Raw genomic sequence first — 52,059 nt, forward strand, 5'->3', positions numbered from 1 at the left:
GAGATGATCATATGGTTCTTATTTTTAAGTCTATTGATGTGGTGAATAACATTTATTGATTTCCGTATATTGAACCAGCCTTGCATCCCAGGGATGAATCCTACTTGATCATGGTGCACAATTTTTTTGATATGCCAAACTTTAGGAATTTAATACAATGTCTGCATACCTAAACATATATTATCAAATGTTGATAAATTGTATTTCATCAAAATTAAGAATCTCTGCTCTTCAAAAGACACTGTTAAGAGAATGAAAATAAAAACCACAGACTTCTGGGGCTGGGATTGTGGCTCAGTGGTAGAGTGTTCACCTACCATGCATGAGGCACTGGGTTCGATTCCTCAGCACCACATAAATGTAAAATAAAGATACTGTGTCCACCTAAAACTAAGTTTTATACATATATATATATATATATATATATATATATATATATCAGACTTCAATATGGAGGTTCCTCAAAAGACTAGGAATGGAACCACAATGTGACCCAGGTATACTACTTCTCAGTGTTTATCCTAAAGAACTAAAGTCATCATACTATGGTGATACATGCACACCCATATTTATAGCAGCACAATTCACAATATGCAAACTATGGAATCAGCCTAGGCATCCACCACTGGATGAATGGATAAAGAAAATGTGATATATACACAATGGAGTTTTATTCAGCCATGAAGAAAAATAAAATCATCTCATCTGCAGGAAAATGCCTGGAACTTGAGACCCTCATGTTAAGTGAAATAAGCAGAACTCAAAAGGGAAGGGTCATGTTTTCTCTCCTATGTGGAAGCTTGAGAGGAAAAGGAAAAGTAAGGTAGGGGGAATCTCATGAAAATCAAAGGGAGATCAGTAAAGTAGAAGAAAAGGACCAGGAGGATGGAAAGGGGAAACGCTGGGGAGGGATGATGGCCATATTACATTATTATTTTGTGAACTGTAACAATGTGAATATGTAACAATGAATCCCAACATTATATACAACTATAATGCACTGATAAAAAAAAATGGAAAACAAATCACAGACTTGGGAAGCATTTGCAAATGACATGCAGAATTTGATTGTTAAAAATATTCATACCCAGAATATTCATGTACATTCGTATATAAATAACCTTCATGTCACAAAAGACTGCAGATTATAAATTTCCATTTATATGAAATGTCTGTAACAGTCTAATCCACATACAGACAAAAGGCAAATATAGTTGCATAGGGCTAGGGCCAGAAGGGGAGTCATGGGGCACTGGGAGGTCATAGCTGAAGGGGATGAGGTTTCTTCTCAAGTGGATGAAATGTTTTAAAATGAGTTGTGGCAGTGATTGCATGACTCCATGAATATACTAAAAACCATTCAACTGTACATTTTAAATGAGTAAATTTATGGTATGCTAATTATATCTCAATAAAACTGTTACCGAAAAAGAACCCTCAAAATTCAACTAGAAAAACAAAGACAGAATTTCAAGTAGACCCATCACCAGAGAAGACACACAGATGGTTAATAAGCACATGAAAAGATGTTCAACATAATTAGTTTTTAGGAAAGACAAATTAAAAACTACAATAAAAGCATACTACATACCTATTAGAATGGCCTTTAAAAAAACAGTGACGGGCCAGGCACGGTGGCACCCAGCTATAATCCATTTGGGAGGCTCAGGCAGGGGGATCACAAGTGGGAGGCCAGCCTGGGCACTTTAAGAGAGACCTGGTCTCAAAATAAAAAATAAAAAGGGCTGGGGGTGTAGTTCAGAGGTAGAGCACCCCTGGGTTCAATCTCCAGTACTGCTAAATAAATAAATATTTTTAAAATACTGTCGAAGCCAAGTGTTGACAAAGATGCCCAGTAATTGGAACTCTTACACATGCAGGTGGGTGTGCAACATGGTACAAACAGCCACTCTGGAAAATAATTTGGCAGTTTCTTACAAAGTTAAACATAGACTTATACAACCCAGCAATTCCACTTTTATTCACCCAAGTGAAATGAAAACCCAGATTCAAACACAACCTGCCTACAAATGTTCATAAATAGTGACTATATCTGTAGTCACCAAATGCTAAAAAACAATCCTAATGTCCTTCAACCAGGGAGTGGATAAACCAAGCGCTGTGTGTCTTCAGTGGGTTAGTGCTCAGTAATGGAAGACTAACTACCTGAATGAACTCCAATGCATTAGGTTAAGTGAAAGCATCCAGACACAAAAGGCTGCATACCATGGTTCTGTTTACATAACATTCCTGCAAAGGCAAAACCACAGGGACAGAAAACAGATCAGTAGTGTCCAGAGGCTGAGGGAGAAAGGACTAGGGACTCTAAAGGGGCATGAAGAAATTTCAGAGGTGACAGAACTTTCTAGTCTTGATTATCATAATAGTTGTACAGCTGTGTGTTTTTTGTCAAAACTCATCAAAATATAAACTTAAATAGAATGAATTTTACAGCATGTATCCAACCAGCAGTGAGCCTGTACTCCCACAGTCAGAATCAACTATTTTCCTTAAGGCAGGTCACTTACTGTCCAGCTACCCTGGTTACTGCTGAGCCAGCAGGACTTATTCACCTGGCTGGACTTTGTAGATAGTTATGTGTTAACTCTGTTTGTCCCACAGTGTGGGTATAAAATAGCAAAGTATATCTAACTGCTAAAAATTGGTGATTTCCTAACTAGGATGCTCTCTGCAGTTAGTACTTCCCAGAATATCCTATCTAATTCTTGCTTTATAATCACATGGTAAACTCCTACCTGTCTATGCACATGCTCCTCTTCACTGAAGCCTCTCTCTTTGACAAGCACCTCTCTCTCTCTGACAAGCACCTCTCTCTCTCTCAGACAAAGCCAGTTACTTACTCTTCTGTACTCCTGTAGTCCTGGGTTAGTCCCATCTTGTGGTATTCATTTGACTCTATTGAAATTAGTAATGCCCTTATGATATGAGCACCAGAAATATTATGGGATTATTGACTGTTGATCATATTAATTAGTGTGTGTGTGTTGAGTGAATAAGTAGATGACTATAAGCAATTAGCCCATGATGCAATGTAAACCGCAATACTGGATAAACTGCAGAACTAAACAGACTTAAATTAGTATTGTTAGAGTCTACACCTGGGGAGTGCATCCCAGACCTCATCCAGTTATTAGCTGCAAGCACAACTGAACTAGGACTTAAAAACCCAGACTTCTGGAGGTCAGCAGGACTAACAGACCTGGACAGAAAGACTGAGACCTCCGTCGCTGTTTTTCCCCTGCACCAGACTCCTCTGGCCCAGATGGAGTTCCAGTGACCCGGAACTCCATCACACCTGAGTCACGTCACAGGTAAGTGTCTAGGACCCTTGGGTGTAGCCTCAGTTAGGACTTAAAATTAGGATGTCTCTGAAGTGTGATGAGAATGAATAAAGTGAATTTGGTTGAATGTAACTGCGCCTCAGACGGAGTCTATAGTAACCACTCGTGACACCGTATCATCCTCCCTCCCCACCAGAGAGCCCACAGTGGGTACTGGTGAGGGTATGTTAAATGAGTTGGCCTCATTTCTTAGGCAATAAAGAAAAAAAGTCTGAAGCAGAACCATGAGGAATGAGCAAGTAAACCCAGAGGAGGGTCAGAAATTAATTTGGAGCCAGATTGAGTAAGATTTGAATGTCAGTTTAAGGATTTTCAATTTCTTTCCGTGGGGCACAAGGAGCTCTTCACCTTCCCCACATATCATTTTCTCCCCTTTGACTTTAGCAGGTTCTTTCTCCTAAAAGCCATGCAACTCCCTCCCTTCACTCAGGTCTCTGGTTAAATGGCCAGCAGAGAAGGTTCTCTGACCATCTGATAAAAAAATAATAGCCCAGCCTCCCCAGTACAAGACAGCTGGCCCCCTTATTCCGCTTTGTTTTTCTTCATGGCATTAATCAAAATTTGACATACTCTGTTTATTGTCTTTTTCCCTTCACAGAATATAAGATTAAGAACAGAAGGAACATTGTTTAATTCATTGCTGTGCCCTCAGCATCTGGGGCAGTGGCTGAATCAGAGCCCGGGCTCCATAATGTATTTGTGGAACAAACGAAGCCCACTTTTGCACATATGGAAATGAGGTTTCACAGCCTGTCAGTAGTAAAGCCAGGATATGGATGCAGATCTTCTGTGAGTTTTACTTTAAAGGATGCTCTTTTAACCAGTATCCAGTGGATTGAGCCTCAGGGCACAGACTTTGGAATCAAAAAGGCCTCAGCTTAAATGAGTGGCTCTTAACTGAGATCTGTCAAAGGGACAGAAATGCAAACAAATAAAAAAAAAAAAAAAAAAAAAGAAATGCAAACAAATCATTTTACAGATGACTTCAAGGAGTTTAAGGACATTCTTCAGGAACTTTCTTGAGCTTTGTGGATATGGTCTTTGGACCACTCATTTCATCCCTCTGGGCCTCAGTTAGAGCTCTCAAGAGGAGACCATGAGACTGGTCTCAAGTTCACTGGAAGATCACATGGGATCCAAATGAATGTTTGCTATTCAGTATCCTCAGTGCCCATTTTCCCTACCCTATCTGAGCCGCTGTGTGACAAGCTGGGAAACAGGCTCCAGAGACCTTTGCTCCAGACTTGCCCCTCCTTTGCCCCAGCCTGTGGGACTCTCAGACTCTTATTTTCTATGAGCTTTAGAGGCCCCACCAGGAAAATGGGATTATTGCTCATTTAACAGAATGAATAAAATGAGATAGTGAAAGCCCTCAGGAAACACTAAAGCCCTCCAAATGTTCCCCAAGACATTCACTCCTCGTGCCACAAATTGTTTTACTGTTTCAATTTCAGCTACAAAAAGCACTCTGCAGGTCCAGGCCTAAGGAGTTCAAGGATAATGCGGGTCAAATCCCATTATGCCAAATCCTATTATAGTGCCCCGTTCGGTGCGGAAGGCTTCTCTTACCACTGGACTGCAGCTCCCTGAGGAGGCCCTGCTGACCTGCCTCTGTCTCCTGCTGTCCAGCCCACAACTTGGCACTTGTAGGAGCTCCAAGCCCAAAACTCCTTTCATCTGCAGTCAAGAACTGCATTGTTTGGCCCACATGGTTTCTGTTTTAATTAGATACCACCATTTAAAAATTAATAGAATTCATAAACAAGTTTTTGGCTTCTCTTGGAAAATTAGGAGTTTTATACCCAGAGTTCAAGTCCCCATATGTGGGAATAGCTGGAATGGCAGCTGGCCCCTTGTCCCTTTCAATGGCAACTGATGTGTGACCTCCAGCTCCCAAAGTCCCCAGGGCTCCCATTCTTAGACTGCAATAGTGTCCAGGTTCTGTCTGAAATCAGTAGCTGGGCCCTATATTTTACATCCTTAGATGCTGTATGAAGCCTGTTCAGAGGCACCACCTTCTTTAATCCATAAGAAACCTTTCTGATTTTAGGTATTACCATGCCCACGTTATAGACTTTAAAAAGTGAGGCTGCATGAAGCAAATAACTTATCCTAGGGGTTGGAGATATAGCTTAGTTGGTAGAGTGCTTGCCTTGCATGTACAAGGCCCTGGGTTCAATCCCCAGCACCCCCCACACACACACACAAAAAAAAAAAAAAAACTTATCCAAGATCACAAAGCTAATAAGAGGCAGATTTGAGACTCAATCATAAATTCCTGGTAACTAGAGATAGGGTAAAATGTCTAATAGATGGTTTTCCCTTATTTGAAGTGATATTCACTACAACTAAACGGTATAAAGACTTTGAGTCAGATTTGTGTTTGAATCTGCACTCTGCCACATACTGATTATGATTATTTTCACATCCTTAAAGTAACTCTAAAGCTACTTCTTCATGGGATGTTCATTAATTATTTGTAGATCTTAGTAAATTAATATGGAATCTGGCACATGCCAACAATCCCAGCAACTCAGGAGGCAGAGGCAGGAGGATCACAAGTTTGAGGCCAGCCTCAGCAACTTAGCAAGATCCTATTTCAAAAATCAAAAATAAAATGGACTAGGGATGTTCAGTGGTAAAGCATCCCTATAATCAATACCCAGATTCAATGTGGGGCTAGCTGGAACAACAGCTGCCCTTGTGCCTATAATAATAGTAATAATTAAGATGGAAAATACTACCCTGACCCATGAGAGCCATACCATGGAGTTCACAGAAACAAGAGTCAACGTGTGGTTTTTGTTAGGTTATCCTCCACTGAAAACAACAAAGACACGATTAAACATAAATGAAACAATGGTTTTCAAGATACTGGACACCAGGCAAAAAAGGACAATGATCTCTGAGAGATACAAAATAAATAAAATGAATCCTGTGATAGCCCTGGACACATTGAGAGAGATTCTAAACCATCACCCAGGGAAGGAAAACGGAGGCAGATCCCAGCAGACACATCCAGTTAAGGATACAGAGCTGAGAAACCAGGAAAATCAACCTAGAATTCTTCAATTAGATACCAGGGGAAAGAGAGCTTCCCAGAGAGAGCCCCAGAAATGTGAAGAGGATCCCCCTCAAGTAAACAGCAGAGTACTGATCAACTCATACATATAAGGGAAACACCTGAAGCTGTGGAAAGAACCATCTGAAGGATAGGATTACAGGAACTAGTATCTGGCTCATACACAGGGTTGGGATCAATGCCTGTGGCCAAGAGCCGCTCAGTAAAGCCTAAAAATCCATGCAGAATAATTATTAGTCTTAGACTAAGCACTGTTCTAGACCTTCCTAACAACTCATAAAAGCAAAACTCCAAAGATCCAACAGCTTCCAAGTAACTCCATTGCATTCCAGAGCAAAGATTAATAGGAATAAAAAATCCAAGACTTAACAAAATAAAATTCATAACATCTGGCATCCAATCAAGATTATCAGAGATGCAAAGGAGTAAAACACAAACCATAATGAGGAAAATAATCAGTGAATCAAAACTGACTAAGAATTGACACAGATGTTAGAATTAACCAAGATAGACATTAAAACAGTTAAGAGAACTATGCTCCATAAATTCAAAATATTAAGTGGAGATCTGAAAGATATGAAAAATACCAAGTCAGGGTTAGGGACTGTAGCTCAATGGTAAAGCACTTGCCCAGCATGTTTGTGGCCTTGGGTTTAATCTTCAATAACACACACACACACACACACACACACACAACCAATTCAAACTTAACATCTGAAATTATAATGTTTGAGATTTTTTTTAAAAGATATGTGCCATATGCATCAGTGATTTGTGGGTCAAGGTCAAGTAGCCTAGTATGCATATGACTCACCAAAGGACAAGAGTAGGGGGTAGAAAAGAATATTTGAAGAAACAATGACCAAAAAATTTCCAAGGTTGAGAAAATGACACATGACAACCAAATTTATCAAAGCTGGTTAACAAGAGTACATCATAGAGGCAGCCAGAGAAAAAAGGCTTGTCACGTAGAAAGGAGTGCAGATAATGATGGCCCAAATTTCTTGTCATAAATAATGCAATCAAGGAGACAGTGACCAACATCACTAAACTACTGAAAGAAATAAAAAACTGTCAATGTAGGTGTCTATTGTACAGTGAGAACATTTTTTAAAAATGAAGGTGAAGTAAAGATGTACAAAAGTTGATGAAATTAATCAGCAGCAGATCCACACCATAAGAAATGTTAAAAGAAATCCCTCAAGAGAGAAGAAATAATACTAGAAAGAAATCTGGAACATACAAAGGAATAAAAGCAACAAAAATGGTCACTTTGTCAGTAAATAAGATTTTTTTCCTTACTTTTTAGAACTCCTTAAAAGATAACAGACTATTTATTCAAAAATACAATGTACTATGGGTTTTAAAACATAAACAAAAGTAAGGTGCATAACAATGATAATATAAATAACAGGAGAGACGGAAGTACATTACTCCAAGTTTCTTATACTATACGTGAAGGTATTTCTTATACTATACTTGAAGATATGTGGTGATAAGTTAAACGTGTATGGTACAGAGCCTAAAATAATCATTAAATAAACAAAGCAGTATAGCTTTTGTAGCTTGTGTATTTCAATAAGTTGGACTTTTTATCTAAAATTTCAGATTTATTGGCATAAAGTGTCCATAAAACTCAAATGTTAAGAAATTAAATATACTTCTAAATAACCCATGGATCAAACAAGATATTAAAAGACATTATTATTTTGAACTGAATGAAAATAAAAATACAACATTTGAAACTTTCTTTAGGTTGCTAAAGCACTGTTGGATGGAAAATTTTTAGCACCAAATACCTACATTATAAACTAAGATCTTAAGTCAGTGAGCCTGATTTTCCTTTATAAAACTAATATGAGAAGAGAAATTGAATTCAAGTAAGAAAAAGAAATAAAGAGTGAAAATCAATAAGTTATAAAATGGAAAAACAATAGAAAGAAACCAATAAAAGGAAAAGCTAGTTGTTTGGAAAAAAATCAATAAAATTGGTAAACTTCTTGCCAGTTGGATCAGCAGGTAAAGAAAAAGAAAAAAAATACTAAAATAAAAAATAATAGGGCTGGGGATGTAGCTCAGTGGTACAGCGCTCTCCTAGGATGCATACAGCCCTGGGTTGGATCACCAGAACTACGAAAAATAAAAATAAAAAAATAACTGAAACAACATTACTACAGATGTCTATAGGTAACAAAAGGATAAAACCTTATGGACACTTTATGCCAATAAATCTGAAATTTTAGATAAAAAGTCCAACTTATTGAAATACACAAGCTACAAAAGCTCACTTAAGAAACAGTTAAAGATATTATCTTCTTATCTATTTTAGAAATGAAAATCACAGTTAAAACTTTGACACAAAGAAAACTCCAGGTCCACACGGCTTATAAATTTTATTAAACATTTAGGGGAAGAAAAAGCACAGCAGTTCTACACAAACTCTTCCAAAAAGTGAAAGGGAGCAAATGTTTCCCAATTCATTCTACAAAGCAAGCATTACCCAGACACCAAAACCAGAAAAGCATTATGAGAAAAGAAAACCACAGACTGATAACCCTCATAAACTCAGGCCAAAAAAAAAATTATACAATTTATAAGCAATTTGAATCTAACAATATACTAAAAGGATAATTTAACATAACCAATTGTATTTTATGTTAGAAACTCAAGGTTGGCTTATTATTTGAAAAAAAAAATCAATCCATGTGATTCACAATAGTAACAAACTGAAAAACAGAAATCATAGTCAGGGAAATTTGTCCACTGAACAAATCCAATATTCATTTCTGACTTTAAAAAAATACAAGGGCACTCAGAAAACTAGGAATAGAAAGTAACCTACTTGATCTGGTAAAAGGCAACTATGAAAACCCACAACAAACATCATACTTCATGATGAAAGACTGAATCAGCAGGAAAAGATACTTTCCTCTTGAGATCAGAAACAAGGAAGGATGTCTGCTCTCACCACTTCTATCAAACTTTGTTCAGAAATTTATAGCAATAAAGCAAGAAAAATACAATAAAGGGCATTCAGATTAGAAAGAAAGAAGTAAAACTGTCTTTGTTTGTAGAGAGAATCCAAAGAACTCTACAAAAGACACTAGGACTAACAAGTGACTTTCAGCAAGTGATTTGTAATATAGGGTACAAGGTAAATATACCGAAGCAACTGTACTTCTATATTCCAGAAACAGAATTTTTTAAAAAAGTTAAATGCCATTTATATATAATAAAAATGTGAACCAGGAAAATCAGACAAAAAAGAGTAAAAGGCCTGTAAACTAAGAACTATGAAATACTGTTGGAAGAAACTCTAATAAATGGAAAGATGCATCTGGTTTGAGGTTCAGAGAGTCAATATGATTAACATGACAGTTCTCCCCAAACTGATTCCTAAATTTAACCCAAACTAATCAAAATATCAAGAAAATGGGTTTTTTGTATTTTGGTTTTTTTTTAATACAAATTGGCAAGCAAATTTAAAATTCATAGGAAAATGCAAAGGAATTAGAATTCACACACACACATACACACACACAATTACACATAGATTATAATGGTTTACATTAAAATAACTGACTATAAAAAGTATTGGTCAGGATGTAAAGGAACTGGAATTCTCATGGTGGAGGGTTAAAAACACATTTACCATATGATCCAGCTATTCCATTCCTAGTTATTTATCCAAGAGAAAATAATACACATCCATAGAAATACTTGTACACAAATAAGAGCAGCTTTGTTCATAACCCAAAGCTGGAAATGATTCAAATGGTCATCAATTGGCAATCAACAAATGGTGGCACATCCAATCAATGGATAACGTTTAGCAATGAAACGGAATGAACTATTTACACAAGCAACAGCATGGATTTATCTCACAATAATTATGCTGAGTGAAAGAAGCCAAATAAGAGTATATACTATATGAGTCCATCTAAAGCTCTAGAAAATACAAACTAAATTATAGTGATGCAAAATCAGTGGTTTCTAAGGGGATAGTGACATCCATAAAGGAGTAATTACTATAAAGAGGACACTATTGGGTCAATGGATATGTGCACTATCTTGATTGGGGTAATAATCTCCTATATGTAACACATTTCGAAGCTTATAAAACTGAATATTTAAAATACACACAGTTTATTATATATCAACCATACCTCAATAAAGTTGATTTAACTTTGATTAAAGCCCAGAGAAACATGTTAAGTGATACTCTCAGAATAAAATTCACAAAATCCAGACTGAAAAACTATATAGGTAAATGACCCAGGATGTCCAACCAACAAGTAAGCTATAGGAAAAATAGAAAATAAAACATGGGGAACCTTAGGTTAAAAAAAATAGAAAATAAAACATGGGAACCTTAGGTTAAAAAAATTTGGATATCAACTAATAACAATGATAACAATGAACCTGGTTTGGATCTGATTCAGATTACCAGTTAGCAACTTGAGTGCTGACAAGGTATTTCATGATATTAAGGAAATTCTAAAAATTTTTCTAGGTGTGGTTACATTTTTTTAAAGAATCCTATTTGGGGAATCATGCTGGAGTAGTTATGGGTAAAATTATATGCTACGTGATTCACTTCCTCATAACACAGCTGGGAATATGCAGGGCATAATTGAAACAAGTTGATTGATTATAAGTTGATAACTGTCAAAGCTGAATAATAGATTCGTGGGGTTCATTACACTAGTGTTTCTCAACCTATTTTTCATTTATCATTCCCCTAAGAGCCTTTTTGTACATTTTTTCATAATCAATTCCCCATACCTGAAATTTCAATAAATAGATACACTGTGTATCTATGTTCTTGGTCCTTTGGAAGACCAAAAACCATTGAAATATCCAAGATTTATTCACTCCTTCCCCAAGAACAAAATTTTTGCCCCCGTCACCCCCTCTCAACCCTGGTTGAGAATGCATGCATTATACTATTCTGTCTACTTCTATATGCAGTTGACCTTCATAATCCACGAGCAAATGGTTCTAGGATTTCCTGCAGATATCAAAATCCAATGATACTCAAGTTCCTTATTTAAAAAGCTATAATATTTGCCTATAACCCACAAACTTCCTCCCATATACTTTATTTTTAAAAAAAATTTATTTTTTAGTTATAGGTATACACAATATCTTTATTTTATTTTTATGAGGTGCTGAGGATTGAACCCAGTGCCTCACCCTTGGTAGGCAAGCGCTCTACCTCTGAGCCACAACCCCAGCCCTCCCATATACTTTAAATCATCTCTAGATGACTTATGATCCTCGATGCAATGGAAATGCCATGTAAACAGTTGTTATATACTGTATTATTTAGGAAATAATAACAAGAAAAACATCTGCATATGTTCAGTATAGATGCAATTTTAAAAAATATTTTCTATCCATGGTTGACTCTAGTTTTGCCAATCATGACATTCTATTTTCTTGGCTATGATAATTAGTTTAGGCATGAGCATGTGACTCAAACCAGGCCAATCATATCCTTTCCTGGGATTTTTTTTTTTTAAACTGGATCAGACAGCCCTGTTGACTCCCTTAGCAATTCAACCATCCATGGTTGATCCTGCAGACGCAGAACCTGCAGATATGGCAGACTCACAGCATGTTTTTAAATTTCCATATAAAATTTTTTTTTTAATTTTTTTGGGGGGTTGTAGATGAATGCAATACCTTCATCTTATTTATTTATTTATTTTTATATGGTGCTGAGAATCAAACCCAGTGCCTCCCACATGCCAGGCAGGTACTCTACCACTGAGCCACAACCCCAGCTCATTAAAATTTATTTTAAGAAAAAAATCAAAATAGTAAGTATAATGACTCATATAGCAAAACAGTGGACAAGGAAGCTTCCAGGGAGCTGGCTTCTGAGCTCACTGGAACCAGGACTCAAATAGGATCAACATTAACTGGTCAGTTATACTTTAAACCAGAGAGGATATTTATGATTCCCATATCTGGAGCATCCAGAAAGAGAATGGGATTCAAGGAAAACTGATGAACTTGCTATATCCAGAATCTTGGCTTGTCTCTCCACTACAAGTATCAACTTCGACCCAAGACTGGCTTACTTAACTGATCCTGATGGATGCTCACTAGGCAGCCATGTGTTTCTTAGTCTTATCCAACAGGAAGAGAAATCTGTCTCAGCATTCAGTAAGTCCTTCATTCACTTTGATTGGATCAGCTCTGGCACTGACCATCTCCAGCAGTTTCTGGAGCTGACTGGAACCAGGAATGAAATGTGCTGCCTGGTCTCACCTGGGCAACCTGTGGGCCTCTCTGGAGCTGGGGGGCGGGGGGGAGTGGGAGGGACAAGGAGTTGATGTATGCAGAACTGCATAGCTCTCTAAACAAAAAGCAGGACTTTGGTAGGGAGGAAAAAAACTTTACTGTCTTTTCTATGCTTCTGTTGTCATGTCTGGTTTAATTCTTTCAAATCAGTGTCTCCGTAAAGTGAAGAACATGTCTGTCAGATAATCTGGGGAAGATACACTATTGCCATTTGCTAAGGGAGTCAACAGGGATGCATGATCCAGTTAAAAAAAAAAAAATCCCAGGAAAGGATATAATTGGCCTGGTTTGAGTCACATACTCATTCCTAAACTAATTACCACAACGAAGGAAATAGAATGTCATGACTGGCAAAACTAGGGTTAAATATGAGGCCCAGGCAGGAAGACCAGTGTTGGTTATGCAACTCCTATTTCCCTGAAATTGGAGAACTATTCTTGGGTAGACAAATTAATAGAAGTCTTCTCAATGGTATTTACTAAACAGGATTATTATGTGAACATACAATGAAGTTTCCTTAGCTTTTTGGCATCTTATATATCTTTAATACCTTGTTTTATTTCCCAAGCCCCCATCTCCACCTCACCTTCTGACTCTAAATTGGCCAAGTGGAAGAGCAGGTCCTGGGGCAGGGGTAGGGGGCACTGGGTGAGTTCTTTCTAGGCAGGTTCTGGCTCCGTAACCTGCACATCTCTCTCAAAATGAATAAATGAATGCATAAAAAGGGTGTTTGAACCAGCCACCATATCCCAGAGCCTCAGATTCCACAGCTGTAAATGGAACAATAGTACCTACCTCATTGGTGATATGAAATGGGTTGATGTATATGAAATGGGTTCTAAGCATACAGTAGGCACATAATAAATGATAGCTATTATGTTCCATTCCATTTTACACTTTAAAAACCCAGTCAAAAGGCCATCTCACTATAAATCACCCACCAGTGCCCCCAACTCTGTACACCCAGGCTGAGCACCCTCCACCCTGTTTCTCAAAGCTTGGATCTGTACATCCTCCTCCCACCACCACCCTCCCCACCTGCCCGTCATCTGTGCTGCCCACCCTGGCAAGCTGTCTCCATAACACCTCACCTACTCATGCCTTCGTGATTTTACTTTCCCACCTTTCTCACTCAGACGAAGGGGAGGGGCAGAGATAACCACACAAGCCCAAAGACAGTGAGAGCCAGTGCAGCTAGCCCCTGTCCCCAGTGCCAGGCTGTATACCCACAGCTCCCACAAGCACTCCCTCTGGTCTTCTGGTACTCCCCTCTTTTTTCCCCACACTCAGACAGGAGTAACCAGTACTCTTCATCCCCACCTCTTTCCCACTCCCTCCTCCTCCACTTCCAATGAATGCCCATAAAGCTGGCCAAGTTCCAAATTCCCAGATCTATAGCTCTGGCAAAAAGCCCAATTCTCCTATCTGGAAGGACATTGGGTAGAAGACACACTTGCTTCTAAAGTGGGTGGAAGAAGGATGTAGTAGAAAGAAAACTCAGAGATCCCCTGGCCTTCCCTAAACTCCCAGGCTCACTGGCCCTGCAAGCTTAGAAATGCTGCTCTCTAGCACAACAATCCTCCCCTCTCCCTAAAAATATTTTTATAAAAATATAACAATAACATCCATCCATGGGGCTCTTTGCCCTTCTGAAAACTACAGGTGTAATGGATCAGGGATTCAATCCTGGCTGAGCCTTTTAGGACTGTGTGAGTTTAGACAAGTTCTGTCACCTCTCTATGTCTCAGTCCCCTTATCTGTAAAATGGGATAGGAAACCCATCTTACAGGCTTGCTTTGAGAAGTAAAGCAATCCCAAGACAATAGAAACACATTTGGTCAAGCTGTTCACTGTTGTTACAAAAGAAATTTCCTTTTAATATGTGGGTTTTTTAAAATTTTTTTTTAGTTGTAGTTGGGCACAATACCTTTATTTTATTAATTAATTTATATTTTATGTGGTGCTGAGGATCGAACCCAGCATCTCGCACGTGCTAGGTGAGCGCTCTACCACTGAGCTACAACCCAGCCCCCTAATACATGTTTTGAAAGAAAAATAATGTAACATAAAGGTAATGGATACTTGTGCTGCCAGTATGATGGGGTAGTGGGGAATGGATTTACACTCTCCATCCAACAAAGAGCCAGGAAAGAAAAAATGAAACAACTGATTTCAAGCTGGTGGCCTTCAGGCAATAAAAGATAATGATTTCTGTGAGACAGAAAAACAAAGTGAGCCTATAGCTGCCTCACCTAAATGCCTGGGGAAAGAATTCAGGCTGTGGAGCAGGGATCGGGAAGCAACCCAGAGGGTAGCACATAGGAGCCAAGGTGTCTGGAATGTGAAGGGCTAAGCAGAAAGAGAATTCTGGAGATATCTGATGGGGTCCTGAGCAGTACATGCACTATGTAAGGTAGAGGGAAGAGTTCCCAGACCTGAAGGTCAGGAACAGTGCCTGTCCCTCCCAGGTTGAATGCCTCCTGCTCCACAGAGCATTCTATACAATACTCAGCCATACTCATAGCAAAGGCTAATTAATTAGCCTTACACTATACACTGCTCTGGTCCTACACAACAAATCTTCAATGCAGAATACAAAAAAAATAAACGGTTTCCAAGAAGTTTAGCTGCTTTCCGTAAAAAAGCTCAAGAATATACGTAGGAATGCTAAATTAGCCAGCAACCAACAAGGTAAAATTCAAGTTTGGCACCCAGGAAGAGAACAACAGGCATGAAAATATGCTAAAAAACAGAACAATGAGGAAAAACCCAGTCATAATCAACCTAAAACTGACGTGGATGTTAGAATTAACAAAGAAAGACATTTGAAATTTTCACATTTTAATACTATAATACTATATTCTGAAATATATTTTCAAAAAGTTAATGAAACACATGAAAGATGCATATATATGTTATATACATACATATATATGTATACAAATATATATACATATATTTTTAAAATAGACTTAATTTTATTTTTAACAGGTTAAAAACTACGCTGAGATGAAAAGTATACTGCATATTGGTTATCACAGGAAAAAGTATGAGTGAACCTAAAGACACTGCAACAGGAATTGTCCAAAATGAAACACCTAAGAGGAAATATAGTAAACCACAGAACAACTTCAAGCAGCCTTGTACACATGCAACCGGAGTTCCTAAAGAGGAGGGTGGGCAGAAAAGTACTTGAAAAAATATCTAATTTTTTTTCTAGATTTGATGAAAACTACAAACCCACAGATCCAAACTCCTCAACAAACTCTATGAACAAGAAACATCATAATTAATTTCCTCAAAACCAGTAATACAGAAAATTTTAAAATGCAGAGGATGCTGTCTATAGAGGAAAAGATAAGAAGAGCACAGATTTCTCAACCAAAACAATGAAACCAAGGAAACAGACTATGGAGCAACACATTTTAAGTACTAAAAGAACTGTAGACTAGAGATATACCTTGTTAAGTACAGTCATATTATTAACATGTCAGTTCTCCCCACATCATTCTATTTATTCAACATAATCCCAATTAAAATATCAGGAAGATTTCTGGTGTAAATTGGCAAGCCAATTCTAAAAGAAATGCGAAGAAGCTAGAATTCACGCATGCATGCGCGCGCGCACGCACGCGCACGCACACACACACAACCTCTGAAAAAGTACAAAGTTGGAAGGCAAGGATCATGTGACTTCAAGAATTATTTAAATACTACATTAATCAAGATAATGTGAAATTGGTATCAAAATAGTCACTTAGATCAGTAAAACTGAAGAAAGGGTCAAGAAATAGACCCATACATATGTGGACTTTTTACAAAGGGGCAAAGAAACACAAAAATAAAACAATGAGAAAAATCAGTCATAATCAACCTAAAACTGACATGGATGTTGGAATTCACCTTCTTAGTGAATGGCAGAATCACTGGCATCCATATACACAATGATAAATTAGGATCAATAGTTATATCATCATCTATAAAAATTAACATGGGACTGAGGCTGAGGCTAAGTGGTAGAGCACTCACCTAGCACATGTGAGGCATTGGGTTCAATCCCCAACACATAAAAATAAATAAATAAAAATAAAGGTGTTTCGTCCCTTTACAACTAAAAAAAAAAAAAATTTTTTTTTAATTAACTGATCAAACCTATGTGTAAAGCCTAACAATATAAAAATTCTAGAATAAAACAAAGGAAAAACTATTTGGCCTTTGGTAACAAATCATTTCAAATATCTTCTGAATCTGACACCAAAAACATAATCCACACAAGGAAAAAAAAACATTAGACTTCATGAAAATTAAACTCCATAAAAATTAATCACTGAACATGCTCCTAAAATGATACTTTTGAAAAAATACAATGATGTATACAACCAGAGATATGAAAAATTGTGCTCTATATGAGTAATATGAATTGCAATGCATTCTGCTGTCATATATAACAGATCAAAATTTTAAAATAAATTTTAAAATTTAGCCACACAGGAGAAAATATTTGTAAAATATATATTTGATAAAGCACTTATATCCAGAATAAATAAAGAACCTTGGAAACTCAACAATAAAAAACACTTGAAGAGACTCAACAATAAGAAACTCAACAATAAGAAACACTTGAAGAGATACTTCACCAAACAAGATATACAGACAGCAAACAAGCACATGAACAGAAACCCTACGCTATTGGTCTTTAGAGAAATGCAAATAAAAACCACAATGATGGGGATGTGGCTCAAGCGGTAGCCGCTCACCTGGCATGTGCCGGGCGCTGGGTTCAATCCTCAGCACCATAAAAAAATAAAATAAAGGTGTTATGCCTACCGAAAAAAATAAATATTAAAAAATTCTCTCTCTCTCTCTCTCTCTCTCTCTCTCTAATATAAAATAAAATAAAATAAAAACCACAATGAGATACCACTGCATACCCATTAGAATGGTTTAAACTTAAAAGATTGACTATAACTAACAGGTGTTGGTGAATTTGTGAAGGTAATGCAAACCCATCATTGTAAAATTATAATATAATTACCATGTGATCCAGATATCCTACTCCTAAGTGTTTACCCAAGAAAAAAGGAAATATTCATGTAAAGACTTGTATACAAATATTCATAGAAGCTTTGTTTATAAAGCCCCAAAACTGAAAACAAGTAAATAGCCATCAACAGGTGAGTAGGTAAAAACACTGTGGCATCCAGCCAATGGAATACTGCATAGCAATAAAAAGGAATAAATTGTTTATGCAAAAAGATGCAAATGAATCTCAAAATAATTGTATCGATTGAATAAAGACAAAAGAGTACATGCTGTATGATTCTATTTATAGAAAACTCTAGAGAAAGCAAACTAATTTACAGTGACACAAAGCAGATCAATGGTGGCCTGGCAGGGACAGGCAGAGAAAAAGAGTAACATAGCAACATGGAAAAATGTTAATGGGAAATGGGTATCTTCACTACCCTGATGTGGTGCTGGGCTTCATGAAGGAAAAATATGTCAAAATCTACCAAATGATCTACTTTATATATAATCTATTGCATGTCATAAAAGCTATTTTAAAAATAGAAGAGAGATCCGTGGAGTAGAAAAGGGGGACTGAGGGGGAGGGAGAAGAGATGGGGAAAAGGAAGAATGTGGAATGAATCTGACCTAACTTTCCGATGTGTAGATATATGAATATACAATAGTGAAACTCGCCTTCATATATATCCACAAGGCACTAATTTAAAAAGAATAACTGAATAAATAGCAGAAAGGGAAAGGGGAGGGAGGAGGAGAGAGAAAAGGAAAGTACTGGAGACTGAATTAGAGCAGGTTATATTCATGTTTGTCTAATTATATCAAAATGAACCCTAATATCATGCATAACTAAAAGGAACTAATTTTTTTAAAAAAGGCAACACATGTATAAAGGATGGACTGCTACAATCTACAATCTACATCTGGTTTTGTGGAGTTTTTTTTTAAACTTCTACTTTGAAATAATACTCCACAGAAGAGTTGCAAAGACAATACAGAGTTTCCTATCTGTACCCTTCACTCAGTTCCCCCAGTGTCAACAATGGGAATTACCATAGTTTAATTAAAGTCTATACAGCTCTACTCCTTCCTCCACTCCCTCTTTGGGACAGCCCACTACAATTCAGAAGTTCTGTCCCCTCCGATAAGTAGGTCAAGGCCCAGTCTCCACTCCAGCTTTGGTCTGCTGTTCTGTGTACAGTCAACACTCTCCACACCCTGGACATCTCACCATGTCCCCTCCAGTCCCATCTTGTGCAAATTCCAGATCCTATAAATAACTGCCTTGTAGATGTATACTCAGCTATCCCTCAGATAGCTCAGAAGCAGCATGTCTAAAACTGACTGTGTTACTGTTCCCACCCCACAAAATCCTCTTCTTCTTCCTGTGGTCTTTAAGCAAATGACATAGTCATCTGTCTCTTCATCAGACATCTCTTTTAACTCCTTCTCCACATGTCACTCAAACTCCATCTCTGCTGCCAATCCTTTGATTCCGGCCATGATGTCAACTCTCCAGGACTGTTAGAACAGGCTTTAAATATTCTTCATATAACCAGTCTTTCCTTCTCTCATCTAACCATGTAGAGTGGTCTTTCTAAAATGCTGACTGACCTTCTTGCTGAAAACCCTGCAGTGGTTTCCAGATATCCACAGGGTGATAATCCGCCTTCAAGTCTGGTATTCAAGGTCCTTTCAAATAGCCTTAGACAACCTCTCAAGTATTAACTAGCCAGTTCACTCTTTGAATGAGTCCAAATGACACAGAATGCCTCTCCTTCTCAAACCCACCAGATACCCTCATGCATTTACCCCCATGTTCCCTCAGTCCAGAAGTTTCTTCCTCATCTTTCCCAATGGCAAACTCCTAACAAAGATGTGGCTCTATTTTCACCCTCTGAATGAAGCTTTCTCAGAAATGAAAGGCAAATTGCAGACTCCTTTTAATGCACAAAGAGCTCTTAATACATCCTTAAAGGCAGCTTTCTGTGTGCATTTCCCCACTAGGGGTAAAACCTAAAGAGCAAAAGAGTAAAGATTGTTTGGGTTTTTATTTCTCCATATTTAGCACAGCCCAAGACTTTGGGTCTTGCAGACACATTGATGGCTGGTCGGATGAATAAAGAGATAAACAGATTTATTCATGGATGTATGGAAAAAATGAACAGGTAGTGGATAAATGGTGAGGTGAACAGATGAACAACAACAAAAAAAAAGACAAATGAATAACAGGGAATGCATGAAAACATGAATATACAGATGAATGGATGATGGATGGATGGATTGGATGGGTCTAAGGATAAAAGAATGGATGGAAAGTTAGTAGGAATTTCAAGAGCAAAGATTGTTTTTTATTAAACTTTGTTTTCATAGTACCCAGAATAGACTGGGGCTGGGGTTGTGGCTCTGGGTTCAATCCTCAGCACCACATAAAAATAAATAAACAAAATAAAGATATTGTGTCTCTCTATAACTAAAAAAATATATAAAAACATTACCCAGAATAGAGCCTGAAATCTAATAGTAAATATTCAATATGTGCTATTGGAGTGACTGAATGATTAAATCACCCATATTGTCATGGTAAAAGTTTTGAACCAAGAGCCAGGAGGCCTGATTTACTGCTCTGTCTCTATTATCAAGTTATCTATATGGACATGAGCAATTTTGCCAAACATTTTTAATTTACTCTCCTGTAAAATGGATTGGCTGAATTAAATGATTTCTGAGGTATTTTCTAAACACTCTTTGGTTCTCTGATTTGAAGCTATCCAAATCTAAGACAAGACTATGTGATTGGAGGAGAGGCCACATTTATGCATATGTGTTTACTTACAACTTGTTCTAATGCAGAGCTGATCCCAGATCTCTGCCAAGGATGGGGGAGAACAGTTAACACACTCCAGATGAGATTCTGCTCAAATTGTCTAACTGAAAACCTCGGGGTGGAAATGAAAGACAGGCTGATAACAGAGCCGCAGGGGTAGTTAATAGTGAAATATGAACCTCAGTGAGGCTGAACCTACCCCAAGCTGAAAGAAAAGAGGGAAGGGCCAGTGTACACAAAGCCTTCCCAGGGACCTTGGCTGCTGTCCAGAAGGACAGGTGTTTGTTTCCTGCGCACATGATCTGTCCTGATAGATTTGCACCTGGACTCCTGGCACGCTCTGGAGTAATAACTGTACTAAGAACACATCTATCATTAGTTACAGACCAGCATGTGCTGACTATTAGCTATCATATGTGTACAATGGACCCTGATTATAGATCACCTCATCATTTCTCCCAATAACCCTGGGAGGCAGGAATGACGATCTTCATTTTATGGAGGGAAAAAAAATGTAGTTAGTAAGTACCAAATTTAGGATTTGAACCCAGGGTAGTTTGTCTCTTTCTGCTAAGCCCAGCTGCCTTCTCTGTGGATAGCTGCCCCAGAGCTGGTCAGATAACAATCCAGAAACTTTACAGTTCATGCCACACCAAATTACAGTGACACTTGCCAAGTTTGCCTGGTCCCTTTGCAGTATGTTTTCATGTTGATTCAAGTTGACAATGTGGACCATCACATCCATTTTTCAGATGGGGACATAGAGACTCAGGTTGACAGGTGAAGTGACCCAGCCATGGTCACACAACTATTAAATGGTGGAACTGAGACTCCATTCCTGGGAACTGGAGTCCCAAGGCACGGATCTTAATTAGTAAGTTATTCTGTTCCCATGTGGTAGCTGTAGTGGATTTTACCTGAGTATTCATTCTACCACCTCTGTTGATAGCATCTGAATGTTCTTGGAGGAGTCATATCTACCACAAACTGTCACCTCAGTTCATGAGATTTGGATAGAACTGATATGTCCTGTACTCTCCTTACCTTTTCAGGGGTGAGTAGGTAATCCCCCTAGCCATGGAATAAGCATGTAACCAAAGATGTCCACTGAGACCCATTCTGTGATGCCTCTTTCTCCTGGGGGCCATCCATGACACCGCAAAAGGAGCCAAAGAGTAAAGCCAACATAGAAAAAAGGAAGCACAAGAGAGAAATGGTCTCCTAAGGATAGATCTGAGACCCTGGATCCAGCCATACTAAAATATATTCCAAATACCTAAGTCAGTTAATTCCCTCTCTTCTTAAACCAGTCTGACTTGAGAGTCTCTTTCATATATTTAAGAGGCTCCAAGTAAATACTATCTTCCTCATCCCACTGAATTGGTTCCTTGGCTGCTGTCCCATGAGACCCAAGGAACTTGAGGACAGGGAATAAGTCAAAAAGCCACCACTGTATCATTGTGCCTGACTCCAACCTGGACAAATATTTGTTAAATGAATAAAAACCAACTTGACCCAACAATCCTTTTTGAAATTGGAGGTGCATTAGGCCCAAGAGAAGCCTAAATTCTCTGGCCCAGCTCACCCATGGCCTCTTCTTCCATACCCAACCAAAGGCCACCTCCTCTGAAACTGGCCCAAACCCTTGCCCCAGTACAAAAGTGTTCTTGGCCACGTCAGGATTTCCAGGGAATGTTTCTGCCGTTCAGAGCAATTAGCACCCATGTCTGAGCTCCAAGAAGTCCAGAGGACAGGTCTGAAATGGATTCAGTTTTGTATCAAGCCAGCCACCTGGCACCCACCAGAGATCAGAAAATATTTCTTAAATCTAAGAGATCATTTTATTCAATAAACATTTGCCAGCCCCTAAAATACACCAGGCACTGAGAATGCATTAGTAAACATAGCATAATGGTCACATTATGATAATAATAATAATAGCTACCATTTACTGAGGGATTACTTTGAGTCGGGCATTGATAATAAGCACTTTATATGTATTAACTCATTTAACACTCAAAACAAACGAATGAGGTAGCTGCTATTATTAACCCCCATTTTACAAATGAGGAAACTAAGGCTCAGACAAAGAAGTTGCCCACAGTCACAAACGGCAGGTGGAATAGCCAGGATTTGAACCCAGGCAATCTGGCTCCTCAGGCATGCTCCTGATTTATTGACATGACACGTTGTGGGATCCTGAGTTGTCAGTAAGCTGTTTCATCATAACCCTGATCTTCTCTTTCCTAATGTTTATATACCTGTTCTAAAAGAGCTCGGCTAAAAATGGAATCAACCAAACCCAATATTTTTTAAGAACTTGGAGTCAGACACACAGTTTGAATTTCTGGTAGCACCATTCTTGAGCCCTGCAGGAGCCTCAGTTTCTTTAGGATCAGCAATACCTCATGGGCAGGTACCAGGGTTAGAAGAGTTAATATATGGAAATCACTTAGCACAGTACCTGGCCCACCCCACAAAATAGGAAGTGGACATTGCCTTGTGGAATAAAGTCAATGCACAGTGTTTGACGCAAGGTAGACCTCCAAATATTAGAAACATGCCAGTTCTCTTTCCCTCACCACATTCTCTGACCTTGAAACAGCACCTGCACTTCTCTGAAATAGTCCAACTGGGGCTGTTTACCAAGTCCTTAGAAAGCCTGGTTCCAGCTAGCCTTCAGAATGGATTAAGGGTTTTAGAGTTCCCTTTATTTCTCTTCCCACAGGATCAAAGGGTACAAGTGAGGGTGGAAAGTGGGGGAAGAATGAAAGAGGGAACAGGCCCCAAGTTTTGAACTGTCAGAAGAGCAACTGTGGTTCATTCTCAGCTCTGCTGAGCTCCAGGAGCAAGCCCCCATGTTCCGAGCTGCCTGTGCCCTTGAGAAATAAATACAAATGCCAGGAAGCAGCACACTTCAACCACTGCTAATCCCAGGCCACAAAACAAGCAGGAACTCCAGGGGACCCTGCAACGTGAAGAGTTTTCCCAAAATGTCAGCAAGTACACAGAGCAAGGAAGGAGGGGATAGTCCAGTGCAAATACATGATTAGGCTTCAGTACAGAAATAAAGGCTGGATGCATACACCAGCCCCCACCTCCATACCAAGCAGTGTTCCACCCGCAGCCTTGGCTCCACTGCCCTCTGGTGACCACACCAGAATCACCAGGCAGATTTTAACAGTTCCACCTGCTGGAAGGAATTCCTCTTAATATTCTCTCTCCAGTAAGAGGATCACAGGTCTTTGAGCCTTGGAGAAACCAGATTGCTTTTCTCCCTTCCTTAGCCACTGGCCTCATTCAGCGTCACCTCCACCTCCCCTTGTACTTCTGCAACAGTCTGGTATTAATAAAAATAATAAAACAACCTCCTACTGTTGAATGTTCACTGCAGAAACTGTGATGAGTGAGCACTTACGTACATTATTTCATGGGATTCTTAACACATTCTTTGGAAATGGGTAGTATCCCATTTACAAATGAGGAAACTGAGGCTCCCACAAGTGAGGTAAGATCAAGACTACATGGCTACCAATATGTGGAAAATTTGAAGTTTTAATCTAGTAGCACCCTGGGCCAAGCCCATATACATAACCAATTCAGTAGCCGCAGTAGCAGCACCTCCCTGGAAATGCTAAAAATTAATAAGGCCCTCAGCAATTTAATGAGACCCTGTCTCAAAATAGAAAAAAATTTTAAAAAGGACTGGGGATGTGGCTCAGGGTCCTTAAGTTAAATCCCCAGTATGAAAGAAAGAAAAGAAAAGAATTGTAACTCTCAGACTCTTGGTAGGGAGCTAAAAGCTCTGGGGATAGGACTGAGCACCATGTGCCTTAACAGGCCTTCCAGGAATTCAAGATGCAATGATGCTGCAGAGGCACTGTGCTGCTTCAAAGAACTCTCTCATTAGATCAGCAAGTCTCCACATGGCCCCAGGTGGTCTTCCTAAAACACTACTTGCAACTGTTTAAAGACCTTCAAAGCCCTCATGGAGACCTTGGGTTTACCTCCTTAGCACAGCAGGTAGGCCCCTTCAGAGCCTCAAAAGGCTTCTCCAGCCCTCCTGTCATCCCTCCCTTTCATCCAGGGGAAGCTGGGGTAGGAGGGGACAGAACTTAACTGATAGAGCATCTTCAGGGCTCTTCATAGTGTTCCCTTAGTATTGAGCATACAGGATGACACTTACTCCTCACCTGTGGGGAAATTCTACAATCCAGAACGGGGAGACTGAAGCTTACAGATGTACTTACATTCATGCAGCCCACAGCCTAGGAGGATCTGACAGTGCAGCCCAAGTGCTTCCAAGCCAAACAGGCCCAGGGTCCCACATCTAAGGGCTCTAATATCCAAATAGGCCAGGCTTCTTAATACAAATTCTAGTCAACCCAGCCAATACCAGCTGATTTCATCCAGAGTCTCATGGGCACATCTGTCTTGACTTCCTTCTGTGACCCTAATGTAGTGGGATAAGAGTGAGGAGAGGCCAAAGCCCTGAGAGGATCTTCAAGTAACCATGTCCAGAAAAGAAATGGGTTAGACCATGGTGGACGAGGAAGAAGCCTCTAAAAGCTTCAGTCAACACTCTCTTCAATACAAGACTGTTAAAGGCTACCTGCCTCTGCTGCCCAGGCTCCTTAACCACACCAGAACTTGATGATGCAAGCCTCCATGTCCTTGCTTAGACTGGCCCTTCTGCCTCAAACCTCCTATAAGGGCTGCCTGGAAGATTCCTACCCACTTTTCTAGGACAAAGTCCAATGTCTCCTCCAGGAAGCCTTCTTTCTCCACTCCCAGACACTCCTGTGTCATTTCTGACAATACTCACCTTTCTACAGGTTGAATAGCAGGGCCTAGGGCAGGAGTTTTCAGAGGAACTGGATGTTAGAATTCCCTGGGGAGTTTGGCTGGGGTGAGTCTGAGCATCTGACAGTTCTATTGTATACCTAGGGTCAAGAAAAACAAACCTGCTGAAGAGGACCTGGGTTTTGCAGCTGTGCATAGAGGTTTAGATCCTGCTCTCTGCCTCACAGCTATTGTCACTGAGTAGGAAAAGAACTTCTCTAAGCATGTTTCATATTCTGAGTTGGGGATTAAGCCACTTGTCTTTCTGGAACACTGTAATTAAATGAGTACTCTTCTTAACTCTCTTTATTCTAACTCCTTCTCTCCTCTTCCTCTTATAGCCCCCCAACTAAAACAAGTATTAACAACCTGGCTGACATTCTGCTCACATTGGTATCTCCTTTTCCATGCATTTATTTATTTAGCAAATGTTTACTTCAGTACTTGCGTGGGAGCACTGGGCATCATGCTAGAGACAGGGGATTCAGCAATGAATGTGTCAGATAACTTCCTCAGGACATATGGCAATTCAGTTGGGGAGACAGTCACAAAAAAAAAAATGAGTAGCTTCAATGGCAAGAACTATGAATAAAGTTCAAGTAGGTGAAAAGATATTAAGCTTTGGCACAAAGAGAGATTAGAAAGGACCACTCAAACACAAGAGTTTCAACTGGGCACAGTGGTGCACACCTATAATTCCAGCTACTTGGGAGGTTGAGGTGGGAGGATCACAAGTTCAAATCTAGCCTGGGCAACTTAGCGAGACCCTATTCTCAAAAAACAGAAAAGGGGTGGGGATGTAGTTCAGTGGTAGAGCACTTGCCTACAGTGTGCCAAGTCCTGGGTTCAATCCCAAAGACTGAGGGGAAAAAAGAAAAAAAAACAAAGAGCTTCTAAATTAAGACTAAATGCTGAAGAGAACACAGCCTGACCTCTCAGATGTAAGAAAGGTGCAATGAGAAGACAGTATTCTAAGCAAGGGAGAAATGTGATCTGACTTGCCCTTTTATGAAACTACTATCACACTGTTGTCACCATCTTCACACCAGGATGGGCCTCCTAGGACAGATACTGTTTCATCTTCACATTGTACCTCGGTGCTTCACTCGGGCCAGCACCAGACAGGTATTCAGGAAGGCGGAATGAATGAACCTTCTTGTCCCAAATGTGTTATTCACTTTTAGTTCACTAAGCTAAATTTTCCTCCTCTCTGGTTTCTGTCCATCAGTGTGGCACCTTTCCCACAAAAAGAAAGAATCCCAAAGTTGACAGTAAAATTCCTGAGACTCCTAAGCCTGTGTTACTGTTAAGCCACATCCAGATGAGGCTGAAACACTTGGAATTTGTGACCAAAATGCAAGGCATAAAACAGTGGAAAAAACAGGGGCTTCAAACTAAGGTACTGACCTTTGACCCTGGGCAAGTTCTCTAAACTTTTGGAACCTTAGTTTTCATCTGTAAAATGGGTAGTCTGATTCATTCTTCTTGACCGTGTACAATGCCTAGAAGAAAGCTCAATTTTTGGTCAATCCAAAGGTCAACAAAGAGGACAAGAGGGCCTTCTCTCTATATGCTAAGTAAAGCATTTCAGCTGCCATTTTGGAGGAGATGCAGTCCATCATAAATGTTCAATAAATGATCGTAGGCCTGACCATCTTCAACCCAAGCCCCACAGTGACATCTCATTTTAGGAGAGAAAATGTCTTCCAGTTGATTTTAATCTCCATTCAGGGTACAGTTATGACTAGGTACAAATTAGCCTGTGCCAGCCCAGATTTCCTTTGGTGCTCAAGGCCATCCTCAGATGTTCTCGAAGACTGATTGGCCTATCTGCACCATTCCTGACCTGCAACCCAGTAACATTATCAGAAAGGTAAGAGGAAACATGGGTTTACCAACTTGTTCTTGGGAGATCCATGGTGGCCTCCCAGATTCAGCTGTGGACCAGTGGTTCCAGGTGACTTTGTTACTACACTGCTGGTAGGGTGGGCATGTTTTCAGGCCTGTTTCTCCTAAATAGTAAAAGACTGAGATGATGGATGTCTTAAAATTCAACCATTCAAGGTTGGAGGTTAGCTAAGTGGTATAGCACTTACCTAAGATGTAAGGTCCTGCCTTCAAACCCCAGCACCACACACACACACAAACTCAATGACTTATGCAACTTTTGGCTCCATGCTAGCAATAATATCAAACTTAAAGCCAGGTGCAGTGGCACAGGCCTGTAACCCCAGCAGCTCGGGAGGCTGAGGTAAGAGGACCATGAGTTCAAAGTCAGCCTCAGCAAAAGCAAGGAGCTAAGCAACTCAGTGGGATTTGTGACCAAAGTGCAAGGCACTGTCTCTAAATACAAAATAGGGCTGTAGACATGGCTCAGTGGTCGAGTGTGATAGATAGAGATACAGCTCAGAGCATTTGCTTACCATGTGTGAGGCAAAATAAAAAAAGATAAGCAAAATCATGGAGATGAAGGAATTTGGTCAAATTCTCCCAGAATGAGGATTTGAACCCAGGTCTGTCCATCTCTTCCTACTCACCTCGCCACACTACCAGCCAGAGCTGGACACGCCTACCTCCGTTTCCCTCCAGCCCCCTCTCATTCTCCACCTCACCAACTTCTCCATCCCAGGACACTGAAACCTTGGCTTTACTGAAAGCTGCAGCACCCCTTCCCACAGGTCTCTGCCCATGTCCACATCCACCATATTCAAGACTTGCACTGAGCCCACTGCCCCTCATCCACTCCTTTCCTAGTAGCCGCAGCTAACAGGAGCTTTGCCCTCCTCCTCCTCTGGCACCCACTGGTGTGCAGTTCTGAGTTACGCTCTACTTGTCCCCATACACACACGCATCCATCATTGGCCCAAACTGACTGCCAGCAGAAAGCAGATCTAATATTTCTCCTCTACACACCCGCTGTGCCCAGGTGTGATGGATAAGTCTCCTGCTCCACGGCACCTACCCCTGGAATGATTAACGTGGCTTGCTCAGTTGTGGCAGGGGGAGCCCAGCAAGCTGATGGGCTGATGACAGGTCTCTGCAGCCAGTCCCTGTGCTCTCCATTAGAAACTGCTCCATCCTCACACCAGAGGAAGGGATTTATTAAGCATGTCCCGTGTGCCAGGTGGGATGCTAGACACTTCACAAATGCTGCATCTCATCTCGCTCTCCTCACAACCCATGGAGAAGGGAATTAATTATCCCCTCACCTTATTGATGAGAAAAGTGGGTTCAAATAAATCACTGCTAGAGCCAGGATTCAAATTTAGTTCTAGCCAAATATGAAGAAAATGGTATTTTCACTGTACCACTATCAGAGAGAGAGAGAAGGCAACATCTTTACCTTTAAAGGTATTCCTGAGTTTATAATGCATTCCATGTAAACCATCTCTCCTCCCTTGATTACTTTTTCATTTTATGGGCACTTTTCCTTCCAAAAAGGGTGGACATTTCAAGGTCCATTTTGTGACTAAAAACATTAGGTAGTAGAATACATCTCTGAAACAGGCAAGGTCTCAAGGGCATTACCTGCCACTATAAATTGAACCTATCCACATATCACATCACACTCCAGCTCCTCAAACACACACACACACACACACACACACACACACACAACCCTCTGGGGATGGCCTCTTCCCCCTCTCATACCCCACCTCAGTCTCCTTTGTCAAGGAGAGCTTGCATTGGGCTTAGCTATTCCCTCAACCCATCTGATTTTGGATCTTGCATCTGTCTCTGGCCGGGACTTCAGCTGCCACGTCTTATCCCAAAGTTGGTTAGGGTAAGAGTAACAACCCCCAGGCATACACATTGCTCAACATTTGGCATGGCTCAACCTGCCCTGGATCTCATGCCACACAAATGCCAGGACCTTGGCAGAAGAGATGACACTATGAAGTTCCTATTTCTTAGCCTGACTAGTAATTCCAATCAACACAGCAATGGGTTATAGGTACAGCAAATCCCACCACTATCCTCACCACTCACCTCTAGCCCACTAGTGTTTGATACAGCAACTGTACAATGTGCCGGGACTCAATGAATAATAAATGGCCAGCTGTGACTCTGAACAGCAGGCATCCTTCTAGCTCTGCAGATTAGTAAATCACTCAAACTATGGAGGGCTCTTGGTCTGGAACACGTGATGTCATTTCCCCAGGATGGACCCAACTTTGAAACTTCACAGCCAAGGCAGAGATGGTGTTATCAAGAGCTTGACAGTCTGCAAAGGCTGCCGTAAGTTGGAGCTCTTTCCTCACAGAGGAGTGTTGTCTATCGCTACAAGTGTCCCCCTAGTTATAAGTAAAAAACAAAAACAAAACAAAAAAACCCTCTACATGTTTAAATGGTGGAAGATTGATTGGTCTATCTGCACCATTGATGAAGATCATTACCGAAACTCAGAACACAAAAAAATTAAAAAAAAATAAAAAAAAGATTACGGCCAAACCCTTAGTATCAGTTTCCAATGCTAAGAGGAATATTTAAACACAGCAGCAACCACAATAAAGGCAGATCACTGCAAAAACAAGAAAAATACACCAAGAATAACACTGAGCTTTTGAAATAATGAAATAGTAAGCTTGTTTGCAACTGAAAAGTCATTCTTCAGGTTAGGTGGGTGACAAAGGTTGTTTGGGGGACTGAAAGAAACACTACTGAACCTCAAGACCAGTTTCAACCAATCATTCATCAATCTGGGCCATTAGTCAACTTCTCAGAACCAAGGTTTACTCATCTGTGAAATGGGAATGGTAATACCTGCAAAAAAAGGGTAGCCCATTGCAATGGAAGGCATATGGGCCATTAAGCAAACCTAATTCTGAAAATGGCCATACAAGCAACATTCACTTACTCAAATTCCCTGGGGTAGTAAATGGTAAAAATATCCAACTCGGAAGGCTGTTATAAAAACTAAACGACTGGGCATGGTGGTGGTGCACGCCTATAATCCCAGCAACTCAGGAGGCTGAGGCAGGAGGATCACAAGTTCAACACCAAAGTTAGCAATTTAGCAAGGCCCTAAGCAACTTAGCAAGACACTGCCTCAAAATAAATAAAAATTTAAAAGGCTGAGGATGTAGCTTAGTGTTAAAGTAACTCTGAGTTCAATCTCCAGTTCCAAAAAACCAAACATAAAACAAAAAACTGAATAACTGAAGTAAAGTGCTCGTTACAGTACTAGACACGAAGGGAATGCCTAATAACTAAAAATGTCTATTAAGACTTACTGTTTATAATAGCACTCAACATGGTACTGGGCACGTTGCCTAATGTATCTTGTCATACTTGATTTGTGTACCCTTCAAGGATTATATAAAGAAAGATAAACATGTTTTTATATATAATATGGACACAGGAAAACCTCAGAAGGCTATCCACTGAAAAGCTAATAATGGTTATCTCTTGGTGCCAGGAATAATTTTTCTTTTTACCTACTTTTCCCAAAATTCCTTACAAACATTTACTAAGGCACATTTCTATTTTTTATTATTATTGACAAAAAAATTAAGATACAATGAAAAATCAAAATATCATTCATAGGTAACAAGTCCCTGCATGAGCCACTTCTCTTAGAGGTAAGAGGTTTTGCTTTCCATGAGGAGCCGGCATGTTCTTCTTTTTAACAATATTTACATATTTCTATTTAATTTCCCGTCATAACTTTCTGTTCTAATTTACATTTGTCTTATTCTGATTTTGTCTTTCTCGTTTATATATATATTTTTTTTAAAGCTAGAGAGAGAGAGGGAGGGAGAGAGAGAGAGAGGGAGGGGGGGAGAGAGAGAGAGAGAGAATTTTTAATATTTATTTTTTAGTTTTCGGCGGACACAACATCTTTGTTTGTATGTGGTGCTGAGGATCGAACCCGGGCCGCACGCATGCCAGGCGAGCGCAATACCGCTTGAGCCACATCCCCAGCCCTCGTTTATATTTTATAACTTTTCTCAGTGTTTGTCATAATTTATCTACAAATCCTGTGTATACTGAAGCCAGGCCCACACACACATTCACAGAAACCACTGATGACTTCTAAGGGTTGCTGTAGCCCATGCACTAAATGCTTTGTTCCTTTATTTCAGGTTCTTTGGTTAGGTCATTAAACAGAACTATACCATTTAAACTCTATTTCTCAGATTATAAAAGAAAATACAAACAGCAATATCTCCCTTTAACAATAATACATATCTATAAAAGTCCCAAAACCCCATAATAAAAAGTCAGTTTTGTTAAATGCTCAATTCACAAAACTATACATATATATATTTCTTTCTTAATCATTAAAAAGCCTCCATCCCCATCCCACCCTCTCTCCAAACTAGGCATCAAGCTCAACAAAGTCTGCCACATATCTAAAATCAGGGAAGACAGGAGGTCCCACAGTGCAAAGTCCTCCTTAGCCAACTGATACTGGGGGGGGGGGAATGGAAAAGCTAACATAAAACATGGGAAGGGAACTGGAACCGGCAGCTTCACAAAAGACTTTTATAATTTTTAGCAATTTACAAAAATTTAGGGTATCCATCAAGTCCAGGAGAACAGGCCAAACTACATGGTGTCTCTGCGGGGCTTCCTCTCCTTACGTCAGGTCCTCCTCTCAGGAATCATTAGGAAGCCCAAACAACTTCACAGTCCCAGCTTCTCGGCTGCTGTCATATTTGCCATCTTTGTCATCACAGGCAAATGCAAGCAGAGGCCTTTTGGGGTGCCAAGCCACAGTGAAGGTTGGGGACTCACACTGCACCTCCCATAGTTTGTCTCCTACAGAAATCAACATAGAAAAACAAATCAATTTAATTAAGTACTCACCTCTATAAATTCATGCAATCCACTTAACAATCCTGAGATAGGTATAATTATTACCCCATTTTATAGAGAACACTGAGACAGATACATATGGGTCACAAGCCAGTAGGTGGCAGAGCAGAGTCTAAACACAAGAAGGTTAAGCTGAGTACTCTGAACCTCTATTCTATACTACCTGGAAAAAAAAGTAACAGCTGCTACTATTTGTTGAGCACCCATTAAGTATCAAATGGTTTATATTTTATTGAATACCAAGAACAGCCCAATAAGGCAGTTAACAACTTTAAGGCCCATTTTATTTAAAAAAAAAAAAAAAAAAAAAAGTAACTTAACAAAATCACACTTCAAGGAAAAAGCAGAGACAGCATATGAGGTCAGTCTGTCTCCAAAGAAACAGATCTACTAAACCATAATGCCTTGCAAACAGACCTTTTTCCCCAAGTCTTTTTTTCCCCAATTTGTCAAAATTATACATGAAATCTGACATTCTTTAGCTGTGCTAAACTTTTTTTCAATCTCAGTTAAGATTATATAATAAAATACCTACAGTGTGATACTAATGTAAAGATACAGGATACAGTGAATTATACATTTCAAATAGGTCAACTATATGGTATACAAATTATATCAAAGCTATTAAATAGAAATATTTATATTCATACATTGTGTATGTATGAATTAATTTTTTAAGTAATTCTATTTCAGGGACAATTCACATTTTTCCTCACAGAAACCATTCTTCATGATGATATGATCTAACATTTACAGCTATATGTCTGAGCAAATTTCCAAGTTATAAGAACATAAAAAAAAATGTTTCTGAAGCTACTACACCTCTTTCACTTCTCTTGGGCCATTAATTCCATGTTATCTGTTGTGGATTGGTTAAGATAACAAACACAGTTTTAAAAAAAAAAACAAGTAGACCCTAGAGGGCTTCTAAAATGTTTTCCAAATAACCATGTAGCTTTATAAATTTAACACCCTGGTCTTATTGGAAAGTTTAATCATTGAAAGATACATACCATGCTGACTATATGAGACTGGCATTACCATTCCAGACCACCAAAGATGAAGTAGACTGATGCAGTATATGGTATTGAGGAGCTGAAATAACTGGACTATATTAAAATGAAGTTCTGTTTTATTATGCTACCAGAAAAAAAACTACTTCTTATTTTAACTTTAACCATTAAAATACACAGAATATAAAATTGTATCTAAAATGTTATTTGCTCCTATAACACACCAAAAAAAAAATATATATATACTGTGTGGGACAGACTAGAAAGAAATACACAAAAATGTTATGGAACTATGGGTGACTTTTACTTGCTTCTTTATATTTCGAGCATTTTCCAAATATTTTATAATAAGCACATTATTACTCTTAAAGCACAAATGAAGATGCATTACCATATAAAATTCAAACAATGCAAGGGAACAGAGCATAGAGCAGTGCCTTACAGAAACATCTGCAATGGAAACATCCTCTTCTGCACTGTCCAATATGGTAGCTTCAAGCCACATGCAGCTACTGAGTCCATGAAATGAAATGTGCCTAGAGTAACTGAGGGACTGAAATTTTTATTTATTTTAATTTTAGTGATATTAAATCACCGATGTAAGTTTAAATTTATCCTTTTTCTCTATCATGTGGCCTTCTCCCAATCTTCTACATCTGATATAGTTTTTATAAAAAGTTCTTTTACAATGAAGTTTTAGTTTTATTACCTAAACAGAAACACAACCCATGAAGAGTCTGGTTACTTGCTTTGTTCATTCAACCATATGATCTGCAGACCTGCCATCTGAGCACATACAGACCTAGCTCTTCCTCTTAGCACAGTAATATGGTGTATTAACTTAACTGATCCCCTAAAGTAACTTTAGGTATTCTCATTTATGCACAAAACAATGCTATCAATAATGTAATCATACTTTATTTTGATAATCACCTTGCTTTTAAATTTTTAAACTAGGTTATAAAGAAAATTAAAAATACGTATGTTAAAAATATTTGATAAGGGCTGCAGTTGTGGCTCAGTGGTAAAGCACTTGCCTAGCATGTGTGAGGCACTGGGTTCAATCCTCAGCACCACATAAAAAATAAATAAAATAAAGGTCTATCAACAACTAAAAAAACTTTTTTAAAAAAGAGAAATTTGCACAAAGATGGCATGGGAAAAACACATATCCATGCACTACTGCTAAGAGTAAACACTGAAGTAACCTTTCTGCAAGGTGTCTTGTGATAAGCTTGAATTCAGCAATACAATTTTAATGGTTTACCCAAAAGGATGATCACATATGTAAAACGAAGTACTTAATTTAAGAAGTACAAAGATTACAAGCCACTTAGTAGTTGGGAATAATTAGTATATTCTGATACATTCAGTGGAGTTCTAAATCCCTTTAAAAGTGACGAGGGTAAGCTCAGGAGCTATTGTCATGAGAAGTTTTAAAATACTGTGAGGGAGATGAGCAGGTTACAGAGCAAGCAGCAGGAAAGTAACACCACATCACAGGAACACAGGATTACGTAAAAGATATGTAGGGCTGCACAATGCACACCACAATGTTATTAACAGGTATTCTTTAAATAGTAGAATCTCAAGGTTTCTTTTTCTGTTTTCTTCAGGGGGAAATGAAAGGGGGAATTCTACATAGTTTGGATTCTTTTTGGAGGTGGGATAGAGTGGAGGTAGACAGATTCCTGTTAAATTACCTGTCTCAGTACTGTAGGCATGCACCACCAAACCTGGCTATAATGAAAGAAGAGAGAGGGGAAGGGAGTGAGGAAAGAAGGAAGGAAGGAAGACACATTAAAAAATAAATCTAGGGGCTGGGATTGTGGCTTAGTGGTAGAGCGCTCGCCTAGCACGGGCAGGACCCGGGTTCGATCCTCAGCACCACATAAAAATAAAGGCATTGTGTTGTGTTCATCTACACCTAAAAAATAAATATTAAAAATAAATAAATAAATCTAGCCAGGTGCCGTGGCACACACCTAGAATCACAGTTACTTGGGGACTAAGGTTAAGGAAGGAAGATCACAAGTTTGAGGCCAGCCTCTTCAACTTAGCAAGACCCTTTCTCAAAATAAAAAATGAAAAGGGCTGGAGATATAGCTCAGTGCTACCGTGCCCCTGGGTTCATTCTCTAGTACAGGAGCAGGGGAACCATAAGAAAATTATATTGTACAATGAATTTTTCCCCCGTTTTTTTATTTTCAACTTCTGTTTTGTTTAAAGAAAAGAAGCCTTGATAATTCCTTAAATTTAAAACAAAGTTTTTTCAAGTTATATAGAAACTAAAGACAGAAATATATGGTAATATTAAAAAAAAAAGGAGCGGGAGTTATATTCAGATGATGGGATCACAGATCATATTTTTCTTCTTCCTGACCTCTTTCTACTTTAAAAAAAAAAAATATTCTTTACAGTGGAAGAATTAAAAGTTAAAAAAATGTAAAATATTCTCCTAAATTATTTTCCGTCAGGTCTGCCACTTTCTTATCTAACCTTTTACTCTTTTATTACCTGGCAATGAAGTCATAACATAAACAAACTTGTCTCAAGGAGACAGTTTCATTTAAGATAACACTGGTGAAGCAGTAACGTGCAGAGCTAAAAACACATAACAAAAGAAGGCCTGAAATCCAGGGACGAAAGACAGAAAAAGATTCTCATGAAGTTACCTGTCTCTACTTCAGCTATGTCTATAAAATGATCCTCCGATGCTGATGCCAGCATTTTCCCGTCATGGCTAAAACTGAGGGTCCTCACAGGCCAATCCAGCCTATAAAGGGGGATGGAGAAAGACATGAGAATTACCAAAAAGAAGATAGTACAGTTTTACCCAGGATGCAATAAAATTTAGTCACCCCAAAGGAATGATGACTAAGTCGTTTACCTGGAAAAGCACCGTACACATACTAACTCATCCACATCCCAGAGGCTAACCAAAGCATCTGCACTTCCTGTGGCAAAGTATTTCCCCATGGGGTCAAATTTGATACAGATGCAATTGGAAGGATGGGCGTTGATGGACTGCACAGGCTTCAGTTCCGGGTAGCTGAGAAACATGATAGAAAGCAATCATTCTGCAGAAGAGGATTGTGATGCTAAGACAATGACAGGCAACACTGAAAGGAAAAAACCTACACAACAATACCCAAAAGTGCAATTCAAGAAACTTTCCTGAAATAAAGTATTCAAGCTACATATTGAAAGAGCACAACACATACCTGAGAATATAAACCCAACAACCCAACACCTAGACACATACTAGTAAAATTATTGGACTTAAATTATCATCGGACTCTGACAGCAACATTTTATGTGAAAAGAAAATGGAGTAGTATATTTAAGATAAACAGCAAGAATTTATGAATCAAGGATTTTTACATCCAGCAAAACTACCAAATATAAAGAATACCAAAAAAATTTAATAAAGTATCTAAAAGTTTTATAAGTATAAATAAGTTATAAAAAGAACTACAGGAATAATGTTCCCAGGAACCCTTCCTGATTCATCTTATTTAAGACAAGGTCATACTATGTTGCCCAGGCTGGCTTTGAACTCATGGGCTAAATGATTCTCCTGGCTCAGTTTCCTTAGTATCTGAGACTACAGGTGTGCGCCATCATGCCTAGCTTGAGAAAGAGCTTTGACAATCAAACTGACTACACACTTAAGAGCACACAAACTAATAGGAACATTAAAGATACAGGTTCTTATGAAACTACATATGGTTAAAAGGGTATAATATATAATAGCTATATATTCTGACTATATATGGTATTACTTCTTAAGTGAGGGAAAAATAAGGAAAATACATGCAAAAATTATGCAAAAAATATAATTTCTTTTTACCATTTTAAGTAAATCAACTTGGTGATAGTGGTTAGATAGTATTTAACATGTAATAAAGGCAAAAAGTAACAATAGGATATACTACTTTTATTATCCCCTGTGTCCTTAAAAACCAAAAGTTTGGAAAGAAACCAAATTTGGAAAGAGATGTAAAAATTTGTCATCCTTGGGCTGGGGTTGTGGCTCAGTGGTACAGTGCTCACCTAGCGCGTGCAAGGCCATGGGTTCAATCTTCAGCACCACATAAAAATAAATAAATAAAGGTATTGTGTCCAACTACAACTAAAAAATAAATATTTTTTTAAAAAAAATTGTCATCCTAAATTTTAATTGGAAGTTATTAGCCTGAATTTACAAAGTATTTTATCTTTAAAATATATAGATATATTTCCTACCTCTGTTCACAAGAAAGGTTCAGAAACATTGATCAATCTAGCAGCAATGGAAATTCCAAGCTAATTTCTTTTTTTCTTTTTTAAAAATATTTATTTACTTATTTTACAGAACACATTTTGACATACTGTATACAAATGGAACACAATTTCTAATTTCTCTGGTTGTACATGGTGCAGAGTCACTCCAATAGTGTATCATTTCTCTAAAAATAATTTAGAGCTGCTTAGAGGATTTTCTGACTAAAGGTCTGAAGCAAAAACATACAAGATGAACCTAGAACATCTTATCCTATCAGAGAGGAAGAAACATAAGACTACTAGGATTATATCTAAAAAAGAACTCAGAAATCAACTTGAGGAGACTCCCATTGGCCAAAGATAAGATAATTTGAGCTTTAATAAGGATAATAATTATAATAGAGTAAAACACATTCCACTGTGTTTAAATACAAGTATATAATGATTATTTTTTTAAAAAATCCTAACTAGTTGTCATGTTTGAAAGTGATAGAGAACAAATTCATTATCTGATAACTAAAAAATAAATTATCCTGCCTTTCCTAAATGAACTATATCATTGGATAACCAAATAGTAGATAAAAGAATGTACTGCTTCATAAAAGTACTCTAACACATAAACATATGGAACCAGCAGATCTAGATTGGGACTCTCTACAGATTAACAGTACAATTGCTAAATTGTAAAGGAAAAGAAGGGGATAGAGTCTAACCCAATGTCATAAGACATTGTATTTTTTTAAATGAGCAAAACTACAGTATCTAGGATGCACTAGATTAAACGAAAAAGAAACACTATAAAAGTCAAGGAGTATTTGCTTTTGAGGGAGAGAGTTGTGATTAGGACAAAACACACATATGGACTTATGGGGTGGCAGAAAAGTACTATTTCTCAACCTAGGTGAGGTTACTTAAACATTAAGCAGATGTTCATTAAGCTAAACATGTATCATATACAACTTCAATATCTTTGTTTTATAATAAATAAGATTCTTTTAAAAAGTATAGAATACTCATTGGCTACAAAATAAAATCTAAGTTAACAGGCATAACTACTAGATTATAAAAGTACCACCAGTGCCCAGGCTTCTTATAATCTAGTCCCAAATTATATTTCAATTTTATATAACTTTTATCATGCCCTCTCTCCTTATACTCCTCAACAACCCTGACCTAACTACTCTCCAAATAAGTCACACTTATTCACAACGGTTTTGTCTACTGTTTTGCTATTCTTAAAATTATATTCACCTTTTAAGATCAATCTGAGGAACTCTCTTTTGACCCCTACAATGAATGTGTTCTTTCCTTGGGGTTCCAGGGCAAACTCCGGGCCTCTCAATCACAGAACCTATCTCACTCTACCTAATATTGCTCACCAGGATAACAGTAAGGACAGACTCAAACAGACCTGAATTTCAATTCATTCATTTACAGAACAAATATTTACTGGGATCCTACAATTATTACAGGTACTAACCTAAGATATTGGCAATTCAATGATAAACAAGGCAAACACAGTCCCTGCCATAGTAGAATTTACAGTGTAATGAGAGATATAGACAAGTAAATATGCAATTACATTTCATGCAATTCTAACCTTCCTCGAACTTTGGAAAATAGGAAGAACGGAGATAGCATCACCAGAGGGAAAGTGACATTTAAGCTGAAACTTTAAGCATACAAATTAGTCATATGTCAAAATGCATGCAGTTCTAGTGCTCATTAGCTGACTAGTGACTTAACCTCTCTGAACCTCAGATCCTCATCTGACAAATAGGAAGCATACACTCAAACCCCTGGATTTCTGAGAACTCAGTGAAATGTAAAGTAACTGGCTCAAATGTGCCTAACAGAAATTATGATTTTTTTAAATTACTATTTGCCTTTTAAGTTCTTCAGGACAGAGTCATGTCTAACTCATCTCTGTATATGCCATAGCACCCAGCACACAGATATCCTAGTCAGCAGGACACTGGCAGCACACACCTATAATCCAGCTACTCAGGAAACTAAGGCAGGAGGACTGCAACTTAGCAAGATCACAGTTCAAAACAAAAAGGGCTATAGATTGCAGGGAGCTGCCACGTAGGAGCTGGGCGCCCCCTAGCTTTGAGTGATGGAAATGCAGAGACTGGCTTCCCTGACCCAGAAGCAGGTGGACCCCATCTCAGCTCTGCAAAGAAGCACAGCTTTGGGAGTGGGGGCTACCCAATGGGAGTGGGCTGCCCCTTGTAACATTACCCCTCTGCCTTATATGGATGGAATGTTCTTTCAAACAGCCTCCCTCAATAAAACCAGGGTTTGAGGCATGCCCCTCTCTCTTTCTTGCCTGCCTTGCCCACTTTGTGGGAGCTGTGTCAGAGGAGCCATCACAGAACCCAAAGCAAAAGGTATTTCCTGTGTCTCTGTGTGATTATTTCATGCCAGCCCAGTTCACCTGGAGTGACCCTGACTGATTTAGTCATGTGTCCTGACAAGAGACATAGCTCAATAGTAAAGCAACCCTGGGTTCAATTCCCAGTACCAACAGAGAAAAAGAGATGACAGTTCCCACAAGAGAGAGGCTACTCACCTGAGGATGTTGATACAACCATTGCCATTTGTCAGGAAGAACATATTATTGTCATTGTTCCAGGAGATTTCATTGACCTCAAACTTGAACTGCTCTTCTGCTTTGGAACGGTGTGTCTTGGCATCAATAAAGGTCACGACATCATCCTTGTTGCCTACAGCAATGGTCTGCCCATCAGGACTCCAGCAGATATTAATGTTCTCCCCTGGGAACCCAGATATAATCAGCAAATCACCTGTTTGCCCATAATCCTCCAGAAGTTTATTTGCTATCCTAGAAAGAAGACCAGAACTATCTTCAGAGCTCATTCATTAAAAGTTCTAGTCAATAGAAGGGGAACTAGTACTCCAGCACATTCATTTATAAAATTCCCCATTTGGTCTTCACAAGTACACATTATATCCTCTTAGGTAAACTTTATATCCACAGATTTAAAAAGAAAAAGAAAAAAAAAAAAAAAAGGACAAGAAGAAGATGAGCCAAAATGTCAAAGCCATAAAGTCACAGAGCCAAGATTTAAACCCAGATTTAACACCAAGATTCTCATTCTTCCACCAGCATTTCTCAAACTCTACTCACATACCTCCTCCCCAATTTCTATCCTGTCAATGTAACAATTATACTTTTCTTTATTAAAGATTTTTTTCTCAAAATTGACACAAAAAGTTCCTTAAATAAGTTTAGCTTCAATTGAACAACAAATTCTATGAGCTAGTTCTTTTCTTCTATTAGGCATTAAAATATATATATAACTGATTTTTAACATTCATCCATGTACCACCTAAATCACTCATGCATCAGCAGTTAAGTACTTGGGGAAAGCATTAATTGTATCACTTTACTTCCTCCAAGTAAGTCTTATTCAAAAAAATCCAATAATCCACTACTGAAAATATAAATTAAAAATTTCAATTTTATCAATTCTAAAATTCAAGTTTTTTCACATTTTAATTTCTATGATGTATTTTTAAATGGATAAAGATGAATTCCAAACTTTTGGGTATATCATGGTTATCAGGCAACTTTCCTCCCTAATGGTACATACAATATTGAAGCATTTTACAATCAATGACATCTTTTAAACTTTAATTTCTTTTTTTTTTTTCTTGAGAGAGAGAGACTTATTTAGTTAGTTAGTTAGTTTTCGGGGGACACAACATCTTTGTTTGTATGTGGTGCTGAGGATCGAACCCAGGCCGCACGCATGCCAGGCGAGCACTCTACCGCTTGAGCCACATCCCCAGCCCAATCAATGACATCTTAAGTGTTAATTATGATAAATGACCTCAAGATTGACTGGATAATATCTGATAAGAACATGGCCTATAAACATGCTATATAACATTCTGGTTATTTTCTTCCACACCACGAAGACTATCCAAGCTTCAGCCATTCTAATCTACTTGAATTTCCCAAAGTCTCCATGCGTTTGCATATGCCATTCCCTCCTAAGACTGCCCCTCCTACTCCTTACCCACTGCATCTTGACCACCAAATTATTTTGGTTACTCAAAAAGAGTGCTCAAATTCTGTATGTTCCCAGGTATACATATAAATTTCTAACCTGGGTATCCATCTTGTAGAAGTCTCCATGAACTATGTCATTTTTATGCATATATCTCTCTCCACATTAAACCACAAGGTTCTAGAGGACTGTCTTATTCAGCTCAGGATTTCCCACACCTTGCAGAGCACTAAAGCTCATATTCCATAAATAATTGCTGAATTAATACAAGAAGCTTATCTTCCCAATGCACACTTTGAATAGTCACCTTTAGTGTTTACAGTGGCAATGCATTTTGTAGTCCTCACATCCCAGATGCGAATGGTTTTATCGCCAGATGCAGTGACAAAGAGGTCAGGATTACTGGGATGCCAACACAGCTGGTCCACGCTATCCCCATGTCCCCGATAGTTGTTTTCTTTGACCTGAAAGGAAAGAATCCAGGTGACGCTTCATGATGTATTGCCTCTACATGAAACATAAGTGTATTCGACTGAAAGTATCTTGGGACAAAGACGATCTAGATAACTCGAAAGTATCCAGTCCTTCCAAGTCCTTTCTTCAGAACTCTCTTCAATAGCCTCCCTTCCCTCCACTTTAATCACTCTGAACTGTTCTGAGGTTCCACATCTGAGTTCCCTTCTTTCTGGTTTTCAACCACTACTCTAGCACCAACATCCCAATTCACCTGCCCGTTCCCAAAGAACTTCAAAAAGGTCTCCTCAACCCCACAGGGACTCCATCAACCCAAGAGAACCTAGCCACTCCTCATTACCATTGGATTCCTTCGAACGGCTCCCCTGTGACTTTAAAATCTAGGACCCTCACCACCCCCTATTCTCATCCATCCTGCTCAACACCAGTCTTCATCCTCACCCCCCTCATCAACACACCTCCTTTCTACCACACTCGCTACACACACTTCCCCTCAACATCAGTCTTCCTCTTATCTGCCCCATCCCGCCCCCACCCCCGCGTCCTTACCCCTTGGCGACCTATCCCGTCCACACTCCCAACTCCCATTTCTCCTCACCCCACACCCTTCCTCCCAGTGCTCAAATCGATCTCCATTCCACTCCTCTGCCCTCCAACCCTCATTGTCTCCCTCACCGCTCCTCACTCCACCACAGCCCCTCTCCCAGGCCAGGGCCGGGCGCCGGTAACTCACCAAACGGTCCTTCTCCAGCAAGAAGACACTGGCCGTCTTGTCAAAGGATCCGGAGGCTAAGCGACGCCCGTCGCAGCTCCAGGCCACCGAGTGCACCTTGGCACTATGCGCCGGGAACTCGCGCGTCTTGCTGTGGCCCCGGAACAGCTCTTGCATCCCGAGCACGTAGCGCGACGGGCCACTGCTCACGGAGCACCAGGGGGCCATCGCACCAGGGCCACTCTGACCCAGCGCCGAGGGTCCCATGGCTGCCGCGGGCACCGCCATGACGGTGTTTCAGAGGGTTAACCAGCCGCCAGCCTGGGAGCAATCAGTCCTGGCGCCGCCGCCTCACGCATGCGCTTGGAAGAGCGTCCGCCCTTCTGCGCAGGCGCACGGTGGCCTTTCCCCCCCCCCAAGGGACTACAAATCCCGGCATGCAACGTGCTTCCCGCCTCTGCTCTTTCAAATTAGCATAGATTTTGGGCTCTCAATTTACGCCACGCTGAATGTTTCAGCCTGCTTTTATTGCCCTTATTTCTCCCTTACTTACTCTTTGATAGATATACTTGAATCCCTGTTTAATCTAGGAAGGGAACCAACGCAAACCTTCCAGTTTCTTTTTTTTAATTTTTTTTATTAGTTACACACGACAGTACAATGATCTTGACATATCATACATTTGAATCAAATGGGGTATAATTTCTCATTTTTCTGAGTGTACAGGTTGCAGAATCACATTGGTCATACAGTCACATATATGCATACAGCAATACTAGTGTCTATTTTTATCAGTAAAATGTCTTACTTCTAGAGTTGTTTCCCACCCCCGCCACCGAACACTCCCTCCCTAGGAGCAGAAAGTTTGGACTTACTAGAGGACCTGAGTAGGATAGAAGAAATAAGAAAAGTTTGAAGAAAACCAACGGGAGACTGGGGACATAGCTCAATTGGTAGTGTGCTTATTTGCATGTACAAAGCCCTGTGTTCAATCTCCAACACTGCCAAGAAAAGAAACAGGGATGGGGAAAAAATTGTAACTTTAAATCTAAGATGCTTTATGTACATCCTCACTTTACTGTTTTCTCCGAATTCCTAAAAGCCTTGTAAATCTTAAAAGTATTGTTGAGTCTACATGATAAATTCCCACATAGGTTGCAAGTTTACATGATTTTTTTTTTTTAGAGACAGGGTCTCACTGAGTTGTTTGGCGGTTGGCTTTGATCTTGTGATTCTCCTGTCTCAGTCTCCAAAGCCGCTAGAATTACAAGCGTGTGCCTTGGCGCCCGGCTTTACACTATTTTTTTTTTTAAGCCTAATGGGAAAATATTGTTAAAGATTTATAGGTATAGTCCAAATGCTATGTATTAACTAGATGAAATCAACCTAGAGATCCTGAAATAACCAACTATCCTGTGCTTTCTGATTAAGAGAATTGAAATTGATACTAAAAACTCAGTCCTTGTCCCATTGCCAATCCAACAACAAGGACAAGATTTTGAGAAAAAGGAAAAGCTTTATTGTTTTGCTTGGGAAAGAGAAACACAGGGACTCCTGTCCAGATGCTGTGATTCTCCCTGCCAGGGGGAACATGGAGGCTTTTAAAAGAGGAACATAAGGTCTGGGATACAAATATTATCAGTAAATATAATTAGTGTCCATCAGTGTCCTTGAGAAAGCCATTACTCCAGTTCCTGGGTTTGGAGTTTCTTTTTTCTTGTGGGCAGTAACACTCTTCCAGCAGTGAAGGACATGATAGATGCTCAGCCTGGGACAAGAAAAATGTTAGCTTTATCTCACCCACTGTTAGGGAGGAGAAAGGGAGGAAGAAGAAGAAGGGAGAAGGGAATGTAATTTTTAAAATAAGCCATTTGCAGTGGAGCAGCAAGGTTTGTACTCAAAGCATAAAATGGACTTCCGTTATGAGTTCACCAGATGATGTGATGTGATTTTATCTCTACATACTTCTCATGTTCACTAATTACAAAGTTTCTTTTATTTATTTATTTTTAATATTTATTTTTTAGTTTTCAGTGGACACAACATCTTTGTTTGTATGTGGTGCTGAGGATTGAACCCGGGCCACACGCATGCCAGGCAAGCACGCTACCGCTTGAGCCACATCCCCAGCCCACAAAGTTTCTTTTAAAAGGAAGGGTGCATCCCAAAAGTGCATCTCACTCTCCAGCACCACACTCCATCCTTGGAGTGCACATTCTGCTCTGTTGCTTGCTTTCCTTAATAAATCCCCTTGCTTTCCCAAATAAATCTTCATTTTTGCCTCGTTGGATACATCCCCAAATTCCTTTCTGCAACACAAGTCACGAACCTGCCAGGGCTGAGTTAAGGTGTCTTTCTTCCTTCAGAGGGACCTCCTAAAAACACTATCCAGTGATGAACCCCATTGTCTCCCCAAATCTGGAACACTAGCTGCACCCAGGCCTGGGAATGATGGGGCAGAGGGTAACCCTGTCCACTTGTGCACATGTCATGGGGAGAGGATAGCAGTCAACGTCCCAGGGAGCTTTGGGGATGATCTTGTGTGGAAGAGCCCAGGAAGTGACCTCATTTCCTTGACAATGAAATAACAGAACCTGGAACGCTGGTAACCAGTCACCCATAATCCAGAGCCAGCCCCATCCAGATCACTTGTCTGAAGACCTTGGTGGACATATGTTCACTTGCAGGTTCCTGAGGTTTCTGCCTCCGGAAAGCATGGAGTGGGGGTCTTGTCCTCATCTGGAGACAGTGGATCAGCCCTCACCCCTGACACCTTTGGCAATTTTCCCAGAGGAGCCCAGAGGCTAGACAGGGCAGCCTACCACTCTGATCCCTCCATGAACAGCCCCAGACCCTGCCCAATTGTGTATGTGCACACACGTGAATGCATGTATGTGTATACATTAATGTGAAGGAAGTTTGGTTTTTTCTTGTTTAATACTGGGGATTGAACTCGGGGGTGCTTTACCACTAAGCCACATTCCCAGCCCTTTTTTATGTTTTATTTTGAGACAGAGTCTTGTTAAGCTGCTTTAGGGCCTCGCTAAGTTGCTAAGATTGGCTTTGAACTCACAATCCTCCTGCCTCAACCTACGGAGTTGCTGGGATTACAGGCATGTGCCACTTCACCCTGAGAAGGAAGATTCTTTGTGTGCCGTTTTCACCTCACTGTATGGCAGGGAGTCATTTTACAGTTTACTGCTATTTTCTGTTTGAACTGTCTCTCCTTGGTCCCACTCCATGGAGAAAATCAGTCATCCCCAACCCTGGATGATCCCAACAGGATGGGGACCCTCAAGGCAGGCATGGTGGAGAAGTTACTGAAATACCTGGTACCTGCCCTACAGAGTGGAGACCCCTGCTTTGTCTGTGTCTTCCTGTGCATCTATTGAAGGTTTGTCACCACCCAGCAGATGCTGAACCTAATGTTCCGAAGGTGCACACAACCTTTAGGCCCAAGGGAACTCGCCACCTGCTTGGTTGGGTCTTGGGAAAGCCCTGCACCATCTAAGCCCCAGTTTGCTCTGTGAAAATTGGGATTTTCAGAGGATCACCCTCCTAGCGTATTTTCAGGACCAAGTGAGATAAGCCAAGGAAATCCTTGCCCCAGTCCTGGCCCTGCAAAGTGGGCTGCCCAAGGCCTGCAGGTTTCTTATGTGTGACTCCCCCCCCCCCAACGTGAAGAAACTCTGCCTTAGGCCTCACTTATCTAAGGCTTTGGGAAAAGCAGTTTCCTTATTTGTAAAAGATGTTCCAGAATCCATTTCAGAGGGTCCCCAACCTAGATGTAGCCAGAGCAGGGACACCAGGGAGTAGAATGAGGATCCCCTGGCCCACTGAGATTCTAGGAAGAGGTGGTTGTGTTCTTTCATTGCAAAAACATATATGAAGTGCCTACTGTATGCAGACACATTTCCAGGCATTTAGCATATAATTTAGGGAGTGATGCAAAAAAGCCCAGTCCTCCTGGGCTGCCATTCCTGTCGGACGTTAGAGATGGTACCCTCCTGTCTTCCTCTAGGTATGGATTCTTCCACCTTGACTGTGAAGAGAACAATCAAGTAGTGAGTGGGGTTTGGATCAAGAAGGAGAGCTCGCGTCCCCAGAGTGAGGGCACTGAGGTTGAAGAGGGCTGGGCAAACCATGAGTCTCAAACTTCTTGTGATTCCCCTCAGAGGGCTGAGGTCTGAAGCTAAGCCTGCAGGAGGAGGAAGACACATAGCTGTAGATAGGATCCAGGGCACCTGGCAGAGGAGAGCAAGCTGGGGGCTCAGAGCCAGGCACTGTGAGAATTCATCTCCACCACAGTCCATTCAACTAGGCTTGCCCCTACAATTCTGTATTGAGACTGGACAAGACTGCCCTCTATGAGCAGCTGCACCTACAGGCTGGGCAGCCTCTGCATGGGAACCTACCCTGCAGGGGGCTTGGAAGGGCCTAGGGAAGGAGAGGTCAAGCCCCTAACTTTGCCTGCTTGCCTGCCTGTCTGCATGTCTCCCAGCACACTTTGCTCCATCCTGCAAACCTGGCTGGACAAATACCCTAAGGATTTTTGTGGGTATCCAGATATGGCCAGCCTGACCGGGCTAATGGCCTATGTGCTGCTCAACATGGCTGGCTTGGACCTGACCCTCCATGTCCATAGGATCCTGTCCCAGCAGAAGGGATCCAGATCCCAGTGAAGTTGAGCCTGACAGTGAGAAGACCTGAGGGTGACATAGAGTGTTTGAGAGAAGTTGGTGCTGGGTCCTGCTGGGAGGAAGCTCAAGGGACAGACATTCGGCCAGAAGCAGGATGAGCCTGGGACTGTGCAGGCAGTAGACCCCAATCTATAAAGACATCCTGTTGTGGGGACAGGGGCTGGGGTAGAGGCAGGATCTTCTATGGATTAGGAAAGGCTCAGAGAAAGACAGTCATATTAGGGATCTTTCCTCTTGCAGCTCCAGTGCCACCTGGAGATATAGTGCTGTCCCCAGCAGCAGTGTCCCCATTTATATCATTAGATTTGAGGTAGCCCAGAGCCAAAGCCTCTCAGCTTGAGGACAAAAAGTCATCAGTAATACCACCATCAATGGAAAGGGACAGCTCTGTCACCTTCCCCAGAAGGAGAGCTCCAGCTCCCAGAAGCCACTGTGTCACCTGTGGGGCAGGAGGCAGCTCAGTCCCCAATGGCAAACTAGAACCCCTTCCACCTCCAGAAACACATCTTTCAGCTGCTGTGGATTCTTGAGCTAAATCCACTACAGGTGAGATGAAGCCATTCCCCTGTGGCAACAGAGCTTTCCCGTCACTGTGGAGGACACTCTGTGATGTTTGTACAATGAGGAAAACCACTCATGATGCACTCCTCAGGGTGTATTCCTGTCACTAAGTAACATATGGCTGTGTTCGATAACAGTGTGTTCTGACCAAAATCTCAGCAGAGTTTTATGTATCTATAACAAGCTGACTTTAAAAATTTATACAAAAAGGAAGAAGTACTAGAACGTATATTTACACAAACTAAGAGAACTATGACATCGATAGGCAATATAATCTTAGGGGGACTACCATTGTATATTTGTGTCACTGTTGACCAAAATGCTAAGTAACACATGACTATGCATGCAGTTTATCAAATATCAATCTATTGATTGATTTTGGGGAGCAGTGATATGTTTTTTGTGTTGAGATTTTATTTCATGAGCACCATATGTATTTCTAGTTTTTTGGATCCTTTGATTTTTCTTTCTTTAGCATTTTGGAGTCTTCAACATACAAGTCTTACACGTGCTTTGTTAGATTTATTCTAAATATATGGGTTTTTCCACAATTTTTGTTTCCCTAATTTTCAGTTGCTAATATGTAGAAGTACAATTGACTTTTGTTTGTTGACCAGGTGTCCTCCTGCTCTTGTTACAATGTGTCTTGGACATTTTTCCTATGGAGAGATGGAGTTTTTGTTTTCTCCCCTTAATCCAGAGAGACTAGGGAGCAAACTGCAGTCCAGGCTGAGTCCCCATCGCCCTGTCCTCTGAAGCTCAGGTCTGCACATTTGCTTCCCCCACCTCCTTCCCTACCCAACAGTCATCTGTGCTGCCCACCCTGGCAAGCTTTCTGCATAACATCATCTGCTCATGGCATCACGAATTCATTTTCCCACCTTTCTCACTCAGAAGAAGAGGGAGGAGCAGGGGTAATCACACAGCCAGGAGATGTGAGGAAGTTGGAGAGATAGCTGCACCTGTAACCCCCACCTGGGAGCCCTTCTCCTTCAGCTTCCACAAATCTACCCTCTAGCTCTCAGATGCTTTCCCATCCCCAACACCCCGCCCCTGAGCAGCCAGTAACTCTGTATCATCCCGAGTTTTCGGGAGTTTCAGACTTCCAACTTACAGGTCTGACAAAAAGCCCGATTTTCCCATCTGCTAGAGTGGGATAGAAGACACTCCTTTTGTTCCCCACATGAGTTGGGACAGAGGGTACAACAGTAATACCACTCACAGAGTCCACTGACTTTTTCCAAGCTCCCAGGTATTAGCCCTGCAATCTTGGAAATGTTACTCTCAGAACCCTCCTATTCACCTCCTCCCCACTCCAAACACTTCTAAAAATAATAATATCAACCCTTATTCCATGCAGCTGTTTCCTCTCCTGGGAACTGAAAGGGCAGCCCAGTGTACTGAGGACATGGACTTTTTGCTCACTCTGCCTTTATACTCTGTGTCACTTTGGACAAGTCCTTTCACCTCTCCAAGGCTCGGTTCCCTTACTGTAAAATGGGAATGTTATGACAGCAAGCATAGACTTGCTCTGAGAAGCAAAGCCATCCCAGCACCATGGGAACCTGCGTTGTCGAGCTGCTGTTTCCTTCTACTGTGTCTTGAAAGAAAAATAATGTAATAAAAATAGAATAGACACTTCTGCTTCCAGGAAGATGGAATAATAGGAAATGGATTTACCCCTCCCACCTGACATAACCAAAGAGCCAGAAGAAAAAATGTGTGAAGCGACAGTTTCCAATATAATGGACATCAGGCAATAAAAGATAAGATAATGATCCCTGTGAGACAGAAAACAAGTGAGGTAACCTTATGTCTTTCCCCAGCATATTGCTTTGGGCAAGGGCCCAGGCACAGGAAGAAAAAACAAGGAGAAGAGAGCCCTGAGCAGCAGAGGAGACCAAGGCAACCAGTATTTCTAAGACAGAGTAACAAGGAAGAGAAAGAAAACAGACATCTGTAGAGGGTCTGCCTTAAGTTTATGATAGAATACTGTTCAACACACAACCAGCAATCAGAGAAGGAATGATCAGGAAGGAATAGGGAGAACAATGCCGGAGTTCACAGAGGCTGAGAAGAGCACCTGTTCCTACCGGCTAGATGAGAAAATCAAATAATTTATGGGACTCTGGACAGTAGAAGCAAAAAAGATCTTGTCTCAGTAACGGGGACTAATTAGTCCTAGGAAAAATGCTGCCCTGATCTAACAAGTCTTGATAGCAAAACCTGAAAGGATGGAGATTTTTTTCTAAATGGCTTACCTGCATACCAGAACAAAATTCAAGAGATTTATTTATAGGAGAATAAAATATCTAGCAACATAACAACGTAAACTTCACAATATCTGCCATCCAATTGGACTAACTATGCATAAAGCAACAGGAAAAGAGCCATAAGAAAAAGAAAAGTCAATTAGCTTAAAATGACCCAGAAATGGCACAGATGTTAAAATTAGCTAGATAAGAACATCAAAACAGGTTCTATAACTGTAGTCCAAGAGGTTAAGAAGAAACATGGAGGGGGTGAGGTTGTGGCTCAGTGGTAGAGTACTCGCCTAACATGTGTGAGGCACTGGGTTCAATCCTCAGAACCGCATAAAAAAAAAATAAAAGAATTGTGTCCATCTACAACTAAAAAAAAAAAAAGTTTTTTTTAAAAAAAGAAACATGGGTAATATTTTTGAAAGACTCAGACTGCAAAAGATGAAAACTACAATTGTAATCCCGAGAGACCCTTATGACTACCTAGCAACACTGCAGCCCAGGCTGAGTCCCCATAGCCCTGTCATTATTATAAATGATGAAAAATATAAAATGAAAGAAACAATAGATGGAATTAGACATTGCAGAAGAAAAGATTAGTAAAGTTGAAGACATAGCAATGTATATTATCCAAAAGGAAACAGAATGAGAGAGAAATAAGTTTTAAAAAGAGCATCAGTGAGTTGTGAAGAAAGCCCTGAGTTAGTCCCCAGCAACACACACACACACACACAAAATCATCCACCTAAATATAAAAACTGAAGCAATAAGACCAATAGAACAAAAACATGGAAGAAAGTCTTTGTGACTTTGTTCTTGCTACAAATATAATATAATAGATAAAAAGAAGGATCTATAAAAGAAATCAACAAATTGGACTTCATCAAAATAAAAATAAATAAATGGACTTCATCTATTGAAAGAATAAAAAGGTCATAAATGGAGGAAAAACACTTGCAAAGTACATATGTAAATGTAAAGGACTACAACCCAGAATATTATTTTTTAAAACCTCTTACATTTCAATAATAAGAAAACAAACAATGCCAATTTTAAATGGGCAAAATATTCACACGGACTCTTTGCCATAATGATATATGATGACAAATAAGTACATGAAAAAAATGATCCACCATCATTTGTCATAAAGGGAACAACAAATTAAAACCAAGTCAATTAGAATGGATGAAATTTAAACAATTATTATTTAAAATAACTATACAAAAAGTTGGGAAGAATATAGATGAACTGATAGAAATGTAAATGGGTAAAAACCAATTGAAAATAAATTATTATAGTTAACTATCTACTATATGGTCCAGCAATTTCACTCCAACATAAGAAACTACATGTTCACACAATGATCTGAATATGAATTCTTATCTATCTCAACCCTGAGCACAGCAGAGAACATGGAGCCAACAGACACTCAAGAAATTCTGAATGGATGAAGACATAAATAGATGGAAGGGGAAAAGAAGTTGGCTGATAGAAACAAGAACAGACGATAGGCAGATAGATGGATGAAGACCCAATGGAAAGATGGATATGTGGACAAACGGACAAATGAGACTAATGGAGACATGAATATATATATATATATATATATGAATAAGAGATGAACCTGGGGAGAGATGAATAAACAAATGGACAGAGATATATTATATGGATAGATGGATGAATAGATGAAAAGTCTGTAAGCACTTCGGGGACAGAGATGGTTTCTTGCTTTTTTTTTTTTTTTTTTTTTTTTTTTTTTT

General features: G+C 39.8%; 1 protein-coding gene across 3 annotated transcripts; it reads right to left on the bottom strand.

Moving 5' to 3' along the window:
* Nucleotides 1-31,493: 31,493 nt before the first annotated feature.
* Thoc3 (THO complex 3) lies at nucleotides 31,494-43,168 on the bottom strand. 3 transcript variants are annotated; one of them, XM_015488496.2, is made up of 7 exons: nucleotides 42,799-43,168; nucleotides 41,899-42,055; nucleotides 40,127-40,331; nucleotides 36,176-36,337; nucleotides 35,961-36,061; nucleotides 33,286-33,381; nucleotides 31,494-32,215 (listed from the first exon to the last, which is right to left on the bottom strand). In XM_015488496.2, exons 1-7 carry the CDS (start codon nucleotides 43,063-43,065, stop codon nucleotides 32,052-32,054), a joined length of 1,152 nt encoding a protein of 383 aa, XP_015343982.1. In that variant the 5' UTR covers nucleotides 43,066-43,168; the 3' UTR covers nucleotides 31,494-32,051. The 3 variants fall into 3 exon arrangements, with proteins under 3 accessions (XP_015343982.1, XP_015343983.1, XP_048647980.1); XM_048792023.1 differs by having other exon boundaries at nucleotides 32,125-32,215; nucleotides 33,286-33,367; XM_015488497.2 differs by lacking the exon at nucleotides 33,286-33,381.
* Between the last annotated feature and the right edge of the window lie 8,891 nt (nucleotides 43,169-52,059).

The sequence above is a fragment of the Marmota marmota genome, unplaced genomic scaffold (genome assembly GCF_001458135.2).
Source record: "Marmota marmota marmota unplaced genomic scaffold, marMar, whole genome shotgun sequence".
Lineage (NCBI taxonomy): Eukaryota > Metazoa > Chordata > Mammalia > Rodentia > Sciuridae > Marmota > Marmota marmota.

Excerpts from the sequence above, each read along its gene's own strand:
- Thoc3 (XM_015488496.2), bottom strand. The coding sequence starts at position 43,065 with ATGGCGGTGCCCGCGGCAGCCATGGGACCCTCGGCGCTGGGTCAGAGT. Across the intron at positions 36,338-40,126 it reads GGTTGTATCAACATCCTCAG|CTACCCGGAACTGAAGCCTG; the intron begins GTGAGTAGCCTC and ends CATGTTTCTCAG. Across the intron at positions 32,216-33,285 it reads AGTCTCATATAGTCAGCATG|GAGACAAACTATGGGAGGTG; the intron begins GTATGTATCTTT and ends TGATTTCTGTAG.